At 46.6% G+C, this 64,242-nt stretch overlaps 4 protein-coding genes across 5 annotated transcripts; 3 read left to right on the top strand and 1 right to left on the bottom strand.

Moving 5' to 3' along the window:
- The first annotated feature begins 3,578 nt into the window (after window positions 1-3,578).
- Window positions 3,579-25,635, top strand: LOC129546006 (olfactory receptor 6Z7-like). Of its 2 annotated transcripts, none has more exons than XM_055410671.2 (2): window positions 3,579-3,665; window positions 23,928-25,635. In XM_055410671.2, exon 2 carries the CDS (start codon window positions 23,928-23,930, stop codon window positions 24,864-24,866), a length of 939 nt encoding a protein of 312 aa, XP_055266646.2. In that variant the 5' UTR covers window positions 3,579-3,665; the 3' UTR covers window positions 24,867-25,635. The 2 variants fall into 2 exon arrangements, with proteins under 2 accessions (XP_055266646.2, XP_055266645.2); XM_055410670.2 differs by lacking the exon at window positions 3,579-3,665 and adding an exon at window positions 18,623-18,752.
- A 5,752-nt stretch (window positions 25,636-31,387) lies between these two features.
- LOC129546007 (olfactory receptor 6Z7-like) lies at window positions 31,388-32,326 on the top strand. Its single transcript, XM_055410674.2, has one exon. The coding sequence runs from the start codon at window positions 31,388-31,390 to the stop codon at window positions 32,324-32,326; it is 939 nt and encodes a 312-aa protein (XP_055266649.1).
- An 8,265-nt stretch (window positions 32,327-40,591) lies between these two features.
- Window positions 40,592-41,566, top strand: LOC129546292 (olfactory receptor 6Z7-like). Its single transcript, XM_055411159.2, has one exon. It carries the CDS (start codon window positions 40,592-40,594, stop codon window positions 41,564-41,566), a length of 975 nt encoding a protein of 324 aa, XP_055267134.2.
- A 6,250-nt stretch (window positions 41,567-47,816) lies between these two features.
- On the bottom strand, window positions 47,817-48,755 carry LOC129546008 (olfactory receptor 6Z7-like). The gene has a single exon (XM_055410675.2). It carries the CDS (start codon window positions 48,753-48,755, stop codon window positions 47,817-47,819), a length of 939 nt encoding a protein of 312 aa, XP_055266650.2.
- Between the last annotated feature and the right edge of the window lie 15,487 nt (window positions 48,756-64,242).

Below are 64,242 nucleotides of genomic sequence, written 5' to 3'. Positions count from 1 at the left end.
GTGAAGTCTGCTTATGGCCGTATTCCAGCCTCAACGGTCACTGAGTACAGGCCACGTGAGAGGACGCGAGCTGGTTCTGGAGCAACAGAGCAGAGATAGCGCATCTGCGGTTCCTCTTTTCCTCCCCACACCCAACATCTGTGATTCCTGAATTCACAGTGCTTTAAGGTGTGTTTACGGTGTGTCCATAGGTACACTCTAAAGGAATGTGGTGTTGAAGACTCTTGACTCCTGGACTGCAAGGAGATCAGTCCTGGGTGTTCATTGGAAGGTCTGATGCTAAAACTGAAACTCCAATACTTTGGCCACCTCATGCGACAAGTTGACTCACTGGAAAAGACTCTGATGCTGGGAGGGATTGAGGGCGGGAGGAGACGGGGACGACAGAGAATGAGATGGCTGGATGGCATCACCGACTCGATGGACATGAGTTTGAGTGATCTCCGGGAATTGGTGGTGGACAGGGAGGCCTGGCGTGCTGTGATTCATGGGGTCGCAAAGATTCAGTCATGACTGAGCGACTGAACTGAACTGATAGTTACTACGGTGACTCTGTACAACATTGACATACTTGTCTCCCCAGTTTAGAATAGTTCCTGGATGCAAAACGTGCCTACAAAATTGGCTTTGGCAACCCTGAAGAAAATCATATTTGGAAGGCTGGATAAGAAAAAGGAAGAAAGAGGATGACATGGGAGAAAGAGAGAGAAGACACAGTGGGAGAGAAGGTCACAGAACGGAAGGCCAGCACATCCAGCAGGAAGGAGATTCTAGGAGAGAAAGGGACAGGCACACGGAGGATGCTGGAGAGAGTCAGGGGGCAGAAGACACGCACAGAGATGCAGGTACTGACCGCGGGCATCAGAGAGACGGCGAGAAAGGAAACGGAGCGAAAGACAGAAAGGAAGTGGCCGGGAGACCGGTAGAGACTTTGCAGAGACGGCAAGAGAGAAACATGAGGTGAAAAAGGCAGAGCTACAGACAGGAGGATGAGAAGGAACTGATGGGGCCCAGGGGGACGGAGAAGCGGACGGCCGCAGAGATGGCCTGAGATGTTTAGAGAGCTGAGTGGTGGGGGGATTACAAAAGACAAAGAAAGAAGCACAGCTCCCTTCCAGGGAGGGCAGGCGGGTTCCCCGCAGAGCCCAGGGGAGCTGGTGCTCTTGTGCCGAGGTCTCCCCTGAAGTGTCAGGAGCGATGGCCCAAGACCGAGGGGGTCTATGGGGAAGGGGCGCTGCCCGGAGCCCTGCCCGGCGGCTGGGCGCAGCAAGTCTGTGCTTCCTCCAGTCCTGGGTGACAAGGTTCTCCGAGGAGCCAGTCAGTGGGCTTTAATTCTTCCTGCAAGGAGGCCGGTCTGGACGTCTGGCCACCTTCCTCTGCGTCTGAGCTCGGGCACCAGGAACCCAGACACAGAGGCCATCCTTGGTCCTGGAACCGGAGGCCTGCCCTGCGGTGGGGACTTGGAGCTTCGATGCTGCCTAAGGAGGAAGGAGGTGGGTATGTGGGAGGCTGCGGAATTTGGGGGCACTCACAGGTATGCATGGGGTTTTGTGCTCCAGAGACTCCGATAAACAAAGCTGTGTGAGTGTGTGTGGGAGGGCGGCATTGGCGGGCACAGTGTCCCCTCTTTGAAGACTTTCATGACACTGAAGGCACACACGACAGCAGGCACCTCTCCTGCTAGGACTCACCGCACCCATGGCTTCAGAAGGTCTTCAGATGTGAGGGCGTCTGATCATCTCGAACCTCAGTCTCCACTCATCAACTTTCCCAGCCTCCAGAATCAGGCATACAACTGCCTGTTGGAGACAGTCTTTTTTTTTTTTTGGACTCTCAAACCCCTAAAAACACAATAAGTCCAAAATATCAGTTCCATTCCAAAATCTGGGAGTGTTTGGAGAACAGGGTTTCTTTTTTTGAATTGGAGTATAATGGCTTTGGGCTTCTCTGGTGGCTCAGATGGTAAAGATCCCCTGGGAAAGGAAATGGCAACCCACTCCAGTGTTCTTGCCTGGAGAATCCCATGGACAGAGGAGCCTGGCGGGCTGCAGTCCCTGGGGTCACAAGGAGTCAGACACGACCGAGGACACACACACACAGCGCATATATGTCAGTGCTACTCTTTCAGTTTGTCCCACTCTCTCTTTCCCCCACTGTGTCCAAAAGTCTGGAGAACAAGTATTCTTAATTTCAGGTTCATTTCAGTGGTCCAGCTGTAAGCACAGCTGTGCGCGTAGTGCATGCATAAGACCCATCCTCACTGCAAGACTAGAATCCGCAACTTTTCTCCAGCTGCCTTAGGTTTTACAGATCGATCTCGTGTCCTCTGGGCGCCTTTTCTGTCCAGTCTGCTGGTCCCTACAGGGTCCACCTTCTATCTCGGTTCATGTCGCCCTTCCCTTTACTGACAACGCTCAGTTCAGTTCAGTTCAGTCGCTCAGTCGTCTCTGACTCTTTGCGACCCCATGAACCGCCAGCACGCCAGGCCTCCCTGTCCTTCACCAGCTCCTGAAGTCCACCCAAACCCATGTCCATTGAGTCGGTGATGCCATCCAACCACTTCATCCTCTGTTATCCCCTTCTCCTCCTGACCTCAATCTTTCCCAGCATCAGGGTCTTTTCCAGTGAGTCAGCTCTTTGCATCAGGTGGCCAAAGGACTGAAGTTTCAGGTCCTTCCAATGAACACCCGGGACTGATCTTTAAGATGGACTGGTTGGATCTTGTTGCAGTCCAAGGGACTCTCAGACTCTTCAACACCACAGTTCAAAAGCATCAATTTTTCTGCGCTCAGCTTTCTTTATAGTCCAACTCTCACATTCATACATGACTACTGGAAAACCATAGCCTTGACGAGAAGGATCTTTGTTGACAAAGTGATGTCTCTGCTTTTTAATATGCTGTCTAGGTTAGTCATAACTTTCCTTCCAAGGAGTAAGCGTCTTTTAATTTCATGACAACACTCTGCCACTGGTATTCTGTCTGTTGCGCCAACCAAGCACATTCCTTGGCGCTTTGCATTTGCTTTGCACTTGCTGTGTTCTCTGCCTCGTATGCTCTGTTCCCAGATAGTTACAGCAAGGATTCTCCTCCTCCTCAGGGCGTGAGACTTGCAGAGGTCCTGCCGGGGAGACAGGCCAGGGGTCCCCTCTGCTCACTGTCCACCCTGTGCTCGGCCATTCCCCGCCCTGGTGCTGAGGGAGGAGGAACAGAGTCCCGGGCGGGCTTGGTTGTCCCCACCACGGCTGGACCTCAGCTGCTGGTAGGAGGAGGGCGGCGCCAGAGGAAAAGTCTGGAAGGATGAGGAGAAGAAGATGGAGTGGAAGGAATGACGGGGTGCAGGAAGAGCCCAGGAGATGGAGAAGTCCACAGGGAGAGAAGGAAGTCGACAAGTGTGGCGACTGTGAGTGCGGGAGAGCAAGGGGGGCAAGAGGGGCGACACGTGTGTATCGCCTCCTTAAAAGCGCGGACCAACCCTCATTCTTATCAGGCTTGCGCAGGAGGGAGGCAGAGAGATGAATAAAGCAGGGAACCGGAAGGCAAGGGAGGGCAGAGAAACGGAGAGCAATCAAGGCCGGAGGAAGGGGGGAGACCGAGAGGGGAAACCAGCGACCCGGGAGAGGAGCCCAGGCGGGGATGCGATGGGAGGACAGGGCCAGAAAAGCAGGTGAGCGGACGGGGCGGGAGAGAGCGCGGAGCAAAGAGGCCCAGGGAGAGGCCCGGCGCCCAGCCCCTCAGCCCCTCCGGGGCCACGGGGGAGCCTCAGGGTTCCCGGTCTCCCCCGGGAGGGGCCGGGCCGCCGGGAACCAGGCGGGGACCTCGGACTTCCTGCCGTGGCGCTTGCTGCGGACGGCACTCCCGGCAGCCTGGGCGCTCCTGGCGGCCTACGTGGCCGCGGCGCTGGGCGACGGCGCCCTGCTGGGGCTCATCGCCCCGCAACAGCGGCCGCACCGGCCCGTGTACCGCCCGCCCACCTGGCCACGGCCTGGGTGAGCGCCCCGCTCCCGCGGGCTCCGGCGCACGTGCGGGCCGGCCGGGCCCCCCTGTCTCCGGCGCGCGGCGGGGCGCAGCTCCCCGTGGGCCTCTCCCCGGGCCGCCGCGAGGCCCTCCTCCTGGCCGGGATGGCGCCTCTGCCCCGGGAGGCCCCGGGTGGACCGCTTCTCCTGCGCGCTGCCCGCCGCGCCGAGGACCGCGGGCGCCGACACCGCGGGCCCTTTCGCTTTCGTCCTCGCCTCCTCCGCCTCCATCCCGGCGGCCGTGGGCCGCCTGTCCTCCGCCCAGAGTCGCCTCCAGGCGCTGTCCCCCTGCGGTTCCCACCTGGCCGCGCTGGGGCTCCTCGACGGCACGGGTACCGCCCTGGCCCTGCGCCCCGCCGAGCCCCCCACCGAGTGCCACAAGCGGGTGGTTGTTCTCTGTCTCGTCGTCACGCCCGTCCTGAACCTGCTCATCGACAGCTTTCGGAACCGCGAGGTGCACGCGGCGGCCCGCTCGGCCCTGGCCCGGCCCCGGGGGAGTCACGCGCTGCGCTGGGCCGACCCTGGGGACACGCGGACACTGGGCCGGGAGCCCGCTCCTGGCTCCGACGCGTGGCTCTGTGATCTTGCGCGCCCCACTCTGTCCCTCCCAATCTCTGCGCGTTTTGGTGCGTTCAGCCTCGAGGGACCCGCTGGGCACAGGTCAGGGCCACCGACGTTTCTGTAGAGGGCCAGAGAGCAAACATTTTCAGCCTTGCCAGCTAAATGTTCTCTGTTGCTACTGCTCAGCTCTGCCGTCACAGCCTGGAAGCCACAGACATCCACGGATGAATAGGGCTGCATTCGCCAAAAACTCTCTGCTGCTATTCCATCTCTAGGTCGTGAGGGACTCTTTGCGACCCCATGGACTGCAGCACCAGGCTTCCGTGTCCATCACCATCTCCCAGAGTTTGCTCAAACTCACGTTCATTGAGTGGGTGATGCCATCCAACCATCTCATCTTCTGTTGCCCCCTTAAAAGCTCTTTGAAAGTGAAAGTGAAGTCGCTCAGTCCTGTCTGACTCTTTGCAACCCCATGAACTGTAGCCTACCAGGCTCCTCAGGAATGTTGAAATTTGAATTTTATATAAATGCTCACCATTCCCAAACTATTACTCTTCTTCTAATTTTGTTTCCAATCATTTAATAATGCGAAGATCATTTTATTTTTTTGGCTTAAGGACCGTAGACAATGGGCAAAGGGCCACAGTTTGCTGACCCTTGACATAGGATAAAAGACTGACCCGGGGCGCCCATGGCAGTCCAGTGGTTAGGACGCCCAGCTTCCGCTGCAGGCCACAGGCGATCCCTCGTTGCGGAACTAAGGTCTTACCTGGCTGTGAGCACAAATAAAGTAAAAACAAACAACAACAAAGGGGAGCAGCGCCTCAAGTGGAGGGAAGAGCAAGTGCGAAGGCCCTGAGGTGAGCAGGAAGGGCAAGTTCCTGGTCATGAAGTCTCTGAAGCTGGACTTAGAGAGCAAGACCAGAGGGAGGTGGGGGTCCTGGAGAGGTGGCCATGAACCGGTTCACAAGGGACCCTGTAAAAGGGAGGCAGTGGGGCAAACACCAGGTGGCGCTAGTGGTAAAGAACCCCTCTGCCAATGCAGGAGACTTGAGAGAGGTGGGTTCGCTCCCTGGGTCTGGAAGATCCCCTGGAGGAGGGCATGGCAACCCACTCCAGCATTCTTGCCTGGAGACTCCCATGGACAGAGGAGCCTGTCGGCTACAGTCCGTGGGGTTGCAGAGAGTTGGACAGGACTGAAAGGACTTAGCATGCATGCATGGTGCATGTACCAGGGGAAGCTTATTTCATTGGCAGGACAGCAGTGCAAAGGCCCTGAAGCCCGACCAGGCACTGAGGATGGAGCTCAGGGGTGTAGAGTCCGAGAGGTGTGGACCCAGGCCAGCCAGGGCCACCCGGCCTTGGTAAGGCCCTTGGGTCTCACCCCATGTTCACTGAGTGTGCAAGGCGGGTCCTGCTTGTGGGTGTGCAAGCATCCAATTTAGCAATTTGACCTCTTTGAAGTCACAGAATGCTTTGAAATTCTAACAACACCTGGAATATCAGCTCATAGAGAATAATAAAATTTACTGTCACCTTAAATAAGAAATTTCAATTTGGTTCAAACGTACAATTTAGAAGTTTGATCCATTATATTATCTTTAAAAAAGCTAATATAAAAGAGGTTGTTAAAAGCATTAAATCTCAAAACAACAATAATAACAAAACCAACCCTGTTTTGTCTACCAACCTGTCTAGTTAGATTCTCCCTTTAGTAAGACCCTCTCCCTGGGCTTCCCAGTTGGCACTAGTGGTAAAGAACCCACCTGCCAATGCAGGAGACATAAGAGATACAGGTTCGATCCCTGGGTGGGGAAGATCCCCTGGAGGAGGAAATGGCAACCCACTCCAGTATTCTTGCCTGGAGAATCCCATGGATAGAGGAGCCTGGAGGGCTACAGTCCACTGGGTCGCAGAGAGTCGGACATGACTGAAGGGACTACAGTTTTTCCTTCCCTCTTCCCTCCCCCAGGCCCCTTCATTCCTCTGGGTCTGTGCCGGCGGCCTGCCCCCCCCACCCCCAACCCATGACCACCGAGCCAACCAGGGCCGTGCTGGCGACATCACCCCGCCGGGCTCTGCTCACATGCCCACGCTGGCCCCGCCACTTGCCGCGCCCTCCCCACCTGTGTCCCTGCTCACACTGCTGGGCACCTGTCCTCCCTGCCCTGCGCGCACCCTGGTCCTTCTTGCTATGCCAGCCAGCCCTGCTGGAGACCTGCCTCCACTGCAGGTCACACCCCGGCTGCTGCCAGCCCTGCTGTGGCCTGGGGTGGCGTGTCCCCGTGGGCTGTGCCCTGCAGCTGCTCCGGTGCTGTCCTGTGTCTTGGGTGAGGGGCTCCTGACCTCCGTGGCCTGAGGTGCTGTGTGGCCGTCTGTAGGCACCTGCACTCTGGGGCCATCGCAAGCCCACGGCTCTGCCTGCTGGCTGGCCAGAGTCCCCGCATCACTGGTCCTCACCATCCAGCTGTCAGCTTCCCCTTCAGCAAGCCCCCAGTGCCCAATACTGCTGTGACATTGCCTGTCTACCGAGCCCGGTGTGTGCAGACACCAGAGTCTTCCAGGATGATGCGCTGGTGGCCACAGTGCCAGTCATGGTTCCCCTCTTTCTGATAGACACATCCTACGCCAAGATTCTGGCCACTGTGCTCCGATGCCAGCGGCCCTGTCCACAAGTGCCTCCCATCTTGTTGCAGTAGTTCTATTTTATGGCACAACAGGGGTCATCCACCCACGACCCAGGGCCAGCTACTCCCCTGAGAGCAAGCAAGTGGTGTCCCATTCCTCCACCCTGGTGACCTCATTTCCTCATCTACAGCCTTCGAAACAAGGAGGTGAAGGCTGCCTTGGGGCGAGTGTGCTGTCCTTACCAGGGGCTTGGATTCCAGGAATGAGCTTTTCAGGATCACATTTCAGAGTCAGGAATTGTCAATGTCTGACTTTGCTGACGATCTGTGTACAGATATGTGATGCACTTTTATTTTTCTGGGAAGTGTAACTTTTCCTCAAAGTCATAATGGTGCAGATTTCACCTTTCTGTCCAAGAAAAGGCACATGACCGAGTGCTCACGATATTTGATAGTGGTGGGCAAATGAATCTAATTTGGGTCAATTAGAGTGTATCAGTCAGTGACTGGCACAAAACTGCTGTGTAACAAACCACCCTAAAAATGTAGTGTCTTAAAACAGTCATTTGTCCTCAAGAGTCTTCAGTCAGCTGAGGGGTTAGCTAATGTCTTGTGGGGTCATTTGAATGGTTCTTCTGGTCTTGGTCAGGCTTGCTTGTGCAAATGAATGAGTGCTGACTGACATGGGCCTGGCTTGTTAGAGACACTCTGCTTTACCCTTTCCATCCATATTCTAGGACCAGAGGACTAGCTCACGCGTGAGTTTTCTCATTTCAATAGCTGAGTGAGAAGATCCCAACTGGGGGATGGAATTTCAAAGCTTTGGTAAGGTCACATTGTTGTTCAGTTGCTAAGTTTGTGACCCCATGGACATAGCATGCCAGGCTCCTCTGTCCTCCACTGTCTCCCAGGATTTGCTCAGATTCATGTCCATCGAGTTGGTGATGCCATCCAAGCATCTCGTCCTCCGTCACCCTCTTCTCCCCCTGCCTTCAATCTTTCCCAGCATCAGGGTCTTTTCCAATGAGTAGATTCCTTGCATCAGGTGGCCAAAGTATTGGAACTTCAGCTTCAGCATCACTCCTTCCAATGAACAATCAGGGTTGATTTCCTTTAGGATTGACTGGTTTGATCTCCTTGCAGGTCCCATGGCCAAAGTCAGATTCGTGGGGGAAGGAAGTACGTACTATCTTGGGGAGGAACAGTGAAGTTACTTAACAGATAATCTTGATATAGGGAAGAGTGAGGAACTGGGAGCATTAGAATCTACTTCAGAGAGCCTTATAGTGTAGTCAGTTCAGTCGCTCAGTCGAGTCCGACTCTTTGCAGCCCCATGAACCGCAGCACGCCAGGCCTCCCTGTCCATCAGCAACTCCCAGAGTTCACTCAAACTCAGGCTCGTTGAGTCGGTGATGCCATCTAACCATCTCATCCTCTCTTTTCCCCTTCTCTTCCTGCCTTCAATCTTTCCCAGCATCAGGGTCTTTTCCAATGAGTCAGCTCTTCACATCAGGTAGCCAAAGGATTGGAGTTTCAGCTTCAACATCAGTCCTTCCAATGAACACCCAGGACTGATCTATAGGATGGACTGGTTGGATCTCCATGCAGTCCAAGGGACTCTCAAGAGTCTTCTCCAACACCGTAGTTCAAAAGCATCAATTCTTTGGTGCTCAGCTTTCTTTATAGTCCAACTCTCACATCCATACATGACTACTGGAAAAACCATAGCCTTGACTAGACAGACCTTTGTTGACAAAGTAAAGTCTCTGCTTTTTAATATGCTGTCTAGGTTGGTCATAACTTTCCTCGCAAGGAGTAAGCATCTTTTAATTTCATGGCTGCAGTCACCATCTGCAGTGATTTTGGAGCCCCCCAAATTAAAGTCTGTCATTGTTTCCACTGTTTCCCCATCTGTTTACCATGAAATGATGGGACTGGATGCCATGATCTTAGTGTTTTGAATGTTGAGCTTTAAGCCAACTTTTTCACTCTCTTATTTCACTTTCATCAGGAGGTTTAGTTCTTCTTGGCTTTCTGCCATAAGGGTGGTGTCATCTGCATATCTGAGGTTACTGATATTTCTCCCAGCAATCTTGATTCCAGCTTTTGCTTCATCCAGCCCGGCATTTGCATGATGTACTCTGCATGTAAGTTAAATAAGCAGGGTGATCATATACAGCCTCGACGAACTCCTTTTCCTATTTGGAACCAGTCTGTTGTTCCATGTCCTGTTCTGTTACTTTCTGACCTGCACACAGATTTCTCAAGAGGCAGGTCAGGTGGTCTGGTATTCCCATCTCTTGAAGAATTTTGCACAGTTTATGGTGATCCACACAGTCAAAGTCTTTGGCATAGTCAATAAAGCAGAAATAGATGTTTTTCTGGAACTCTCTTGCTTTTTCGAAGATCCAGTGGATGTTGGCAATTTGATCTCTGGTTCCTCTGCCTTTTCTAAAACCAGCCTGAACATCTGGAATTTCATGGTTCACGTATTGCTGAAGCCTGGCTTGGAGAATTTTGAGCATTACTTTACTAGTGTGTGAGATGAGTGCAATTGTACGGTAGTTTGAGCATTCTTTGGCAATGGCTTTCTTTGGGATTGGGATGAAGACTGACATTTTCCAGTCCTGTGGCCACTGCTGAGTTTTCCAAATTTGCTAACATATTGAGTGCAGCACTTTCATAGCATCGTCTTTTAGGATCTGAAATAGCTCAACTGGACCTCCACTAGCTTTGTTCGTAGTGATGCTTTCTAAGGCCTACTTGACTTCGCATTCCAGGATGTCTGGCTCTAGGTGAGTGATCACACCATCATGATTATCTGGGTCATGAAGATCTTTTTTGTACAGTTCTTCTGTGTATTCTTGCCATATCTTCTGCTTCTGTCAGGTCCATACCATTTCTGTCCTTTATTGAGCCCATCTTTGCATGAAATGTTCCCTTTGGTATCTCTAATTGTCTTGAAGAGATCTGTAGTCTTTCCCATTTTATTGTTTTCTTCTATTTCTTTTCACTGATTACTGAGGAAGGCTTTCTTATCTCTCCTTGCTATTCTTTAGAACTCGGCATTCAAATGGGTATATCTTTCCTTTTCTCCTTTGCTTTTCACTTCACTTCTTATATTCTTTGATTATATTCTTTGCAACCAAAGGAGGAGAAGCTCTATACAGTCAGCAAAAACAAGACCGGGAGCTGACTGTGGCTCAGGTCATGAACTCCTTATTGCCAAATTCAGACTTAAATTGAATAAAGTAGGGAAAACCACTAGACCATTCAGGTATGACTTAAATCCCTTATGATTATACAGTGGAAGTGAGAAATAGATTTAAGGGACTAGATCTGATAGACAGAGTGCCTGATGAACTATGGACGGAGGTTCGTGACATTGTATAGGAGAGCCCGACATGGAGACTTTTATTCAAACTTCTCTACTCAGAGACCTGGAGGGTGAAGATGTAAGTTTGTATAACTAATAAGGGCTAATAATTTCCTTCTCGCTGTAGAGCACAGGGAACTCTACTCAGTACTCTAATGGCCTAGATGGGAAAAGAGTCTATGAGAGAGTAGATATATGTCTATGTATTATTGATTCACTTGGCAGTGCGCCTGAAACTGACACAGAATTACTAACACAGCACATCAGCTCTACTCCAGGAAGGATTCCACTTGCCAGTGCAAGAGATGCAGATTCAATCCCTGGGTCAGGAAGGTCCCTGGAGAAGGAAATGGCAGCCCACCCCCGTATTCTTGCCTGGAGAATCCCATGGATACAGGAGCCTGGAAGGCTACAGTCCACGGGGTCGAGTTATGACGGAGAGTTGGACATGACTGAGCACACACGCATGCATGTATGCTAAGTGACTTTAGTCACGTCCAACTCTTTGCAACCCTATGAACTGTAGCCCGCCAGGTGTCTCTGTCCATTAGATTCTCCAGGCAAGAATACTGGACTGGGTTGCCATGCCCTCCTCCAGGGAATCTTCCTGACCCAGGCATTGAATCTGAGTCTCTGGTGTCTCCTGCATTGGCAGGTGAATTCTGTATCACTAGCACCACGTGGGAAGCCCAAGCGCACACACACACACACACACACACACACACCAATGAATTTTTTTTTTTTTAAAGAATTACCGATGACCCTACCTGCAGAGCAGCAAAGGAGTCACAGACATAAAGATCAGACTTTCGGACAGTGGGAGAAGGAGAGGGTGGGGTGATTTGAGAGAATAGCACTGAAACATATACATAACTATATGTAAGATAGACAGCCAGGGGGAGTTTGATGTCTGACGCAGGGAACCCAAAGCCAGTGCTCTGTGACAGGCTGGAGGGATGGGCAGGGAGGACAGTGGGAGGGGGCTCAGGAGGGAGGGGACACATGTGTGCCCGTGGCTGATCCATGTGGATGTACGGCGAAAACCGTCAGAATATTGCCAAGGAATCATCCTCCAGTTAAAAGAAATTAATTTTTTTACAAGTATTAAATACATCAATAAAACATTTTCAAAAAGATGTAAGCTTGAAGATGTCAGCAACTACCTACTCTTTAGTGGGTGAGTCCCTTCTTGATGATGAACTCAGTGCAAAGAAAGTCAGAATCAATGGCAGGGAGGAGAAAGATGCGGAGCTAATGACTTTGTTGAGTTCCGGGGTCCAGGTATGCCTGGAGGCTGCTCCACCCTTTGGAGTTCCTCTTACATGAACCAACAAATTCCCTTCTCATTGAACCCACTTTGGGTTGACGTTCAGTCTGTTAGTGACCTTATTTACTGACTTCATTTCCAATAACTATCGTGGCATGTAAGTTACTTTATTTCTTCTCTCAAGCTCATTAAGAATTTTATTAAAATATGGGGAACTCGCTGGAGGTCCAGTGGTTAGGACTCCTTGCTCCCACCACCCGGGGCCCGGATTTGATCCCTGGTCTAGGAACTAAGATCCCTCATGCTTCTCAGTGTAGCCGAAATAAATAAATAAAAACTAAAGTATCAGTTAAAAAGGGATTTTAAAAAATATAGACATATCAGAGAAGTTTTCAGGTCATAGACGACCATTGATGGGCTCTAGTTTTATAGAAGGAAGAGTTTCTCACTCATCTCTCTGCTCCAGGATCTAAGCGAAGGGCCTGTGATCTGGGAAGACATCAGTCTGCACCCAACAGCCTGGACTAATGGAGGCTCTGAGGCTGACTCTCCTTTGCTCCTCCTCCCTCCAGGCCTCTCAGAGTGTCTGTAAAAAGCGTTCTCCTCTCTGTGTCTTCTCCGAATCCACAGAGACCGTGGAAGGTCTCTGTGGTCCGGAGCTCCAGGTTAAGCCTGCCTCCCTCTCACCATGCCAGCAGCTCAGAGGATCCAGACCTGCAAAGACAAGCAAGGGTGGAAACAGCGGGCGCCTTGCTCAGGACCAGATCCTCCTGTGATGGACTGAGCGGCACTTCCTCCAGTCCTCGATGTCTCCTCCTCTGGGCAGGAGCCCTGTCCGCCTGGAACCAGATCCTCTTCCAGGTTCAGCATCAGCAAGAAGGAATCTGGACCTCTTTATCCTTTAGCCATTGAATAAAGAGACCCCACGCTATCCTTTGGGGGTGAGGAGAAGAGACCCCAGAAAGAAACTTTCTCTTACAGAACACCCAAGCTGTACCAGGTACTGACTTGAGATACTTTAGATGTGTTAACTGATTTAACCCTCGCTCAGGGGTTACCTCCATATCTCACACTAATTCACAAGGCACAGATGGGTCCGCTGGCTTGTTGAAGATGAGACTGTTAGTACAGAGGATGTCTTGGGTTTCTCTCTCTCTTTTTGGCCATGCTGGGTCTCCACTGCTTTGAGGGCTTTTCCTCTGGCTGTGGCAAACAGGGGCCACCCTCTAGTTACAGTGCCTGGGCTTCTTTCCTTGCGGCTTCTGGGTGCTGAGCACAGGCTCAGTAGCTGTGGCTCATGGGCTTAGCTGCCCCAAGGCACGTGGGAGCCTCCTGGACCGGGGATCGAACCCCTGTCTCCTGCACTGACAGGCGGATTCTTTACCACTGAGCTACCAGGAGAGACCAAGAGATGTCTTGTTACTCGTGTCTGTCTGACTTCAAAGTCCTTGCTCTGGACCACTATGTCCTACCATCCCCCAGAGGTCTTGCATGTAGTGTCTACTAGTATATACAATTTATTAATGATAAGGGAAAGACCATAGCTCCCAAATTACAGAGGTGGTGTTGACGGATAAAGTAACATTTCTAGAGTTACATGATGGAAAATTCTCGAACACTTTGAGGCTAAAACCCAGGTTCATTCATGTCCTTACATCTACCACTTGTGCTGTACTGCTTCTTTGCACAAAGCCCTTACTTAATAAATATGCATGAAGTGAAGTGGAATGAAATACTATCAAGAGGGAAGGGGCTTTGCGGGGGGAGAATGGATACATAAATATGTATGGTTGAGTCTCTTTGCTGTTCACCTGAAACCACAACACTGCTAATCGACTATACCCCAATACAAAGTAAAAAGTAAAAAAATATATACTATCAAAAATTCCTACCAGTCAAGAGCCAATTTTATGTGACGTCCTTGGTGGTCCAGTGGTTAAGACAACACACTTCCACTGCAAGGGGCATGGGTTTGATCCCTGGTTGGAGAACTAAGATGCCACATGCCATGTGGCATGGCTAAAATAGTAGAAAAAGAGCTTTCCAATGAATGAGAGAAAGTCCAAATTTCATTCTGGACAATAGAATTTGAAACCAGTTCTGGGTTTAACCTCTCAGACCAAGCTTAACTGCCACACACTACTGCCCTTTTTTCTACAGCATAGACATTATATTGTTCAAGGGGTCAGCAATTACTTTTAATTTGAATAACATAAGACAGGCTTGAAGAGGTTAAGTAGAATATGCAAGGAGGGAACGGAGGCAGAAAACACTGTGGCCTGAATTCTTCTGAAAGTAAGTTCTTATTCAATATCATGTTTCCTTCAAAACTAGCATAGGTGTTAAAAACAATCCATGAATAAAAATATTTGGGGGGATGGAATAGTCTCTGAATACTCTAGTTCTGGGATTCAGGATACTAACATGAAGCTTTGTTGGGCGTGTTTATAGTTTCTCTGTAAATTATCCGTGGGCATTCTGGCTAACCTGAAGTCCTAAATTAGGGAGGGTGGCTATGACCACCGCTGCATTGTTACTTGGGACAGACAACTGTAAAAGCCTGATTTCCGAAGGGGTTCGTGCTGACCGCTCCTTCCCTACCTCTCCATCCTCATCTTCTGCTTCTCTGTGTTTTGGTCTAAAGTGGATTCGTTTCTTTTGCTAGTAATTGCCACAATTTATAAGTCTGAGTTACCCTGAAGATATGATATTCCTTCAGTAGATACAATTAGCAAATGGAACATTTCTGTTTTCTTCAGAGATAAACAGAAGCCTCAGGAGACAAAGATGAAGCTTCTTACATGGAAGTTCATGCATTCTAAATGTCAGTGTCTTAATACACTCTAAACTTTTCTTAAAGAGAGTTAATGCAAATAGCCTCAACTGTGCTTCCAGTTATATTTCAATGTGTTTTTTCCTAGACAAACAAGTTGCACATTCATGAACAATTTACGAAGCCTAACGGCTCTATGAACAATTATAAGCAGTGTTATTCATTGAGCATGGGCTTCCCAGGGGGCTCAGTGGTATAGAATCTGCCTGTAATGCAGGAGACACAGGTTTGGTCCCTCGGTCGGGAAGATCCCCTGGAGAAAAGAATGGCTACCCACTCCAGTATTCTTGCCTGGAGAATCCTATGGATGGAGGAGCCTGGGGAGCTACAGTCCGTGGGGTCCCAAAACAGTTGCATATGACTGAGCGACTGAACAACATTTGTTGAGCATGAACGTGAGAGCCCTGGGAAGTGTGAATAAATGGGCATGGTACATCTGCAATCGAGAACACCACAGCCCAGCTCACTATAATCTTCATGATGGCTACTGAATCCTTGTCCAGCCTCTAAAATTGCCAGATGTGCCCCGACTGACATAAATAGGTCTACATACGTGTGGAACTTTGAGCTCTGTATCTTACATCCCTGTAGAATATTTGCCCACTGAGCCCAGCTTCAAAGACCTCCTCAGGACCCATGACAACTGACATCTGTCACTCTAGGCTCTTGGCGCTCGCTGTCCTTTCTGCCCGCGGGGCTGCTCCCCTCAGCTCTGTGCACCTACAAACCCTCCCACCCTCTACGTCTCTGTTCAAACAGCGTCTTCTAGGGTCAAGTCCCTCATGGTGAGAACTAACATAGCCAGATTACGTGCCCCCCATCTAATTATCGGAAATTACCTTGGAATTCAGACTTTGTTTAGTAAAGCCTATTTCCACCTATAACTCTGAAGCCCACTGAAATAGACACATTCCCTTCTAGGGCCCGATGCAATCTTTCCCCACCAGGTACTGTTAGAAGTTCTAAACCCTACGGGGTTTTGTGAAGAATACACGAGTTAACACACGGACGTTCCTGCTGCCGGGGCTGCTGTACAGGAAGCACTGAATAAATGTGGGGACGTGTGTTCATCAGCATCGCGTTTCTGAAACAGTTCTTCATTTATATTTAGCTGTGCTGGCTCTTTGGTGCTGTGCTCGGACTTTCTGTAGTTGCGATGAGCAGGGTCTACTCTCTAGGTGCGGTGCACGGCTTCTCACCGTGGGGGCTTCTCCTGTTGCAGAGCATGGGCTTGAGGGTGCTGGGGCTTCAGTAGCTTGCAGTTCCTGGGCTCTAGAGCACAGGTTCCATCACTGGGACATGTGTGCTTAGTTGCTCTGTGGCAGGTGGGATCTTCCCAGAGCAGGGATCGAACCCATGTCTCCTGCATCGGCAGGCAGGTTCTTTACTGCCGTGCCACCAGGGAAACCCCAGTGTATGTTAAATAAATCCAAAACCTCCACCAGAGGTTTCTTCTGCCTGCATGCACGTTACCTAGAGGGTGAAGCCCAAACGCACTGTCATCTTTGCACTCAAGCTACCTGTTAGCGTTCCCTGTTGGTTCACTCATCTTCATCACACCACAGTCGTCACCCCCAGACACTTTGCTGGGATCTGAGGACTGAACAGACAGATCGGACCTGCTCTCATCATGATCTTCACGATGTCTTGGGACACCTTGTGAGATACCTCCTGTGGAACTGGTGGTTACAACGCTGTCACACCGGCAACTATTCTGCAGCTTTTAAAGGGATGAGGTCAGCTCGAGGCTGATACAGAATCAGCTTCAAGACATGTTATTAGTGAACATTCAGGATGCAGAATGTATGTTTAGTATGTTGCTCGTCATGTTTATCGGGGCCATGCACCTACAAATGATGGTGATGACAAGATCTATTTCTTGGGACCTCCCTGGTGGTCCAGTGGTAAAGAACCTGCTTTCCAATTAGGGGACGTGGGTTCGATTCCTGGTCAGGGAACTAAGATCTCACATGACTCGGGGCCAGGAAGCCCAAGCTCCAGAGCAAGAAAAGCCGGCATGCCCCAACAAAGACCCAGCACAGCCAAACAAAACAAAGACAGAACCAAGATCTATTTCTTCAGGATCCCCCAAGAGACTGGTCAGGGGGTTGCCTCAAAAGAAGGTCTAAGGATAAGGTGTCAGAGGTTAGAGTGACACTGACTTGATTTTTTTAAACCTTGAGATGGTGGTAAAATACAATGCCTATTACTAATGAGAATGGAGAGAGACTGCCTCTGATCATAGGTAAGAACATTGAAGTGACGGTTGTCAGATCACAAAAGGCCTTGGGACCAAATATGGCAGCTGCAATTTTGAATATCATCTGGCTGGTGTTGGTTGAAGAGAGAATGGCCAAGTGGCTCCTTGCAAACTGTCTTCTATTGACGGGGTCACTTAGTGTTGTGCAAAACAGTGGTCACTGTGGGGAAGGGCTGGGAAGGCCTGGTCCATGGCAAGTCATTGAAGGACATGAGACACTGCACATTTGCAACTGCGATTCCTTTGCTCAGAATGCTGTGCCCATCTGTTCTGATGTGGGGGCCTCTCAGCTTATACATTACACCGTTGACCATTTTAGCTTTTGTAATCCCCAGTGCCTTATCTCAGGGCCCTTCATACACTTGAGCACAACCTTAATCCCTTCAAAATGGCTTTGCCTTTTATTGGCTTTTTTTCTTCATTATGTTTTTCTCACAAGTCAGCACACTGCAGATACGGACTGTATCTTTCTTCTTCACTCATGTATTCTTGAAAGTGTTAGCTGATCAGTCACGTCTGACTTTTTTGGACCCCCATGGACTGTAGTCTGCCAGGCTTCCCTGTCCATGGAATTCTTCAGGCAAGAATATTGGAGTGGGTTGCCATCCCCTCCTCCCGAAGATCCCGGGGATCTTCCCGACCCAGGATTCTAACCTTTGTCTCCTGCACTGGCAGGCAGACTCTACCAGTGGACCACCAGAGAAGCCCATTACTGAATTAATAATCAACTCAATAAAAGTAGATAGGGCACCCATGGAAGGCGTATGGAAAAGGAATGAAATAATTATTTCTCCTGCCATGAAAATCAGACCTTCAAAGACAGGACCTGAGCCATAATAATTTTTTCTGATTTTCAGCGTAGAAATGAAGGGATAGATTAAACAGGAAAAGGTGATTGACTTGAGACATGTATAGGGGTTGAAATCTATAAGCCTTGGAAAGTAACTGGTTGTGGTTGGCAGTGGGGGCTAAGGTGAGTTTCAGGTAATTTTCACATTAACCTGATAAAAACATTGTTTACCTATTGAGATGAGGATGACAGAAGAATCAAAGCTGATTTGAGTTTAATGCGGAGTGAGTTAGAAAGGCTTGGGGGACTCCTTAATGAAGAAATTCTGAGAGTCTAAGAAAGTGAAAGTGGTCGTTGCTCAGTCATGTCTGACTCTTCGTGACCCCATGGACTGCAGCCCGCCAGGCTCCTCTGTCCATGGTATTCTCCAGGCAAGAATCCTGGAATGGGTTGCCATTTCTTCCTCCAGGGGATCTTCCCAACCCAGGGATCAAACCTGGGTCTCCTGCATTGCAGGCAGATTCTTTACCATCTGAGCCAGCAGGGAGCCTAAGGAACCAGTTAAATTTAGAAGCCAAGCCATGGGGAGTGCTCCGTCTGGAGACAGAGGTTTTGACGCTTCAACTTTTAGGTGTCATTTTCAGCTGAAATAGGTTGATACTCTGGACATTGTCAGTAGTGCTGCCCTGAAAATAGGGGTGCAAGTATCATTTTAAATAATGATTTTCCTGGGATCTAAGGCAAGGAGTAGGCTGGCTGGACAGGTAGTAACTCTGTGTTTAGTGTTTCTGGTCATTGGTCGGTGAGAGGTGATACCTCACTATAATTTTGATTTGCATTTCTCTAAGATTTCAGGAGGTGAAATTTTTCCAATAATTTTTTTTAAGCAGTGTGAGTAAAACTGATCCTCCAGAGTGGCCTCTTACCATCTGCCCTATTTTGAAACTTTCTCCAAGACCTACCCGAGGATCTTTATTGAGGATGAAGATCTCCCTCTGTCCTCCTGGCTGGTGAATATGAAGAGGTCAGTTAAGAGATGTTTTCAGTTCTTGTGCCATGTGTTTTTTTTTTTTTTTTAGTAATTTGGGTTATTTTCCCCCTTTGGAGTATACTTGATTTCTGTTGTTCTGTTTATTTTGGGTTTACAGGAACTTAATCGATTCAGTTCTCACAGATGTGTATCTATTACGTTTTTTTGGTGGGTCTTTTCCCATATAGGTTCTCTCGGTGTGTTCAGTAGAATTTCTTGTGCTCTTCAGTAGGTCCTTTAGGACTATCTTTGATAATAGTTAGTGTATATGTGTTAATCCCAACCTCTTAATGTCTCCCTTCCCCTACCTTTTAATTATCATAAATGCATTTTCTAAGTCCGTATGTAGATGGACCGGTTACTCTTCATTTTTCTATTCATGGACATTTTGGTTGATGCTGTCTATTAAATATTGTCAATAGTGCTGCCTTGAAAATAGAGTTGCAAGTATCATTTTACATATGTTATTTTCTCTGGATCTAAGGCAAGGGGTGGCTTGCCAGATCGTGTGGTGGCTCTACATTTACTGTTTTAAAGAATCTCCATACTGTTTTCCTTCCTGGCTGCACCCACCCATTTCCCTCCCCGCCCACACTGTAGGCAGATTCCCTATTCCCCTCACCCTCGGCAGCACTGAATCTTTGCATATCTTTCAGAGAATGGCCATTCTGAAGAGTGTGAGTTGAAATGTTGCTGCTGTTTTGATTGCCATTTCTCTAACAGTGACACTGAGCATCTTTCATGGGCTTTATGGCCATCTGGATGCTTTTTTAAGACAAAGGTCTATTTAGATCTCTGGCCTATTTTTCTATTGAGTTGATTGTTTTATGATACTGAGCTGAATGAACTATTTGGTTGTTTGGAGATGAATAAATTGTTCTTAAATTTTATCATAACCATTTTCCCCCATTTGAGGGTTGTCTTTTTCTTTCATTTAGAATTTCCCTTGCTGTGCAAAAGCTTTTGAGGTTACTTTTGTTGAGTTTTGTTATTTTTCATTTTTCTAAGAGTGAAACCAAGAGGTTGCTGTGATTGATTTCAACACCTGTTCTGCCCATATTTTCCTCAAGAAGTTTAGAGTATCCACCCCTCCATTTAGCTCTTTAATATATTTGGAGTTTCTTTTCTGTATAAGGTTAGGGAGAGATGTAATTTTATTCACTTTTCCCTTGCTTAAGAAATCTCCACACTGTCCTCTGTTCTGGCTGTTAATTTACATTGCCAGCATCAATATAGGAGAATTCACTTTTCCCCAAAACCTCTCCACCATTTACTGTTGGTAGAGTTTTTTTTTTTTTTTGGTGGAAAGAGTATTTTATTTTTAAAATTTATTTATTTATTTTAATTGGAGGCTAATTATGGATGTGAGAGTTGGACTGTGAAGAAGACTGATCGCCGAAGAATTGATGCTTTTGAACTGTGGTGTTGGAGAAGACTCTTGAGAGTCCCTTGTACCGCAAGGAGATCCAACCAGTCGATTCTAAGGGAGATCGATCCTGGGTGTTCATTGGAGGGACTGATGCTGAAGCTGAAACTGCAATACTTTGGCCACCTCATGTGACGAACTGACTCACTGGAAAAGACTCTGATGCTGGGAAAGGTTGGGGGCGGGAGAAGAAGGGACGACCGAGAATGAGATGGCTGGATGGCATCACCGACTCTGTGGACATGAGTTTGAGTGAGCTCCGGGAGTTGGTGATGGACAGGGAGGCCTGGCGTGCTGTGATTCATGGGGTCGCAAAGAGTCGGACACGACTGAGCGACTGAACTGAACTGAACTGAACTGAATTACAACATTGTAGTGGTTTTTGCCATCTGTTGACATGAATCAGCCACACGGTGTACATGTGTCCCCATCCTGAACCCCCCTCCCACCTCCCTTCCCATCCCATCCCTCAGGGTCATCCCAGTGCACCAACCCTGAGCGCCCTGTCTCATGCATCGAACGTGGACTGGTGATCTGTTTCACATATGATAATATACATGTTTCAATGCTATTCTCTCATCACCCAACCCTCGCCTTCTCCCACAGAATCCAAAAGTCTGTTCTATACATCTGTGTCTCTTGCTGTCTCACATATAGGGTCATCATTACCATCTTTCTAAATTCCATATATATGCGTTAATATACTGTATTGGTGTTTTTCTTTCTGACTTACTTCACTCTGTATAATAGTCTCCAGTTTCATCCACCTCATTAGAACTGATTCAAATGCCTTCTTTTTAATAGCTGAGTAATATTCCACTGTGTATATGTACCACAGCTTTCTTATCCATTTGTCTGCATATGGACATCTAGGTTGCTTCCATGTCCTGGCTATTATAAACAGTGCTGTGATGAACATTGGGGTACACGTGTCTCTTTCAATTCTGGTTTCCTCAGTGTGTATGCCCAAAAGTGGGATCGCTGGGTCATATGGCAGTTCTGTTTCCAGTTTTTAAAGGAATCTCCACACTGTTCTCCATAGTGACTGTACTCGTTTGCATTCCCACCAACAGTGTAAGAGGGTTCCCTTTTCTCCACACCCTCTCCAGCATTTATTGTTTGTAGACTTTTTGATAGCAGCCATTCTGACCAGTGTGAGATGGTACCTCATTGTGGTTTTGATTTGCATTCTCTGATTATGAGTGATGTTGAACATCTTTTCATGTTTTGTTAGCAATCTGTATGTCTTCTTTGGAGAAATGTCTGTTTAGTTCTTTGGCCCATTTTTTGATTGGGTCATTTATTTTTCTGGTATTGAACTGTGAGCTGCTTGTATATTTTTGAGATTAATTCTTTGTCAGTTGCTTCATTTGCTATTATTTTCTCCCATTCTGAAGGCTGTCTTTTCTCCTTGCTTATAGTTTCCTTTGTTGTGCAAAAGCTTTTAAGTTTAATTAGGTCCCATTTGTTTATTTTTGCTTTTATTTCCATTACTCTGGGAGGTGGTGTGATTTCTGTCAGAAAATGTTTTGCCTGTTTTCCTCTAGGAATTTTACAGTTTCTGGTCTTACATTTAGATCTTTAATCCATTTTGAGTTTATTTTTGTGTATGTTCTTAGAAAGTGTTCTAGTTTCATTCTTTCACAAGTGGTTGAACAGTTTTCTCAGCACCACTTGTTAAAGAGATTATCTTTTCTCCATTGTATATTCTCGCCTCCTTTGTCAAAGATAAGGTGTCTATAGGTGTGTGGATTTATCTCTGGGCCTTCTCTTTTGTTCCATTGATCTATATTTCTGTCTTTGTGCCAGTACCATACTGTCTTGAAGACTGTAGCTTTGTAGTAGAGCCTGAAGTCAGGCAGGTTGATTCCTCCAGTTCCATTCTTCTTTCTCAAGATTGCTTTGGCTATTTGAGGTTTTTTTGTATTTCCACACAAATTGTGACATTATTTGTTATAGTCCTGTGAAAAATACCGTTGGTAGCTTGATAGGGATTGCATTGAATCTATAGATTGCTTTGAGTAGTATACTCATTTTCACTATATTGATTCTTCCGATCCAAGAACATGGTATATTTCTCCATCTATTTGTGTCCTCTTTGATTTCTTTCATCAGTGTTTTATAGTTTTCTATATGTAGGTGTTTCATTTCTTTAGGTAGATTTATTCCTAAGTATTTTATTCTTTTTGTTACAATGGTGAATGGAATTGTTTCCTTAATTTCTCTTTCTGTTTTCTCATTGTTCAATTCAGTTCAGTTCAGTCACTCAGTCGTGTCCGACTCTTTGCGACCCCATGAATCACAGCACACCAGGCCTCCCTGTCCATCACCAACTCCCGGAGTTCACTCAAACTCATCTCCATCGAGTCGGTGATGCCATCCAGCCATCTCATTCTCTGTCGTCCCCGTCTCCTCCCGCCCCAAATCCTTCCCAGCATCAGAGTCTTTTCCAATGAGTCAACTCGTCACATGAGGTGGCCAAAGTACTGGAGTTTCAGCTTTAGCGTCAGTCCTTCCAATGAACACCCAGGACTGATCTCCTTTAGAATGGACTGGTTGGATCTCCTTGCAGTCCAAGGGACTCTCAAGACTCTTCTCTAGCACCACAGTTAAAAAGCATCAATTCTTCGGCGATCAGCTTTCTTCACGGTCCAACTCTCACATCCATAATGACCACGGGAAAAACTATAGCCTTGACTAAACGGACCTTTGTTGGCAAAGTAATATCTCTGCTTTTTAATATACTATCTAGGTTACTAGGTCATAACTTTCCTTCCAAGGAGTAAGCGTCTTTTAATTTCATAGCGGCAATCAGCATCCTCAGTGATTTTGGAGCCCAAAAAATAAAGTCTGACACTGTTTCCACTGTTTTCCCATCTATTTCCCATGAAGTGATGGGACCAGATGCCACGATCTTTGTTTTCTGAATGTTGAGCTTCAAGCCAACCTTTTCACTCTCCTCTTTCACTTTCCTCAAGAGGCTTTTGAGTTCCTCTTCACTTTCTGCCATAAGGGTGGTGTCATCTGCATATCTGAGGTTATTGATATTTCTCCCAGCAATCTTGATTCCAGCTTGTGCTTCTTCCAGCCCAGCATTTCTCTTGATGTACTCTGGATATAAGTTAAATAAGCAGGGTAACAATATACAACCTTGACGAACTCCTTTTCCTATTTGGAACCAGTCTGTTGTTCCATGTACAGTTTAGTGTATGGGAATGCAAGGGATTTCTGTGTATTAATTTTATATCCTGCAAGTTTACTATATTCGTTGATTAGCTCCAGTAATTTTCTGGTAGAGTCTTTAGGGTTTTCTATGCAGAGGATCATGTCATCTGCAAACAGTGAGAGTTTTACTTCTTTTCCAATCTGGATTGCTTTTATTTCTTTTACTTTTCTGATGGCAGTGGCTAAAACTTCCAAAACTATGTTGAATAGTAGTGGTGAGAGTGGGCACTCTTGTGTTGTTCTTGACTTTAGGGGAAATGCTTTCAGTTTTTCACCATTGAGGTTAATGTTTGCTGTGGGTTTATCATATATGGCTTTTATTATGTTGAGGTATATTCCTTCTATGCCTGATTTCTGGCTCACAAATCTACAGCATCTCTCTTCATAACAGCCCATTTCCAAGAGAATTTGGTTTTGCCAGTGTCTCAGTTCCCAATACACTGTGAACATATTCCCAATATTGTATACTATGTGTCTTTGCAGGAATCAGGATGTAGATACGTTTTGTCTCTCTGCAGATGGAGAGGTCCCTGGATTTGGGCAACATGACAAGGGTCCAGGAATTCATCCTGCTGGGCTTGTCCACGAGCCCAGAAACAAGGGAAGTCCTGTTTGTCATCTTCCTGATCCTCTACCTGCTGACCCTCCTGGAGAACTCCCTCATTGTCTTCCTCGTCTGCAGCCACACTGAGCTCCACAAGCCCATGTACTTCTTCCTGGGCAACCTGAGCTGCCTGGAGATGTGCTATGTGTCCGTGACCATGCCCAGCCTGCTCGTGGGGCTGCGGACGGGACCCTACCACGTGTCCTTCACAGCCTGCATGACCCAACTCTTCTTCTTCATCGTCCTCATCTGCACAGAGTGCACCCTCCTGGCCTCCATGGCTTATGACCGTTATGTGGCCATCTGCCGCCCACTGCATTACCTGCTGCTCATGCGGCCCCAGGTCTGCCTGGGCTTGGCCGGCACCTCGTGGCTTGGTGGGCTGCTGGTCTCGGTGGCCAAGACAACATGCATCGCCAACCTGTCCTACTGCGGCCCCAACACCCTCAACCAATTCTTCTGTGACGTCTCCCCACTGCTCAACCTGTCCTGCACCCACGTGGCCCTGACCGAGCTGGTGGACTTCCTCTCTGCCATCGTCATCTTCTGTGGGACGCTGCTGGTCGCCCTGGCCTCCTACTCGGCCATCGGGGCGACGGTGCTCCGCATGCCTTCGGCCGCCGCCCGGCGCAAGGCCTTCTCCACCTGCGCCTCCCACCTGGTGGTGGTGGGCATCTTCTACTCGGCAGCCCTCTTCATCTACTGCCGCCCCAGCCGCATCAGATCCATGGACCTCAACAAGGTGCTGTCGGTCATCTACACGGTGGCCACACCCATGTGCAATCCGGTCATCTACTGCCTGCGGAACAGGGAGGTTCACGCAGCCCTGTTCAGAACTCTCCGCTGGACTTGATCCTGGTCTTGGGATATTAACACCATATCTACTAATTTACATTTTCTCATGGCTTGAAACACCTTAAGGGATATTGAAACAGCAAGGTACATACTGAAGGAATAAATTTCTCACTTCTCATTATTTCTCACAAAGAAAGTGAAAGTGTTAACTGCTCAGTCATGTCTGACTCTTTGCGACCCCACGGACTGTAGCCCCTCAGGCTCCTCTGTCCATGGAATTGTCCAGGCAAGAATACTGGAGTGGGTTGCCATTTCTTTCTTCAGGGGATCTTCCTGACCCAGGGATCGAATCCAGGTCTCCTGTATTACAGGAAGATTCTATACTGTTAATATATATTAAGTCTATCCAGGAAGCCTTTATATATATATATATATATATATATATGAGTTTGAAGCAATCCGTGACAAAATTGTAGCTACCCAAGAGAAACGTGAACATTGTCTATGAGAAAGTAGATCATCAAAGATGACTGATAAGGGCTGGTGACCCTCATGACAAGATGCTTCACTTTATGAGTAAACCAGGAAAGTAAATCTAACCATCTCATCAGTTTTATTAAGGGAATATTGACGAATATTTATTTCCTAAATGTGTCTATATGTCCCCACAAGTAGAAATAGATAAGTACAAGGACATTCATTGGATCTTTGCTTGTAAAGAAAAATAATAGGAAACAGCCTACATGTCCATCCAGTGCATAGATTAAAAATAGCACATTCATTCTAAGATAAGCATTAGGCTATTAAAAAGAAATCAATTTGTATGTTTTGACATGGATATTTGGTTCATATATATATGTTAAGTTAAAAATAAAACAAATATAGTATGAAATACTTTTGTATTTTTTTAAATTAACTTTTAAGTTTACAGGTGTATAATGAAGCGGAAGACCATTTTCTCTGCTCTTCAGATACCTTGGTGCTTCTCAGAGCAAGTTGTGAACATGTGTTTCCATGCTAACATGCACCCTAGGATTGATTCACTGAAGGCAGGAGCAGTTTCTCATTCATCTTTGTTTTTTAAAAATTTTTGGCTGCACCCCATGGCATGAGGGAACTTAGTTTCCAGATGAGGGATGGAAGCCGTGCTCCCTGCATTGGATGGCGGAGTCTTAACCACTGGACCACCAGGGAAGCCCCTCTTACCCATCTTTATACTCCAGGCTCCAGGCGCAGGGCTAGGCATTTGGGAAGGCAGCTGTGAATGTGCGATGGCCTCAACTAAGGGTGGGTCTGAGGCTGACTCTCCTCGTGTGTGTGTGCGCTGTCGCTTCAGTCATGTCTACCCCTGCAACCCCATGGACTGTAGCCCCCCATGTTCCTCTGTCCATGGGATTCACCAGGCAAGAATACTGGAGGGGGTTGCCATGCCCTCCTTTAGGGGATCTTCCCGACCCAGGGATCTAACCTGAGTCTCTTACATCTCTTGCACTGGCAGGTGGCTTCTTTATCACCAGCACCACCTGGTAAGTCCTCTCCTCCCCTTAAGCCTCTGCAAAGCTATCAAAAAAAAAAAAAAAAGATTCCTCTTCTCCAAATCCACAGAGATCGGGGAAGTCTCTGAGGTCAAGAGCGCCAGCTTACGCCCGCCTCCTTCTCACTGTGAGGGCAGTCACCTTAGCAAGTCAGAGCAACCAGAACAACGGAGAGAAACAAGGGTGGGATGGTTGTTGGGGTGGGTGCCTCGCTCAAGACCAGGAGCAAATCCTTCCAAGCTGGACTGAAAGGTCATTCCTCTGTTCGTTGGCATCTCTCCCTCTGGGCAGGAGCCCAACCTGCCTGAACACCAGAGCCTTCTTTGGGTACAGTGTCAGCAAGAAGGGATCTGTACCTGCTGTCTTTCAGCCATCAGGTGAGGGAACAAACTCCTTATTGGTGTGGACAAGGAACCATGGAAAGACATGTTCCTTTATAGAACACCCAAGGCATACCTTGTACCAACTCTAAAACTTTATACCTGTCTCTACAGTGTGCATGGACATGTTCTACCAGACATGGGTTATCTGGGCAAGTAGGTCAAGTGGCTTCTTGAAGAAAATCCAGCTAGTAAGGAAGAGATATCCTCAAAGTCACGTCTGTCTGGCTCTGAAGTGGTTTTCAACCACCATGTTTTACCATCCTGAGAGATTAGGTATACAGTAGCTACTATTATATGGAATTGATTAATTCTAAGGACTGCAAGGAGATCCAACCAGTCTATTCAAAAGGAGATCAATCCTGGGTGTTCACTGGAAGGACGGATGCTAAAGCTGAAACTCTAATACTTTGGCCACTTCATGCGAAGAGTTGACTCACTGGAAAAGACTCTGATGTTGGGAGGGACTGGGGGCAGGAGGAGAAGGGGACGACAGAGAATGAGATGGCTGGATGGCATCACCGACTCGATGGACATGAGTCTGAGTGAACTCCGGGAGTTGGTGATGGACAGGGAGGCCTGGTGTGCTGTGGTTCATGGGGTCACAAAGAGTTGGACATGACTGAGCGACTGAACTGAACTGAAGGGAAGGAAAGAAAAATTACCTCTATGCTACAGATACGGGAAAGGAAGCTGATGGATTAAGTAACTTTCAGTCACTGAAAAGTTCTCATTGTTGTCAGTGTTGTTCAGTCGCTAAGTCGTGTCCAACTCTTTGTGACCCCATGGACTGCTCCCTGTCCTTCATTATCTCCTGGAGTTTGCTCAAACTCATGTCCATTGAGTCGGTGATGCTATTTCAGTCTTAGGTTGTTAGAGCAAATTAAGTGAAGCCATTGATGGCAAATTGCAGTACCAAATAAATTAAGATTTTTGTCACTTCGGCTAGAGAAGCACTGAGCCCACTGCCTGGCACATAGAAGGAGCTTAGTGAAAGTGAAAGTGAAGTCATTCAGTTGTGTCCGACTCTTTGCAACCCCATAGACTGTAGCCTACCAGACTCCTCTGTCCATGGGAGTGGATTGACATTTCCTTCTCCAGGAGATCTTCCCAACCCAGGGCTCGAACCCGGGTCTCCCGCATTGTAGACAGATGCTTTACCGTCTGAGCCACCAGTGAAGTCCCAGTAATCATGTTGGCTACTACATCTACCGTTACAACCTGTGTGCCAACTGGAATATGAGCATTAAATGTTTACAATAACCAGGATGCATGGATAGAATGCGTGGATTACAAATACTATAGTTTTTTCCTTTTCCCTTCTTGGTCATATGACTTTAGGCAAGTCACTTTTACTTCCTGAAGTTCAGTGATCCCCCTTGAAAAATAAGATAATGAGAGCAGTTCTTAGAGGTTCTTTCAGGCAAATTAATAAAATAACATGAAAAATTCCTAGCACAGTGCCTGGAATGCTACGTTAAAGAAGAGACTTCAGAAACACTCCGATCTTTGCTGCATTGTGGCAAATGACTGCAAAACTCTTACACTGCCAACGTTTCATGTAGATCAGTCCTTGGCCAACTATCCAGCCTCATCTCTTTCTGTTCTTTGTGTTCTCCAAGCCTGGTTTAAAGTGTGTCCAGTAATTTTCCTGAAGCGTCTTGGCTGTGGACATCTTTGCCCCCCAAGCATTTTTGCCGCAATGATTTTCACTGCATAACTGATTGTCCATTTTGCCAGGTGTGTGTATTTAGTCACCCTGTGGCATCTGACTCTTTGCAGCCCTTTGGGCTGTAGCCTGCCAGGCTTCTCTGTCTTGTCCATGGGATTCTCAAGGGTTGCCATTTCCTTCTCCAGGGGATTTTCCTGATCCAGTGATAGAACCAGCATCTCCTGAGTCTTCCACATTGGCAGGTGGATTCCTTACACATGAGCCATTGGGGAATAAAAGATTAAATGACTGGCTGACAGTTTGACATAAAGTAATTCAGCATCAAACTCTGTCTCAGCTGTGACTGACCCTGGTGCTGTCACTTCCCGGCTGTGTGGTCCTGGGGCAACTCATTGACCTGTCTGGGTCCCACACGAGCATTTTGGCATATAACTTAGAGGGTAACAGGTAGGAAGACCAGAGGTCCCCAAGCAGCAGGAGGAAATAAACTGCAAGTGGCAGACTTTTCCCCTTTTCTGCTGATGAAACTGGTTCTGTCTAATACTACCATTTTTTTCTTTTCTCAAACCTTGGGCTGATAATGGCTCAACAAACCAGTACTCATGTCAATTGTTTTATGGCCAGAATTGACACACCTTGTGCCATTCCATCTCAAAAATGCATATTGTGGGAGGGGGGCCTGGTGAGATGCCCTCAGCCTTGCGGTATTTCTTTTACCTGATTAGAAGCTTGCTAACAGACATACCCTAACCCTTATGGCAGAAAATGAAGAAGAACTAAAAAGCCTCTTGATGAAAGTGAAAGAGGAGAGTGAAAAAGTTGGCTTCAAGCTCAACATTCAGAAAACTAAGATCATGGCATCTGGTCCCATCATTTTATGGGAAATAGATGGGGAAACAGTGTCAGACTTTATTTTTTTGGGCTCCAAAATCACTGCAGATAGTGATTGCAGCCATGAAATTAAAAGATGCTTACTCCTTGGGAGGAAAGTTATGACCAACCCTAGATAGCATGTTAAAAAGCAGAGACATTACTTTGCCTACAAAGGTCCATCTAGTCAAGGCTATGGTTTTTCCAGTGGTCATGTATGGATGTGAGAGCTGGACTGTGAAGAAAGCTGATCGCCGAAGAATTGATGCTTTTGAACTGTGGTGCTGGAGAAGACTCTTGAGAGTCCCTTGGACTGCAAGGAGATCCAACCAGTCCATTCTAAAGGAGATCAGTCCTGGGTGTTCATTGGAAGGACTGACGCTAAAGCTGAAACTCCAATACTTTGGCCACCTTATGCGAAGAGTTGACTCATTGGAAAAGACCCTGATGCTGGGAGGGATTGGGGGCAGGAGGAGAAGGGGACGACAGAGAACGAGATGGTTGGATGGCATCACCGACTCGATGGATATGAGTTTGGGTGGACTCTGAGAGTTGGTGATGGACAGGGAGGCCTGGCGTGCTGTGATTCATGGGGTCGCAAAGAGTCGGACACGACTGAGCAACTGAACTGAATTGACTGAACAGACATAAAATGCCTTGTTAAAAATGAGCAAGCGGGCACTTTTTCTGTCCCCTTCTGATGTCTATTTCAGAAGCTTTCCCTAAGTCTGTTATACTTCAATAAAACTTTGCCACACAAAAATCTGCAAGTAATCAAGCCTCGTCTCTGACTGCAGATTGCAATCCTTTCCTCTGGAAGTCACGAATTCTGGCGTAACACACAGCTCTTAGCGGCAACCTTTCAGAACCAAGAGTACAACTATGGTTTCTGGCAGTTTACTGGCCTGTAGTAAGGGCTCAATGGAATTATAGATGTTTCCATGATTAGATTGTGTGCCCCAGTTTATATCAATAGTTTGCTCTGTGAGCCTCAAGTGCCTTGAGTATAACGGTGGGAAAATGATGTGCATGTCTGTGTATGATCACACTGATTGAATACAGAACTTACATTTTAAACCTTCTGCTAAAAAGCCAGTTCATTTTTGTGGGAATCCCTCTGTGATTCAGAGAGGAAGTTGCCCCTGTAATTAAGAGTCATGTAATCTAGAAAATAAAATCACATTAAAGGTAGAGGAATATTTTTACAGAAAGAGGGAACTGTCTTGGATTTTTATTTAGAATACTCCTAAATTCCTGTGTGGGCTTCCCTGGTGGCTCAGTGGTAAAGAATCTGCCTGCCAATGCAGGAGATATGAGTTTAATCCCTGGGTTGGGAAGATCCCCTGGAGAAGGAAATGGCAACCCACTCCAGTATTCTTGCCTGGAGAATTCCATGGACAGAGGAGCCTGGCGGGCTGCAGTCTATGGGGTCCCAGAAGAGTTGGACATGACTTAGTGACTAAACAACAACAACAAATTCCTGTTCAGTGTGTAAAGAGAATGGAAAAATTAATTTGGAGAGAATTTTTTTTCAGGACAGAAATGACAAAAAAATCTAATTTGTTTGATACAGCAATTTGCTCTCAATTGCTTCACTTAATTTATTATAACAACCTAAGTGGCTTCCCTGGTGGCTCAGTGGTAAAGAATCTGCCTGCAATGCAGGATCTGCAGGAGGTTCAGGTTCGATCCCTGGGTTGGGAAGATCCCCCAGAGGAGGAAATGGCAACCCACTCCAGTATTTATTCTTGCCTGGAGAATCCCATGGACAGAGGAGCCTGGCGAGCTACAGCCCATAGGGTAGCAAAGAATCAGTCAGGACTGAAGTGACTTAGCATGCAAACAACTGGAGGCAAGTGTTATTTTTCCAATTTTCAGTTGGCACAGTTTATGTTAGGACCTAGAGTCACTACAAAGAACAAGCAGAGTACCCAAGATGTCTGCTTTCATGGATCTAAAGTGTCTTTCCTGTAACAGTCAATTTCCAAGAGAAGTTGGGCGGCCAGTTCACTAGGGCACGCACACATTGTGAACGTCTTCCTAATATGTGTATCTATTTTTTTTTTTTAACTTCTGTGCCTCTGCAGAAAACAGAATGTCCACAAACTTTGTCTCTCTGAAGATGGAGAGGTCCCTAGAGTTGGGCAACATGACGAGGGTCCAGGAATTCGTCTTGCTGGGCTTGTCCACGAGCCCAGAAACAAGGGAAGTGCTGTTTGCCGTCTTCCTGACCCTCTACCTGCTGACCCTCCTGGAGAACTCCCTCATCGTCTTCCTCGTCTGCAGCCACTCTGAGCTCCACAAGCCCATGTACTTCTTCCTGGGCAACCTGAGCTGCCTGGAGATGTGCTATGTGTCCGTGACCATGCCCAGCCTGCTCGTGGGGCTGCGGACGGGACCCTACCACGTGTCCTTCACAGCCTGCATGACCCAACTCTTCTTCTTCATCTCCCTCATCTGCACAGAGTGCACCCTCCTGGCCTCCATGGCCTGTGACCGCTACGTGGCCATCTGCCGCCCACTGCACTACCCGCTGCTCATGCGGCCCCAGGTCTGCCTGGGCTTGGCTGGGACTTCGTGGCTTGGTGGGCTGCTGGTCTCAGTGGTCAAGACAGCGTGCATCGCCAGCCTGTCCTACTGCGGCCCCAACACCCTCAACCAATTCTTCTGTGACGTCTCCCCGCTGCTCAACCTGTCCTGCACCCACGTGGCCCTGACCGAGCTGGTGGACTTCCTCTCCGCCATCGTCATCTTCTGTGGGACGCTGCTGGTCGCCCTGGCCTCCTACTCGGCCATCGGGGCGACGGTGCTCCGCATGCCTTCGGCCGCCGCCCGGCGCAAGGCCTTCTCCACCTGCGCCTCCCACCTGGTGGTGGTGGGCATCTTCTACTCGGCAGCCCTCTTCATCTACTGCCGCCCCAGCCGCATCAGATCCATGGACCTCAACAAGGTGCTGTCGGTCATCTACACGGTGGCCACGCCCATGTGCAATCCGGTCATCTACTGCCTGCGGAACAGGGAGGTCCACGCAGCCCTGTTCAGAACTCTCCGCTGGACTTGATCCTGGTCTTGGGAAGTTAGACCCCTCCTCACGTCCTGAATGAAGGCAGCTTTTTTCACTGTCCTCTATCACCCTCATCAAGAGGCTCTTTAGTTCCTCCTCACTTTCTGCCCTTAGAGTGGTATCATCTGAGAGTCTCTTGGACTGCAAGGAGATCAAACCAGTCACTCCTAAAGGAAATCAACCCTGAATATTTATTGGAAGGACTGATGCTGAAGCTCCAATACTTTGGCCACCTGATTTGAAGAGCTGACTCATTGGAAAAGACCCTGATGCTGGGAAAGATTGCAGGCAAAAGGAGAAGGGGGCTCCAGAGGATGAGATGGTTAGCTAGCATCACCCACTCAATGGATGTGAATTTGAGCAAGCTCTGGAAGATAGTGGAGGATAGAGGAACCTGGGGGCTATAGTCCATGGGGTCTCAAAGAGTCCAACGAATTTAGGGACTGAACAACAACATGTTTTAATTTAAATGTTTCATGATTCCAAATGTCATAATATCAAAGGCAAGTTAAATGCTGGAGAAATATATTTCCCACCTAGTAGACATGAGCAATCAATATATACTGTTTAATATATACTGATTGCTATTGATTGATTATTCTAGCAATCAATAGCAAACTCTGAATTCCCCTTGTGAAAAGTGAGCAATGTCCACAAGAAAGCAGGTCATCAAAGATGAGCTGTAATTGACTGGCAACTCACATGACTAGATGCTCAAATTTACTAATAAAGGGAGAAAGGCAGGTTTAACAACCCCATCAGTTTATTCCTAGAAAACTGACAGATATTTCCCCAATCTTTCTGTATGTTCTGACATGTAGAAATAGATAATACATACAATGATATTATTTGCATCTTTGTAATAAAAAAACAGAAACAACCTACTCCTACTGCTACTGCTAAGTCACTTCAGTTGTGTCCGACTCTGTGTGACCCCATAGATGGAAGCCCACCAAGCTCCCCTGTCCCTGGGATTCTCCAGGCAAGAACACTGGAGTGGGTTGCCATTGCCTTCTCCAGAAACAACCTAAGTGTCCATCAAAAGTGAATGGATAAAATACATTATACTACATTCATCTGAAGTGAACACTAGGCTATAAAATGAATATAAACAGATTTTTAATATTCTCTCAAAAAATTTTTTGACCACACTCTGTAGTAGGTGGGACCTTAGTCCCCTCACCAGGGATCCAACCTGTGGCCACTGCATTGGAAGACAGAGTCTTAACCTCTGGACTACCAGGGAGTCCCAAGAGATAGATTTTTATGTTTGATGTGCAAATATGGTTGAGATATATGTGCTAAATAGAAATCATGACAAACAACTATGGGTTTTGTTAGTTTCATTTTTTGTTTGTTGACCATTGTTTTGATATAATTTCAGACTTACAGAAAAGTTGCAAGGGTGCTTCAGTTCAGTTCAGTTCAGTTCAGTCGCTCAGTCGTGTCCGACTCTCCGCGACACTCTAATAAATTTGATGCGGTACTGTCACAAATTGTATATTCCTCCATTTGCTTACCACCTTTTCCTCCCTATCACCTCCACTTATTTCTCTCAAAATGATTTGAACGTGATTTAGAGACATTGTGCCCTTTTACTCATATACGCTTTAGTGTTTATTTCCTAAGAACAAGGATATTATTTTGCAGTTTGGAGCAGAGGAATCAACTGACTTCTAACCCGTACCTCTTTGAAAAGAACTATATTAACTAGTGCTTAATATTTGTTTTCAGCTGTCTGTATATAAAATTTATGTACAGTGATATGCACAAATATTAAATGTTCAAGTCAATATTTTTTTTGACAAATGTGTATATCACTACCTTCATCAATATAAGGGCATTTTTCGCCCCCAAAGTTCCCTTGTGCCCCTTTTCTGTTAGTTCTGCCAGAGGTAATCACTTTGGCTTTTTTAAAAATCATCTATTAGTTCTTACCTGTGCTAGAATTTCATATAAATGGAGTCCAGACATGGAAGCAACCTAGATGTCCATTGGCAGATGAATGGATAAGAAAGCCGTGGTATGTATACACAATGGAATATTACTCAGCTATTAAAAAAGAGTGCATTTGAATCAGTTCTAATGAGGTGGATGAAACTGGGCCTAATACACAGAATGAAGTAAGTCAGAAAGAAAAACACCAATACAGTATATTAACGCATATATATGGAATTTAGAAAGATGGTAATGATGACCCTATATGCGAGAAAGCAAAAGAGACACATATGTAAAGAACAGACTTTTGGACTCTGTGGGAGAAGGTGAGGGTGGGATGATTTGAGAGAATAGCATTGAAACATGTATATCATCATATGTGAAACAGATCGCCAGTCCACGTTCGATGCATGAGACAGGGTGCTCCGAGCTGGTGCACTGGGATAACCCTGAGGAATGGGATGGGGAGGGAGGAGGCAGGGGGGTTCAGGATGGGGAACACATGTCCACCCGTGGCAGATTCATGTCAATGTGTGGCAAAACCACTACAATATTGTAAAGTAATTAGCCTCCAATTAAAATAAAGAAATAAATTTTTTTAAGTTAAAAATAAAATCGAGGCCCGAGTATACACTTGTTTGTGTATGACTTCTTCAGACCACAGTGTTTGTACCAGCAGCAACTGGAAACTATACAAATATTTATCTATTTTAAAGATTTTTTTAATGTGGACCATTTTAAAGTGTTTATTGAATCTGATGTAATATCTCTTTTGTTTTACGTTTTGGGTTTTCTTGGCTGCAATGCATGTTAGTTCCCCAACCGGGGAACAAACTCCTGCCCCCTTTGTTGGAAGCTTGGAGTCTTAGTCACTGGACCAGGGAAGTCCTGTCAAAAATATTTCTTGGGCAGTAGAGAGGATTCAGAGGGAGAAGACATATATATATATACAAAACTATGACTGATTCTAGGTGATGTACTGCAGAGACCACCGAAACAATGTAATGGACTGATGGTCTTACTACTCATGAAGAAATGCTCTGTTAGAATTATGACACACTGCTTCTAAGTCTATTTTATTTGATTGCACAAAAGGGGAAAATAAAAGTAATAAAAAACAATAAGTTGACAGTACTTCCTCCAAATATGCATCCTTCATTCCAGGAATGGATAGTAGACCTACTTGGTGGGGAGTCAAAGGCATAGAGGCGTCCCAGGTGGCTCAGAGGTAAAGAATCTGCCTGCCAGTGCAGGAGATGGGGCTTGGATCCTGGGGTTGGGAAGATCCCCTGGAGAAGGAAATGGCAACCCACTCCAGCATTCTTGCCTAGGAAGTCCCATGGACCAAGGAGCCTGAGGGGCTACAGTCCAGGGGGTCACAAAGAGTAGGACACGACCTAGTGACTGAAGAACAATTACAACAGCAACAACAGTGGCCAAGTCATGTCCACTCTTTGAGATCCCATGGACGGTAGCCTGCTACCAGAAGAAAAGAGCCTTTCCTCTTAATAAGATTCCTTTGGGGTGCAAGACACTGGCTGGGTGCCTCAGAGACTATTTTGGACTTAATCCTCATGGCAGCCTGAAGGAGTCAGGGTTATTATCCCCCTACTGTAGATAAAGACGTGAGGCTCAGACCATCAGAGCTTCTGTCAGAGAGAGCTTAAGTCAGAGAGAGCCCGGGCTATGCCCAGATTCTAATTCCAAAGCCCTCTGTTAACCTGAACAACAGTATATTTACTGAGGCTCATAAAATAAGTGTATTAGGCTGATACTAGCAATAAAAATCACATGGCACAGAACACAAGAGAAAATCTTTAGAGGACTCAAAGTCAGGGTAAGTGTTTTTTGTTAAATTTCTCTCCCTTTCTGTCTGTGTTTGTGATTTTGACTTGAGTTGCACAATGTGAAATGTGTTTCTTATTGTGGGCCATGGTGAAAAGACTAGATTATGCTGCACCTAAATTCCTTCATACAGAGATAGGTAATAAATGAAAGCTATCATCATACAGTATCTTTTTTATTCCTGATGCAAGTATTATTATCTTAAGTAATAGGTAAGTTAGGGGCTTCCTAGGTGGCTCAGTGGTAAAGAATCCACCTGCAATGCAGGAGACTCTGGGTTCAGTCCCTGGGTCAGGAAGATCCCCTGGAGAAGAGAACGGCAACCCACTCCAGTGTTCTTATTTGAGAAATCCATGGACAGGGGAGCCTGGCGGGCTCGAAAGAGTCGAACACGACTGAGCAACTGAACAGCAGTAGCAATAGGTAAATCAGGCTTGGAGAGATTGAGAACCTTACAGTTAGTCAAAATTAGAAAAACAAATACCGTATATTAAGGCATATATATGGAATCTAGAAAGATGGCTGATGAGCCTGTTTGCAGGCAGCAGTGGAGGCGCAGACATAGAGAATAGACTTGTGGACACAGCAGGGCAAGGAGAGGGTGGGATGAATTGAGAGAGTAGCCAGGGCAAGGAGAGGGTGGGATGAATTGAGAGAGTAGCCTTGAAGCATACACACTACCATGTGTAAAATAGGTAGCTGGTGGGAAGTCGCTGTATAACAGGGAGCTGGGTGAGGGGGTGGGGTGGAGGGAGGCTCGGGAGGGAGGGGATATGTGTACACTTACAATGATTCACACTGTTGTACAGCAGAAACTAACACAACGTTGTAAAGCAATTATGCGCCAATAAAAAATTAACATATATAAAACTGTTTGGTGTATAGTTACATGAATTTTAACACATGTGAAAGGTCTGTTTTGTGCATGACTTTCATATAAATAGTGAGTAGAAAATATGCAACCCAGGAGTACAGTATAAAAATAACAAAACAGTGAATCAGAACCACATCTAACATCATGCTCCTTTATAGGGGCTTCCCAGGTGAGGCTAGTGGTAAAGAACCTGCCTGCCAATGCAAGAGACATAAAGAGATATGGGTTCGGGAAGATCCCCTGGAAGAGGGCATGGCAACCCACTCCAGTGTCCTTGCCTGGAAAATCCCATGGACAGAGGAGCCTGGCAGGATACAGTCCATGGGATCGCAAAGAGTCAGACATGACTGAAGTGACTCTGCATGCATATACTCCTTTATAGAAAAAGATCACAATTCACTTTTCAATTCTATTATTGGATACTTGGAATGTTTACATTCTCTTATCTGCTAGTAAAATTGTGCTGCTATGAACATTACTCTGGAAATATATATATGCTTGGAAACAGAATTTCTGGGGCATAGTCATGTCTTAACATTTACTTGATAATGACAAATTGTTTTCTGAAGTTATCAAACCAATTCAGACTCCCAGAGGCAGTGTATGAAAGTTTTCGTTGTTAATCTTCACATTTTCAGAAGTTTAGAGTTTTCCCAATTCCACAGGTATGAAGTGGTTCCTAATTTTGGTTTTAATTTCTGTTTCTTTGGTTCCTAAACAGGTGAGCATATTTTTATGTTTTGAGTGACTAATATTTTTTGGTGAGGTATACAATCAGAACTGTTGCCCAATTTTCTGCTAAAAAACTTTTTTGGATATTAACTGACCAATTTCTCTGTATATCCTACATAAGGATCCCTCCTCATTTATACGAGAAGGTGAAGGTATCAGTCACTCAGTCGCGTCCAACTCTTTGAGACCCATGGACTGTAGCCCACCAGGCTCCTCTGTCCATGGAATTCTCCAGGCGAGAACACTGGAGTGAGCTGGCATTTCCTTATCACTTAAGTATACTGCAAGTATATTTTTTCCAGCTTGTGAATTTTCCTCTAATCATCTGTGGTGTTCAGAATTTTCCAATGCTGCTAATTTAAAAAAAATTTTAAAGTGTAAGGTTTTTTAAAAAAATAATAATAAAGTGTAAGGTTTTTTCCTATCTTCTTATTGTAGTCTAAATCCCCAGTGTCATAAAAGAGATCTCCCTGTAGCTCAAACAGTAAAGACTCTACCTATGATGCAGGAGACCAGGTTTCGATCCCTGGGTAGGGAAGATCCGCTGGAGAAGGGCATGGCAACCCACAGTATTCTTGCCTAGAGGATCCCAGGGACAGAGGAGCCTGGTGGGTTACAGTCCATGGGGTCACAAAGAGTCGGACATGACTGAGTGACTAACATACAATGTCATAAAGGCATGCTTCTGCACTGTTTTCTAAAATCTCAGAGGCTTGCACTTCACATGTGTGTTTTTTAGCTCACCTGAAAGTGATTTTTTACGTGTGTTGTGTGCTGCAGGGTTTCAATCTCTTTTTATTTTTCTTTTTTTTAAAAACATGTATTTATTTTAATTGAAGGTGAATTGCTTTACAGTGTTCTGTTGGTTTATGCTGCACACCAGCATCAATCAGCCATGAGCCCCTTCCTCCTGAATCTCTCTCCCAGCCCATCCCACCCCTCTAGGTTGTCACACAGCACCAGTTGAGTCTCCATGGGTACACTAATTATTTGAGAACCATTTCTTGCCAAATACATCCTTTTCCTCACTTATCTTCAATAAAGTTATGTCATCAATCAAGTTTGTATGCATGCTTGGTGTGTTTCTGGGTTTTATTCCATTCTAGTATTCTGATTACCTCTGAAACTATTTTCACTGGAAATTTTTTAAAGATTTTTTTTTGATGGGGACCATTTTAAAGTCTTTATGGAATGTGTCACAGTACTGTTTCTGTTTCAGGTTTTGGTTTTTTTGGCTGTGAGGCATGTGGGATCTTATCTCCCCGGCCAGTGATCGAACCCACACGCCCTGCCTTGGAAGGAGGCTCCTTAACCACTGAACTACCAGGGGAGTTCCTCACTGGGAGCGTTTAACACAGAGATGGGCACCCTACGAGTCGCTTAGAAAGTGTTGGGGAGGAGATGAAGCTACAGAGAAGCAGGTTTTGCTCATATAGATGGAAGAAATCTGATTTCTTCCCCTTCCTCTTACTTCTCTATCTTTCAGCTACACTGGCTTTTCTTTTTTTCCTTGAAGACACTAAACTCCTTCCTGACTTAAGTTTTTTGCAATTGCTTTTTCTCATTTCACTTAGAATGCTCTTCTGCTAGCTCAGTGCTCACTCATCTTCTCCCATTAGTTAAAAATAAGCTCAAACGTCTCTACCTGCCTCAAAGAAGTTTTCTCCAACTGCCCATCCTAAAATAACCTCCTTCAGACCTTGCGGACCATCCTGCTTTGCTTTCTTCTCAAAAAATGACCTGCTGAAATTCTGTATTTGTTTCCTGTCGGCCTCCTCTACTCCTCACTACCTAGAATAAGAATTTGAACACACTCACTGGTTGATTTCATGCACCTCATGGATAGTATGCACTCAATAAATATTTGCTCGTGAATACATAGAATAGGGCTTCCCTGGTGGCTCAGATGGTAAAGAATCCTCCTACAATGCAGGAGACCTGGGTTCGATTCCTAGGTCAGGAAAATCCCCTGGCAGAGGGAATGGCACCCACTCCAGTATTCCTGCCTGGAGAATCCCATGGACAGAGGAGCATGGCGGGTTGCAGTCCATGGAGTTGAAAAGAGTTGGGCACGACTGAGTGACTTCACGTTCATGCTCTAGTTTCAGGGCACAGGCTTCTCATTGCGGTGGCTTCTCATGTTGCAGAGCACACACTCTAGGGCATGCAGGCTTCAGCCATTGCAGCCCGTGGGCTTAGTTGCCTGGGGGCATGTGGAATCTTCCCAGACCAGGGATCAAACCCGCCTGCATTGATAGGCAGATTGTTAACCACTCGCCCACCAGGGAAGTCCATCTCATAGGTCCTTTTTTAAAAAAGAAACCATTACTGCTGGACCTTCTCTCTTTTCTCTAGAAATCCAACCCAGTTTAGAGAAGGAAGTGTCTCACATTAAGGAATTGAGAGTCTTCCTTTACTGAAAACAGTGCAGACAACTTTTGGGGTCCCAGGACATTTTTCAAAACAAAAAGAAATCCAATCCGGAAAACACCACCTAAGGTCATCAGATGTAAAAGAATAACTGTGCCTTGCTTTAAAAAGCACTTTCTCATCTGTTGCCGTGTTTAATAGCCATAAGGACCAAAGATTCTGTGGGGTCCCATACCTTTGACCTCCATTTTACAAATGACATAATAGAGGCTCACTCAGGATGAGTGTCTTGTTTATGATTACAGATGTAACAAGTGCAGTGTTAAGCTTCCTGCTTCCAGTTTTGCAATTTCACAATTGCTCCTTGCTGTGCTCCTGACAACGGTCAGGCTACAGCAAAGTAGCTTTGTCTCAACAGCCCCTAACTGCATGTGCTCTTCCTTGTTGGCCAATTTATTTCTGATGGATCATGGCCTCTAAGAGCCTGTTTCTTCCTTACTTAGATGGAGAGGGCTCTGTACTTGGGCAATGTGTCCAGAGTGCAAGAGTTTATCCTGCTGGGTCTGTCTGCCAGGCAAGGCACGAGAGTCGTGGTGTTTGCCGTCTTTCTGACCCTCTACCTGCTGACCCTCCTGGAGAACTCCCTCATCGTCTTTCTCGTCTGCAGCCACTCTGATCTCCACAAGCCCATGTACTTCTTCCTGGGCAACCTGAGCTGCCTGGAGATGTGCTACGTGTCCGTGACCATGCCCAGCCTGCTCGCGGGGCTGCGGACAGGACCCTGCCATGTGCCCTTCCCAGCCTGCCTGATTCAGCTTTTTTTATTCATCTCCCTCATTAGCACCAAGTGCACCCTCCTGGCCTCCATGGCCTGTGACCGCTACGTGGCCATCTGCCGCCCACTGCACTACCCGCTGCTCATGCAGCCCCAGGTCTGCCTGGGCTTGGCCGGCACCTCGTGGCTTGGTGGGCTGCTGGTCTCGGTGGTCAAGACAGCGTGCATCGCCAGCCTGTCCTACTGCGGCCCCAACACCCTCAACCAATTCTTCTGTGACGTCTCCCCACTGCTCAACCTGTCCTGCACCCACGTGGCCCTGACCGAGCTGGTGGACTTCCTCTCTGCCATCGTCATCTTCTGCGGGACGCTGCTGGTCGCCCTGGCCTCCTACTCGGCCATCGGGGCGACGGTGCTCCGCATGCCTTCAGCCGCCGCCCGGCGCAAGGCCTTCTCCACCTGCGCCTCCCACCTGGTGGTGGTGGGCATCTTCTACTCGGCGGCCCTCTTCATGAATTCCTGCCCCAGCCGCGTCGAGTCCACTGACCTCCACAAGCTGCTGTCGGTCATCTACACGGTGGTCACGCCTGCCTGCAGCCCGGTAGTCTACTGCCTGCGAAACAGGGCTGTCCACGTGGCCCTGTGGAGAACCCTCCACCCCCGCAAGGTCTCCTCAGCGAGAACTGATATTCCCCTCTCCTGATTTTAAAACTTTCACAGCCAAAACACACACACACACACACATGCAACTTCCAAAGCCAAATAGAAACCCAGAGGGAAGTATTTGCAATGTAGCATACAAAAGATTCTTTAAATAAAGGAGAAATATATGACAGCGCAAGAGAAAAACAAAATGAAAATTGTCATGAACAAGCAGATTCTTGAAGGAAATATTTAGGTGGCTGATAACCTACCCTCCAAATGTGCATCCTCTCCAGTAATCCAAGAAATGGAAATTTACTCCTTGCCCACTGAAAAAAGATTATGTAATATTTAAACTTAAGTACAAGTTTTTATTGTTACGTTGTGAAATTTGGAATAAACATTATTTTATTGAAAATGTTTGCAAATAATGCAAATGCCCACCAACATGAAATTATTTAAATGTTACGTTATATACTATGCTGTGCTGAGTCGCTCAGTTGTGTCCGACTCTTTGCGACCCCTGGACTGCAGCCTGCAAGGCTCCTCTGTCCATGGGGATTCTTCAGACAGTAATACTGGAGCGGGTTGCCATGCCTCCAGGGGATCTTCCCAATCTAGGGATCGAACCCAGGTTTCCCACATTGCAGGTGGATTGTTTACCGTTTATGCCCCCAGGAAAGCCCATGAATACTGGAGTGGGTAGCCTATCCCTTCTCCAGGGGATCTTCCTGACCCAGGAATTGAACCGGGGTCTTTTGCATTGAAGGCAGATTCTTTACCAGCTAAGCTACCAGGGAAACCCACTATGTTACTATAGCCTATAACACTCCTCTGTACGTGGGATTTTCCAGGCAAGAGTACTGGAGTGGGTTGCCATTTCCTTCTCCAGAGGATCTTCCCCACCCAGGGGTCAAACCTGGGTCTCCCACATTGTAGGCAGATGCTTTACCATCTGAGCCACCAGAGAAGTCTTATGTTATATATACAGTGTGAAATCACATGCATTCATTAAAGAGATTAAACCAGATACTGTCATGGGGAGATGGTATGATGTTGAGTTAAACATGAAACAAGCAGTATAAAAGTATGTCAGAGGTTTGCAAAACAATAATAATAAATAGACTAATTGTAGTAGTTATTTAAGTTAATATTTGCCTAGAAAGTTGGACCATAAAGAAGGCTGAGTGCCAAAGAATTGATGTTTTTGAACTGTGGTGTTGGAGAAGACTCTTGAGAATCCCTTGGACTGCAAGGAGATCCAACCAGTCCATCCTAAAGGAAATCAACCCTGAATATTCACTGGAAGGACCGATGCTGAAGCTGAAGCTCCAATACTTTGGCCACCTGATGGGAAGTGTGGACTCACTAGAAAAGACCCTGATGTGGGGAAAGATTGAAGGCAGGAGGAGAAGGGGGTGGCAGAGGGTGAGATGGCCGAAAGGCATCACTGACTCAGTGGACATGAGTTTGAGCAGACTCTGGGACACGGTGAAGGACAGGGAGGCCTGGGGTGCTGCAGTTCCTGGGGTCACAAAAAGCCAGATACAACTTAGCAACTGAATGAAACAATAATGCCTAGGGCCAGGTGCCTCCGCGGTGAAGAACCTGCCCTGCAGGAGGCACAGGGGGCGGACGATCCCCGCAGAAGGGACCGGAAACCCACTGCCTACCGACGCAGGAGGCACCGGGGGCGCGGACGATCCCCGCAGGAGGGACCGGAAACCCACTGCCTACCGACGCAGGAGGCACCGGGGGCGCGGACGATCCCCGCAGAAGGGACCGGAAACCCACTGCCTACCGACGCAGGAGGCACAGGGGGGCGGACGATCCCCGCAGAAGGGACCGGAAACCCACTGCCTACCGACGCAGGAGGCACAGGGGGCGCGGACGATCCCCGCAGAAGGGACCGGAAACCCACTCGTTTTCTTGCCTGGGAAATCCCATGGACAGGGGAGCCTGGCGGGCTACAGTCCCGGGGTCGCAGAAGAGTCAGACACAACTGAACGCACAGGCAGGGGCTTAGAGGATATCTAGAAAGGGGTCTGAAAAGGCGTCTATCAGTTATTAGCTGTGTTTTTACGCTAGAGGCCTCACGGGACTTGTATTTTCTATTTTATACATTTGAATATTTTGCAATTTTCTAGGATTACCTTTATAATAAAAAAATAAGAATATTATAAGAGAAAACAGAAATTCCAAGAATGAACTTCTGTAGAATGACCTACTCATCATACTAGCATATTTTTATTTTTATTTTAAGTAATAAAAATTCATTCTGACAGCGCCTCAAGAGAACTGACCATGTTCTTGTGCGGTGTGTGAGAGTTAATGTCAGGAAGTTTTAGAAGGGCAGTTTACTAATAAATAACAAAAAGTCTTGAGAGTCTGAATGGCTTTGCATTCATGAATTATACTTTGGGGATTTATCCTGGAGAAGAAAGGGAAAGATATGGGTGAAATGGACCTATTACAGGGCCTTCTCTGGTGGTCCGGGGGATAAGACTCAGTGCTCCCAATGTAGGGGGCATGGGTTCAAACCCTGGTCAGGGAACTAGATCCCACATGCTGCAACCAAGACCTGGTGCAGCCATTACAGAAACAATTCTTGAAAAGTTGACCTACAGTGTCACCCATTCTAAACTATTTGTGCACAAATAACCCAATGCTGCTGCTGCTAAGTTGCGTCAGTAATGCCCAACCCTGTGTGACCCCGTAGACAGCAGCCCACCAGCCTTCACTGTCCCTAAGACTCTCCAGGCAAGAACACTGGAGCAGGTTGGCCATTTCCTTCTCTAGTGTAGGAAAGTGAAAAGTGAAAGTGAAGTCGCTCAGTCGTGTCCGACTCTTTGCAACCCCATGGACTGCAGCCTACCACCCAATAGCTCATCCCTCAAAAGGCAACAGAAATGGCCAATAAACTATGGGAATAATGTTCCACCTCCACCTCTACTAAAGAAATGAAACCCAAAGTAGTGGAATGAAAGCTAGCAGTGGAACATCTTTTAATATGCTCACAGCACGTTAAAAGGAAATCCTCTGAGAAAACGCAGTGTTGGCTGGATGCGGGGGCGAGTTACCCTCCCAGATAGCTGTGGACATATAGATTGAGGCCGTGTTTCTGGAAAGCAATTTGCTAATATTTATCACATTTTGAGTTCACGTTCACTCTGACACTCTGTTCCCATTTTCGTCTTCATGCTCTAGATCTCAAATAGCCTTGGATTCTGTTTGCCCAAGTTTCCAGCCCCCTGTTCTCCAGGCTCTTTCTGCCTGGGTGGGATGATGTGATTGGCCAGTCCTTGACCAAATCACATAATTCCTGGCACTTTAATCTGGAACGCTACTGGAATCATTCTCCTACATGTATTTTCATAGGCCAGTGCTTTAATCTTCCTGTGAGAAATCTGTAGAAGTGGAGATTCTGTGCCAAAATGTAGCCAAAATTCAAGTACCAGTTTGTTCTCCAAGAGGGTTTCAGCAATTTATGCCTCCACCAGCAGTCTATGAGAGGGAATTACCACGTTTCAAAGCCACCTCAGCTGTTAGTTGCTCAGTCGTGTCTGACTCTGCAATCCCCCCATGAATCCCAGGCTCCTCTGGAATCCCATGGAATTCTCCAAGTAAGAATACTGGATTGGGTTGCCATTCCCTTCTCCAGGGGATTTTTCTAACCCAGAGATTGAACCAAGGTCTCTTGCACTGTAGGCAGATCATTTACCGTCTGAGCCACCAGGGACACCCCAACCTCAGCTCAGCTTTAGGTGTTAACAGTCTCTTGAATCTTTCCTGATCTGATACAGTGATGGTAAACATCATAACTAGCATGTTTGCTGAGTATTAAGGAGATTTATTAGGTTCATTGGTCATTTGCATGGTCTCATCTATAAATTGCCATTTATAATTGCCCTGCTTACCCTGACATACATATATTTTGAAAGTAGAATACTGGTCACTATGAAAGAGCTTGACAGTTCTTTAAAAAGTTAAATATAGAGTTAGCATGTGTGCTGCCTGCTAAGTTGTTTCGTTTGTGTCCAAATCTTTGTGACCCCACAGACTGTAGCCCACCAGGGTCCTCTGTCCATGGGATTTCCCTGGCAAGAATGTTGGAGTGGGCTGCCATTTCCCCCTCCAGGGGATCTTCCTGAGCCAGGGATTGAACCCATGTCTTTTATGTTTCCTGCATTGGCAAGCAGGTTCTTTACCACTAGCACCACCTGGGAAGCCCCTAGCATTAGTGTATAACCCAGTAATTCCACTCCTAGGCATAAACCCAAGAGAAAAGAAAATGTGTTTCCACAGAAAGGGTGGTATAAAAATGTTTACAGCAGCACTATTCCAGCTAAAAAGTGAAAACAACTCAAGTGTCTTTCAACTGGGGAATGGGCAAACTAAATATAATGGAATATTAGTTAGTTAGTTAGTTCAGTCACTCAGTCGTGTCCGACTCTTTGAGACCCCATGAATCACAGCACGCCGGGCCTCCCTGTCCATCACCAACTCCCGGAGTTCACTCAAACTCATGTCCATCGAGTCAGTGATGCCATCCAGCCATCTCATTCTCTGTCGTCCCCATCTCCTCCCACTCCCAATCCCTCCTAGCATCAGAGTCTTTTCCAGTGAGTCAACTCTTCGCATAAGGTGGCCAAAGTATTGGGGTTTCAGCTTTAGCATTAGTCCTTCCAATGAACACCCAGGATTGACCTCCTCCAGAATGGACTGGTTGGATCTCCTTGCAGTCCAAGGGACTCTCAAGAGTCTTCTTCAGCACCACAGTTCAAAATCATCAATTCTTTGGCGATCAGCTTTCTTCACAGTCCAACTCTCACATCCATACATGACCACAACCATAAAAAGGAATAAAGTACTGAAGCATGCTGCAATATGCACAAACCTGAAAATACTATGCTAAATGAAAGAAGCTGCATTTAAAAGTCCACATATTATCTGATTTCAATTATGTAAAATGTCTAATCAGGCAAATCCATACAGAGAGAAAGATGAATGGTTTCTTAGGGCTGGGGGGTAGAATAGGGGATTGGGAGTGACTTCTGGTGTGTATAGAATTCTTGTTTAAAAAATTGGGATATAATCGCTTTACAATGCTGTGTTAGTTTCTGCTGTTCAGCAGTGTGAATCAGCCATATGAAATTAAAAGACGCTTACTCCTTGGAAGGAAAGTTATGACCAACCTAGACAGCATATTAAAAAGCAGAGACATCACTTTGCCAACCAAGGTCCGTCTAGTCAAGGCTATGGTTTTTCCATTGGTTGTGTATGGATGTGAGAGTTGGACTGTGAAGAAAGCTGATCACTGAAGAATTGATGCTTTTGAACTGTGGTGCTGGAGAAGACTCTTGAGAGTCCCTTGGACTGCAAGGAGATCCAACCAGTCCATTCTAAAGGAGATCAGTCCTGGGTGTTCATTGGAAGGACTGATGCTAAAGCTGAAACTCCAATACTTTGGCCACCTCATGCAAAGAGTTTATTCACTGGAAAAGACTCTGACGCTGGGAGGGATTGGGGGCAGAAGGACAAGGGGACGACAGAGAATGAGATGGCTGGATGGCATCACTGACTCAATGGACACGAGTTTGGGTAAACTCCAGGAGTTGGTGATGGACAGGGAGACCTGGCGTGCTGTGATTCATGGGGTCACAAAGAGTCGGACACAACTGAGCGACTGAGCTGAACTGAACTGAAACATCTATCCCTTCCCTCCTGCACTTCTCACCCTGCATCCCACTCCACCAGGTCATCACAGAGCACTGAGCTGAGCTCCCTGTGCCACAAAGCACATGCCCACCAGCCATCTATTTTACTCAGGATAGTGTACATAGGTCAATGCCACTCTCTCCATTCATCCCACCCTCCCCTTTGCTCCTCTGTGTCCACAAGTTCATTCTCTACATCGGTATCTCTATTCCTCCTCTGGAAATAGGTTCAAATCTGTACCATTTTTCTAGATTCCATATGTGTGCATTAATGTACAACATTTGTCTTTCTTTTTCTGATTTACTTCACTCTGTATTATAGGCTCTCTGTTCATCCAGATCAGGACAAATTACCTGATTTTGTTCCTTTTCATGGCTGAGTAATATTCCATTGTACATCTGTACCACATCTTTATCCATTCATCTTGGTGGTGATGAAAATGTCCTGGAATCAGATAACGGTATTGGTTGCACAACGTTGTGAATGTGCTAAATAGCCACTGAATCATATATCTTGAAAGGATGAAGTGCATGCTGTGTGAATGTCAAGTACTGATAACTTGAGTTCTCCACCAAGCCCTCAGCTGGTCAGCCTCAGGACCCATGTAGAGTTTGACGGAAAGCTGCCTGGACCTCCCTGTTCCGCAGGCAGTAGATGACCGGATTGCACGTGGGTGTGACCACCGTGTAGATGACCGACAGCACCTTGTTGAGGTCCATGGCTTCTATGCGGCTGGGCCGGGCGTAGATGAAGAGACTGGCCGAGTAGAAGATGCCCACTACCACCAGGTGGGAGGCGCAGGTGGACAAGGCCTTGCGCCGGGCAGCTGCTGATGGCATGTGGAGCACAGCCCTGGCAATGGCCACATAGGAGGCAATGGCCACCAGGAGGGAGCCCCAGAGGATGACGATGGCGGAGAGGAAGTCCACCAGCTCGGTCAGGGCCACGTGGGTGCAGGACAGGTTGAGCAGCGGGGAGACGTCACAAAAGAAGTGGTTGAGGACATTGGGGCCGCAGTAGGACAGGCTGGCGATGCACGCTGTCTTGACCACCGAGACCAGCAGCCCACCAAGCCACGAAGTCCCGGCCAAGCCCAGGCAGACCTGGGGCCGCATGAGCAGCGGGTAGTGCAGTGGGCGGCAGATGGCCACGTAGCGGTCACAGGCCATGGAGGCCAGGAGGGTGCACTCTGTGCAGATGAGGGAGATGAAGAAGAAGAGTTGGGTCATGCAGGCTGTGAAGGGCACGTGGTAGGGTCCCGTCCGCAGCCCCACGAGCAGGCTGGGCATGGTCACGGACACATAGCACATCTCCAGGCAGCTCAGGTTGCCCAGGAAGAAGTACATGGGCTTGTGGAGCTCGGTGTGGCTACAGACGAGGAAGACGATGAGGGAGTTCTCCAGGAGGGTCAGCAGGTAGAGGGTCAGGAAGACGGCAAACAGGACTTCCCTTGTTTCTGGGCTCGTGGACAAGCCCAGCAAGACGAATTCCTGGACCCTCGTCACGTTGCCCAACTCCAGGGACCTCTCCATCTAAGCACAAAACACACTGCAAAGTAGTTCACAAATCTGTCTCTGTACACCTTGCCTTAACCCAGATCCAAGCCATCACGCCGCTTGAGTAAATGAGGCACCCTCTTCTCTGGCCTCCCTGATCATTCTTGCTGCTACAATCCTCCACGAACTAGCTAATGGAGCCTTTGAAACACACAGTCCTCTAGGGTTACTCTTCTGCTTAAAACTTTTAATCTCTCCCCCATTATTCTTAGAATAAATCTCATGTTCCTCATCAAACTTTGCCAGTTGCTTCAGGTTTTATTTGGTGGGTGTGTGTGTGTGTGGAGAGGGCTTTTTCTTTTTTTTTTTAGAGGGGGCTTTTTCAAAATTAATTTTTTATTGGAGTAGACTCGCCTTACAATGCTGTGTTAGTTTCTACTGTACAACAAAATGAATGGGCCATGCGTGCACAGACACTCCCTCCCGTTTGGACTTCCTTCCCGGTCAGGTCGGCACAGGTCACTGAGTGGGACTCCCTGCGCTATACAGTTGGTTCTCATTACTTGTCTGTTTTACACCCAGTATCAGTGGTGGGTGAGTGTCAACCCCCGTCTCCCAGTTCCTCCTACCCCACCACTCCACATGCCCCTTGGGTACCCACACATTTATCCTCTGTCTCCATCTCTGCTTTGCAAATAAGGTCGTCTGTGCCATTCCCCTATATTCCACGTGCATGTGTTAACATACGATATCTGCTGTTCTCTTTCTGGCTTACTTCACTCTGCGTAACAGTCTCGAGCTTCAGCCACGTCTCTATAAATGACCCTATTTCATTCCTTTTCATGACCGAGCACTATTCCATTTGTATGTATGTGCCACATCTTCCTTATCCATCCCTCAGTCGATGGACACTTGTGTTGCTTCCATGTAGCACCTGTTGCTACAATGAACATTGCGGGGTGCACGAATATTTTGAATTATTTTTTTCTCGGGGTATATGCCCAGGAGTGGGATTGCTGGGTTATACGGTAGAGGAACCGCCATACTGCTTTCCCAGTGGCTGTATCAGTTTTAACTCACGTCGTGGTTCCTCTTTTTCCATCTATCAAAGCCCTCCAGGGACGCTTCCATTTCCTCAAATGTTGCAAGGTCCCGCCAGCCTAAAGAATTCCCACATGTCCCTTTTGTCTAGAACACTTTCTCGTGCTTCTTGCTTTTCCCATTTCTGGGAATCCTAGACATCTTTGGCATAATTTTTCAATGTCTTGTCTTCAGATAAGCCTTCCTTAAAAAATTCTCTATCAAGCCGTGTGTCTTTATTTTCTGTTGGCATATTACAAGCCAGCTGTTATCATTTTACATCACTTGTGAGCTTGTTCAGTTATTCAAAGTCTCTCTGACTGGGTTGTAAGCCTGGGGGAAGGAGCTAGGTCTGTCTCACTCAGAACCCTACCCTGAAGACCTAGCAGAAGAGCACACTGCCCGCTGCATTATAGGAACTCAATACATGTTTATTTAGTGTGTGACAGATCAAGGGTGGCCTGAAGGGCGTCACATCTTCTAGGAGGTGCAGAAGCCCAGGGTGGGGGTGTTGGCTGAGAGCACCTGGTCTCGGCCTTGGTGACCGTGTCTTCAGTTTCTGGTGGCTGCTGATTTGGAAGGGAGTTGACACAGTGTGGGCGGAAGAATACACATCTTGAGTCAGGACTCCTGCCTTGTCTGCTCATGTCACCCCATAAACATTTCAGGAGCATTGACATGTGTTCTGCCCAGTACAGAGTGGGTGTGAAGACAAACAGACGTGGCCTGTCTAGAAGGAGTTCTCTCTCTTCGTATGAGTGTGTGAGTGTGTTAGTGACTCAGTAGTGTCCAACTCTTTGTGATCCCATGGACTATACCCGCCAGGCTCCTCTGTCCATGGGATTTCCCAGAATACTGGAGCGGATTGCCCTTTCCTTCTGCAGGGGATCTTCCCGATCCAGGGTTCCAACCCAGGTCTCCTGCACTGCAGGCAGATTCTTTCCCACTGAGCCACCAGGGAAGCCCAGCTTCCTATCTAAGTATCCCTTATTGGCTAAACTTGGGCAAGTTACCTAACCTGTCTTACCCTTAATAGACTTTCAATGGAAAAAAAGAAGATACATGTCATTAGTTTCATCTCAGATGATCTAATATCTGCATCATTAAATAAAAGTCAGATAGACCTGTATCTGAACATTCAATCTTCCACCAAATAGCTGTGTCCATGTGGTCGTAAAGAGTTGGACACGACTTAGCGACTGAACCTCAATGACTGAATAGCCGTGAGATTTAGACAAGCTACAGGTTCTTGTAAAACCTCATATGCAAGTTGGGGATAATTTCAGTACTTGTAGAGTACTCATAGGGTTGCCATGTATCGAGTTTCTGACACAGGGTATACAACCAATGTTGTCTGTTAATATTAAATAGTATGCCAGGGGCTTTTTTGGTGGTCCAGTGGTTAGGGCTCCATGCATGCTTCCACTGCAAGGGGGTGTGGCTTTGACCCCTGTTCAGGGAACTAAAATCCCGCATACAGTGTAGCCAAAAAAAAAATTAAAACTAAACAAATAGTAGGCCATCCAAATATAGGTATCATCTCTCATTAGTTATTACTAATGAATAATAATTGAATGAGTAAATTAACTGAAATAATAACTAATGTATAATAATTATAACTATTATTTAACAATTTCAATAGATATACATTATTTCACCAACACAGGTTGTGACCATTCTGTGAGTGAAGTGTTATGCGCTATGATTTGCAGATAAGAAACTAAAGCTTGGAGAGGTGAAGAGACTTGCTCAGGGTCACACCTGGGTCTCTCTAGTCCTGAAGCCAGAGATCATTCCTCTAGACTCTGCCGCTTCTCCGCGTGAAATGACTCTCATGTGCTTGAACCTGTACCATGAAGTTGTCCTTTGCTCTGACCTCCAAACTGGATTTCAGTCCTGGCTTATTCATACAACCCATTCTCACAGAGGAAGCACTCATGCACACAGCAAGAGAGGGCAGAAATTTGATGAAGGGGTATCTATTTGCACAAGGAAGGGCTGGGGGAAACCTCTGACATTTTAACTGAGCCTTCAAGGGTTCTGAGAGTTAGAATTCTGAAAGTTAGAAAACAGACACAGTGATGGGCAACCCAGGGAGAAGGAACAGCTCCAGTGGAGACGTAAAGCTGTGACCAGACGTGGACCCAGGTTGTGGGAACTTCAGCCCTGATTCTCGGCTCCTAGCCCAGCTGTTCCTTTTCCAGCATGCCTGAGCAACATCTTGGTACAACAGAAAGAATTAAGGCTTCAGAATCACGTGGACCTGAGGTCCAACTCCAAATTCTCTATGCTTATTGGGATTACATCAAGCATTTTTACTTACTCTTACTTTACTTCAGTTTCTCCATTCATAAAACAGGAACCATATTTATTATGTTTGTTGTTGTTCAGTTGCTAAGTTATGTCTGCCTCTTTGCAACCTCATGGACTGCAGCTCTCCAGGCTTCCCTGTCCTTCACTATCTCCCAGAGCTTGCTCAAACTCATGTCCATTGAGTTGGTGATGTCATCCAACCATCTCATCCTCTGTCACCCACCTTCTCCTCTTGCCTTCAATCTTTCCCAGCATCAGGGTCTTTTTAAATGAGCTGGCTCTTCACATCAGGTGGCCAAAGTACTGGAGATTCAGCTTCAGCATCAGTCCTCCCAATGAATATTCAGGACTGATCTCCTTTAGGATGGACTGGTTGGATCTCCTTGCAGTCCAAGGGACTCTCAAGAGTCTTCTCCAGCACCACAGTTCAAAAGCATCAATTTTTCGGCACTCAGTGGCTCATATGATAAAGCTCTGCCTGCAATGCAGGAAACCCAGTTTCAATCCGTGGGTCAGGAAGATTCCTCTGGAGGAGGAAAGGGAAATCCACTCTAGCATTCTTGCCTGGAAAATCCCATGGACAGGGGAGCCAGGTGGGCTACAGCCCATTGGGTCACAACGAGTTGGACATGACTGAATGACTAACACACACAGCCTTCTTTATGGTCCAACTCTCACATCCATACATGACTACTGGAAAAACCCTAGCTTTGACTAGACAGACCTTTGTTGGCAAAGTAATGTCTCTGCTTTTTAATATGCTGTCTAGGTTGGTCATAGCTTTCCTTCAAAGGAGCAAGCATCATTTAATTTCATGGCTGCAGTCACCATCTGCAGTGATTTTGGAGCCCAAGAAAATAGTCTGTCACCATTTCCACTTTCCCCCCATATCCTTGCAATGAAGTGATGGGACCAGATGCCATGATCTTAGTTTTTTGAATGTTGAGTTCTAAGCCAGCCTTTTCACTCTCCTCTTTCACCCTCATCAAGAACCTCTTTATTCTTCTTTATAAGTATATCATAGGATTATTTAGAGAATTTATGGAGATAATACAGGGGAACCACTCAGCAAAGCACCTGACACAGAGTAGTTGTCTGTATGTACCATTTCCTGTCTTACTATCTTTACATTTCCTTCCCTTTGTCCCCCAGCAAATGAAACACCAAGTATCCTTACCTGAAAATCTTGAGTAAGATGAGTCTATCAGAATGGATACAGTTAAGTCTCCTTCCTTCCTTGACATCTTGGTCAGTGACGAGATGGCCAGAGCATCCACTTGGGGACAGAATTTTCAGGAAGGGGCCAGAGGGTTCAGCAATCAGAAGACAAGGGCATCTCCTTGAATTCATGCCAACGTGTGGGGAGCTGACCTTGGTCCTGAGCGGGAGTTCCCTGCAGACCCACCGCACACCGTAACCCACTGCATCCTCCAAACTGCGTGTGTCTGGACACTGCCAGGGTGCCTTTGTCCTCCCTGCCGACCAGCAGGGAAAACATCTTAAACCAAAGCTGAGGCTCTCTGACACCTCCCTTCCCTGATCTCTGTGGAATTACAGAGCCGATGGGAAAGGTTTTTTTTCTAAATTTCAATTGGACTTGAGATAAGTAGGCAAAAGCACCCCTAATTTGCAATCCGCCTTTAGGCCATATCAGTAAGCATTCATTGATAGCCTACTGTGTGCTAGAACGTGATCTGTATGCTGGGAACACAAAAACCAACAGATTTCACTTCTGTTGAAGATCTGTAGTAGAGATGGACATGGATCTAGATGAGGACCAGAAATCAGCAAAGTGGACAGGAAGGAGATTCAGCTAGTTATGGGGACTTACAGAAGAATTCTGGCTTCCTTGGTGGCTCAGAAGGTAAAGAATCTGCCTGCCAATGCAGGAGAACCAGGTTCGATCCCCGGGTCGGGAGGATCCGCTGGAGAAGGAAATGGCAACCCACTCCTGTATTTTTGTCTGGAGAATTCCATGGACAGATGAGCCTGGTGGGCTACAGTCTTTGGCGTCACAAAGAGTCAGACATGACTGAGAGACTAACACTTAAAAAAACACTATAGCAGATTTTTTAAAAATGTAGTAACCAAATTAAAGGTTGAGAAAGACTTCTAAGATTGCCTTCACTCAGCACAAGTCAAGAGACACTTTGTATGTAAGGCAGGCACACAGTAGATCACATGTAAGATTCTTTTAAGCACTCTCCTCTTTGTCTTCTGTATGAACTTAGAATTTCTCAGCATGATATTTTAGCTTACACTATATGTACCCAAGCTATGACCCTGCATAAGTCCCCACACCTAGAAAAGTCTCTTTCCATAGTCCTGGACACCTCCTCAGGCTTGGAACACCTAGTTTCCTTTCATAATTGTTATCTTGGTTTATTCTGATCCATTTACTTGGAATACTCTCCCCTGTTTCCTTTCCTCCTGCAGAAATATGAGTCTTCTCTTTTTGGTTTGTTCATCTTGCTTTGATCTGGCCACGCTATGCGGCATACAGGAGCTTAGCTTCCCAACTAGGGGTTGAACCTGCACCCTCTGCAATGAAAGTGTGGGTTCTCAACCACTGGAGCACCAGGGATGTCCTCTGAGTCACCTTTTGAGGCTGAATTACTTGGGAAAGCTACCACTAGCCTCCTTTATCACTGACCCCAATCATCCCTTTTCTTTTCTTAATGGAATTTCAATTGGCAAAATATGCCTAAGAAAATTTACCATTTTAGCCAGGTTATAAACATACAGTTCAGTAACATTGGTGGTGGTAGTGGTTTAGTTGCTAAGTCATGTCCAGCTCTCATGTCTGATTCTTACGACTCCATGGATGGTAGCCCACTAGGCTCCTCAGTCCATGGGATTCTCCAGGCAAGAATACTGGAGTGGGTTTCCCTCCTTTAGGGGATCTTCCCGACCCAGTGATCAAACCCGTGTCTCTTACATCTGCTGCATTGGCAGGTGGGTTCTTTACCACTAGCATCACCTGGGAAGACCTAGGTGATAACCTTGCACTTTAATAGTTGAGGGCTTGGGATGAATTTTCTACCAATATAAAAAACTTGAAGAAGTATCAAAAATACTTTAAGCTTTTAATTCTTCCAATTATGAAGCAAATTTTTTTGGCAGGGGGGAGGGCTGTGCCCACAGCTTACAAAATCTTAGCTCCCTGACCAGGGATTGAACCCAGGCCCAAGGCAATGAGAGTGCTTAGTCCTAACCACTGGACTGCCAGGGAGTTTACAATATTTTCTTTTTGTAAGAAGTTTGAATCTTATGAAACCATATGGCAGAAAGTGAAGAAGAACTAAATAGCCTCTTGATGAAAGTGAAAGAGGAGAGTGAAAGAGTTGGCTTCAAGCTCAACATTCAGAAAACTAAGATCATGGCATCCGGTCCTATCACTTCATGGCAAATAGATGGGGAAACAGTGTCAGACTTAATTTTTTCTGGCTCCAAAATCACTGCGAAATTAAAAGACGCTTAATCCTTGGAAGGAAAGTTATGACTAATCTAGACAGCATATTAAAAAGCAGAGACATTACTTTGCCTACAAAGGTCTGTCTAGTCAAGGCTATGGTTTTTCCATTAGTCATGTATGGATGTGAGAGTTGGACTATGAAGAAAACTGAGCACTGAAGAATTGATGCTTTTGAACTATGGTGTTGGAGAAGACTCTTGAGAGTCCCTTGGACTGCAAGGAAATCCAACCAGTCCATCCTAAAGGAGATTAGCCCTGAATATTCACTGGAAGGACTGATGTTGAAGCTGAAACTCCAATACTTTGGCCACTTGATGCGAAGAGCTAACTCATTTGAAAAGACCCTGATGCTGGGAAAGATTGAGGGCAGGAGGAGAAGGGGACGACAGCGGATGAGATGGTTGGATGGCATCATCGACTCAATGGACATGAGTTTGGGTGAACTCCGGGAGTTGGTGATGGACAGGGAGGCCTGGCATGCTGCAGTCCATGGGGTTGCAAAGAGTCGGACACGACTGAGCAACTGAACTGAACTGAAAAAATAAAAACTTTACCTTCCCTGACAGTGAAGTGAAAGTGTTAGTCCCTCAGTCGTGTCCGACTCTCTGTGACACCATGGACTGTAGCCTGCCAGGCTCTTCTGTCCATGGGATTCTCCAGGCAAGAAGACTGGAGTGGGTTGCCATGCCCTCCTCCAGGGGATCTTCCCAACCCAGGGATGGAACCCGAGTCTCCTGCATTGCAGGCAGATCCTTTACCACTGCACCACCTGGGATGCCAGTTGGTGTCCTGTAAATTGCAGGGGACTGCTTACTGTCTAGCTGCCCCTACAGGCTGGGAGTTTTCTGGGAACTAGTCTGTGTCTAATTTAGCTGTGTGTTCTCAGTGTCTAGCAGAACCTGGCACAGCATAGGGGTGTATGTGTGTGTCTGTGAGTTAGAAGTCTTCGGTTGTACGCAACAGAAATCAACTCTATCAGGAGCAAAGGAAGCCAGGGCCTCCACATTTCACTCGGCAGAAGTCTGGAGGGGCCCCTGAAATCTACATACGCCTTCCAAGTCCTCCCCCTTTTCTTCTCACCCAACACTCTCAACCTTACCATAGCTTTCTGTGTGGAAACTGTCAGGACACAGCTCCTTGGGTCCTTTGCCACTCAGCATATAAAGTCAGGGCCCCTGGGTCATCCTGCATTCTTTGGACTCTAAGCCCTTCACCAGCCTGTGGTTCGTGTTATTGCTGTTCAGTCACTCATTCATGACTGACTCTTTGCGACTCCATGGACAGCAGCACGTCAGGCTCCCCTCCTTCACTATTTCCTGGAGTTTGCTCAACCTCATGTCCATTGAGTCAGTGATGCTATCTGACCATCTCATCCTCTGCTGCCCCTTCTCCTCCTGCCCTCAATCTTTCCCAGCATCAGGGTCTTTTCCAATGACTTGGCTCTTCACATCAGGTGGCCAAAATATTGGAGCTTCAGCTTCAGCATCAGTCCTTCCAATGAATATTCAGGACTGATCTCCTTTAGGATGGACTGGTTGGATCTCCTCGCAGTCCAAGGGATTCTGAAGAGTCTTTTCCAACACCACAGTTCAAAAGCATCAATTCATCAGTGCTCAGCCCTCTTTATGGTCTAGTTCTTACATCTGTATATGACTACAGGAAAAACCATTACTTGACTATCAGACCTTTGTTGGCAAAGTGGTATCTTTGCTTTTGAATACACTGTCTAGGCTTGTCATAGCTTTTCTTCCAAGGAGCAAGCATCTTTTAATTTCATGACTGACAGACAGGCAAAACACCCAGGCATTCCCTATTCCCTTGCCAGGTTTTAGAGTCTAGTATTGTTGCACCTGCTGGATTCAGCTATGCCTGAAGCCAACCACATCCTCCATTTCACTGAACACCATTGAACATGTCATGTACTTCATATAACTTGCTTATTGTCTGACTTTTCCACCTGAGTGTAATAAGGTCCATGAGGACAGGGCTTTGGTTTATGTCGTTCACTACTGTATCCCCGATGCTTAGAATGGTGCCTAGCACATAGTAGGCACCAGAAAAAGAGTTGTTGATGGAATTAGTAAATTGCTTAATCTAACTTCAGCAAAAGTATTGAATCCACCGGAAGTCTATGAGGTGCCTGGTAGAATCTGTGGAAAAGCCAAATCATTATATCTCAGAAAACAGAGAATGGAGGCAACTCCAAGGACCCCAAGACTGAATGACCCTCTTCAGGAGCGTTTTCAATGACTTGGGTTCAAACATTTTGCATCCTTGAGGCAGAAGAAGGAATAAGGAATTGGCCGCCCCTTGGCCAAAGGAGGACAGGGCACCACGGTTGGGTATCTTGCCATAGAGCACTTCCTTGTCTCTGTAAGAAGGCATTCAGCTACAAGACGTCAGGTGTCTTTTAAAAGCAGTATAAGTTGGGGACTTCCCTGGTTGTCCACTGGCTGTGACTACTCACTCGCAGCGCAGGGGGCCCGGGTTTGATTCCTGGTCACAGAACTAAGATCTTGAATGCTGAAACTAAGACTTGTCACAGCCAAATAAATAATTTTTTTAAAGTGGCCTGAGTCATAGAATAAGAAAAGTCACAGACTGAAAGGGAATACCTCAAAAGACACCACTGATACAGGACTGCTATCCAGAATACACAAAGAACGCTTCACACTCAGCCATAAGGAAAGCAATCACCCAACTTTAAAACTAGGCAAAAGAACTTAATAGACATCTCACCAAAGACATACAGATGCCAAATTAGCATATGAAAATATCCTCCACATCATATGTCTTAGGGAAATACATATTAAAACAAGACACACATCTGTGAGAATGACAAAAATTCAGAACAGCAGCAACATAGGTGAATGGATAAACTATGAGAGTCAGAACTTAAATGGTTTGTATGTGGGCACACTTTACAGGCCATGCCTGCATCCCTGCCATGTCATTTCAGTCGTGTCCAACTCCTATGGACCATAGCCCACCAGGCTCCCCTGTCCGTGGGATTCTCCAGGCAGGAGTACTGGAGTGGGGGACTTCCTTGGGGGTCCAGTGGTTGGGAGTCTGCCTTGCACTGCAGGGGACGCTGGCTCTATCCCTGGTCCAGGAGGGTCCCACGTGCTGTGGAGCGGCTGTGCCCGTGTGCCATAGCCACAGAGCCTTCCCTCTGGGGCCCTTGAGCCACACCTGCTGAACCCATGTGCCTGGACTCTGTGCCCCACAGCTGGGGAGGACGCCACAGCGAGGGGCCTGTACACCACAGCTGGAGAGAATTCCCCACACAGCAGCAAAGACTCAAAATAGCCAGAAAAGATGTATATCTTCTCAGTTAAAAAAAAAAAAATACTGGAGTGGGTTGCCATGCCCTCCTGCAGGGGATCTTCCTGACCCAGGGATCAAACCCACGTCTCTTATGTCTCCTGCATTGACAGGCGGGTTCTTTGCTGCTAGTGCCACCTGGGAAGCCCTTTACATGCCCTAAGTATGCCAATATACTTCTTATAATGACCACCTGTGAAAGCCAGAAAATGTAGGGTCACTGGTTTTGTTCCCCAAGCCTGAGACCTAAAAGACAACAGACAACTATCAACCCTTGGGGAAGGTGAAACAGTTGGTAGAAATTCAGTTCCATGTGGGCAGGCAAACTGAGGACCCCAGGTTTTTTTTTGCCAGAACTTTGTGTTGCTGTTGTTATGCAGTCGCTAAGTTGTGTCTGACTCTGCGACCCCATGGGTTGCAGCACACCAGGCTTCCCTGTCCCTCACCGTCTCAGAGTTCACTCAAACTCATATGCAGAGTCAATGATGTCATCCAACCACCTCATCCTCTGTCGCCCCCTTCAGAACAGAGTCGTGAACAGCAGAAGAGAAATCTTTGTATGCGGAGCTCCCCAGGAGGGGAAGACGTGCCATCTATTGTATAACCTGAATCAAACGGAACAGGGAGGGGTGGAGTGGGGGCCTCGAGAAGGTTTCATTAGTGATTCATCTTGGGAAACTTGCGTATTGTTCTCCAGAGGATATCCCAGTTGGATTGGGTTTTAAATGACAATTTGCCAGAGAGGAGCAGAACAGTTTCAGGAAGGAAGATAGGGCTGAAGTGGGTGATAAATAGGACCCAGCAATGAGGGCCTGGAAGGTCTGACTCCAAGTTTAAACGTCATCCCTAAGGCAGAGGAGAGCAGAAGTGTGTCACGATCAAATAGGAGTGTTGCAGTAAAAATTTGTCTCAGGATGGTAACCAATATCAGGGACTGACCCGCAGTCAAACCTTCTCTTAACCAATGCTTCAGCTGTTTAAAAATTTTGAACTTGCAAAAGCATCGCAAGAATTGTTCAACAAACACCTGTCCACCTCTCACGGGTTTGCCAGTTCTTAACACTTTTCTCCGTTTTCTTTATCTTCTTTCATAGCTCTGGTCTTCAGCTGGGTGGCATCCTGATTCTGATTGGCTGAGACTGAGTTCACACGCTCCACCCTGAAGCAGTGTCTCTGAAATTGACTGGATGAGGCTTGGTTCACACACTCCTGCCGGTCCCCTCCACCCTGTAGGAGGGCATTTGACAACTTTAAGAAACAGCTTTTATCTTTACAAGTAGGGGAGTGTGTGACCTGCATCTAGTGGGTGGAGGCCAGGGATACATCTGGATATCCTACGATGCACAGACTGTCCCTGCGACAAGAATCGTCCCGGCCCAAACGTCAAAAGTGCCATGATTAAGAAACTCCACTTTCGTGTACAACCCCCTTTTGATAAACCAACTGAAAATGTGTGGCAGGTATTGTGACTCTTCACCCTTACATACTTCAGCGGGCATCTCCCAAGAACCAGGGCATTCTCTTTCATAACCACACTCATCTTTCTTAACATTTACACAGTTCAACCATCTAATGCGGCATTATTTTAATACTGTATTAAAATGTCTTTGGTTGTTCCCATGTTTTTGTACCTATTTTTTAAAATGAAATACCCAGAATAGGATCAAGGATCCACATCGCATTCAACTGTCATGTTAATTTGGTTTCTTTTAATCTAGGATGGCTTTTGTTTTGTAATTTTTTTTTAAGTTACAAGATAGTTTTATAGATTGTTGGTTGAATGAATACAGAAATAATGTTTTTTAAATATATATATATTTTTTTCAAACTTTAAACTTTTTATTTTGTATTGGGGTATAGGTGATTAACAATGTTGTGATAGTTTAGGGAGAACAGCGAAGGGACTCAGCCATACGTATACATGTACCCATTCTCCCCCAAACCCCCTCCCCATCCAGGCTGGCACATAACATTAAAATTTATTTTTAAGTGAAGGGTAATTGCTTTATAATGTTGTGTTGGTTTCTGCTGTACAACAACGTGATTGCAATATTTAGTTTTTAAAGAATTTAGTCTAGTTTTTGAAGAATTTCATCAATTTTGCTAGATTCGGGTTATATATTTTTGGCAATAATACTGCATATTTGGTACATTATGCCTGGAGACACAGGATATGGTGCATTTTTATCTCCAGTTCCACTTCTCTGAAAGGAGATATGCCACTTGTTACAAATAAAGAGCTCGTGTGTGGTGGGTGGGGGTCAGGTCTTTCCTGCTAGAAAGAGGACTTCTTAGGGACAGAGGCCATGGCGAGCTCATCAGAGATGCCCAGTGCATTGCCAGGGCCTGCTTTGAGTAAATGCTCAGTGAATGTTTGAAAGGCGGAGAAGCAAGGGTGAAACCATGAAGCAGGTGGGTAGAGGCTATTATCACTGATTCCATTCAGTACACGTTACTGGCTCATCTGCTATCTCAGACGAGGTTCTACTTGCTGGAGATGCATCAGTGAACAAGTCTGCCAAAAATCCTGGACCTTACTCTCTGCTGGACGGAGGTGAATGCAGACAAGTGGACAAGAGTTTCTCAGCTTCAGCACTACTGAAATTCTCAGGGGGGCCATTGTCTGTTGTGGGGGGGCTGTCCTGTGCATTGTGGGATGCTGAGCTGCCACCCTGGTCGCTGTGCATTAGATGTCAGGAGCGACCCCTCTTTCCAGCTGTGGCAACAAAGAACATCTCTAGACATTGCCAAGTTCTCTGGGGAGCAGAGGCACCCCTCACGGAGAACTGCTGCGGCAAAGGGACAAGTAAGACCATTCCAGAAACTCAATTACAAAACAGAAGCAGACTAAGAGACTTAGAGGACAGACTGACAGTTCCCAGGGGAGAAGGATGGGGGAACGAGAGAGTTAGAGAGCTGGGGTGGACATGTACACACTGCTGTATTCAAAATGCTAACTAACAAGGCTCTACTGTGAGCACAGGGAACTCTGCTCAGTGTTATGTAGGAGCCTGAATGGGAGGGGAGTTTGGGGGAGAATGGATACGTGCATATGTTCAGCTGAGTCCCTTTGCGGTTCACCTGAAGCTGTCACAACACTGTTAATCAGCTGTACTCCAATATAAAATAAAAAGTTAAAAAAATTATACATAAAGGTTCTATATCAAACCAATACATATAGATAATTGTAATAATGTCATTTGTCATGAAATACTGAAAACTATATCTATGCAGATATTACAAAATATTTCTAGGCTATTATAGAAATAAATGAGTTTGTGCCATAAAAAACAGTTAAAAGAAATAAGTTCTTCATTTCAGGCACTGTCATTCAACAAGTTTTCATTGGGTGTGAGGGGAAAGATGCAAACAGGGAACCAGACAGTCAAGGCTCCATCTTCACCTGTGGGTCCATTTTACAAAGGAAATTACTTCTTGTAAAGACTAAATATCTCTGATTAAAAAGCCGCTGCACTGGGCCATGTAGGGGGAAATCTCTTCCTGTCTATGAACTCTGAGATGTGTTTTCTCACACAAAGACAGCCGCTGCCCCCGGGGAAGAAGTGCCTGCCAAGTCCTCAGGTTCTCTGCTAACGAGCTCAACAAATCAAAAAGTTTCTTCACAACTCCCAGGCCCTTCTCTGCTCCCCTGTTCCTAACGATCTCAGAGGCCCTGGTCCTCAGCGGCCATCAGAGGTGAAACGGAGGCCAATTACATCAGTCCCATCTGGCTCTTCCTGCTGTAGACACAGCCCTGCATGGCTGGATGGAGGGATCTCTCCGAGGGCTGGGCTTTGTGAGCAGAGTTCTCATCCTTGGGGACCCACCAGTTTCAACTATGTGAGGCTTTTCTTAGCATTAAAATAATAGGTGGTTATGATGAGCTAAACTGACTTGGGGTAGATGGAATTTACAACTCGTGTTAGCAAGCGAGTGCAGTCTCACTGGACACCAGGATTTGCAGAGGGAGGTTGGTTGAAGTCCGTTGGAATCAGCCTCTGCTGTGTGTTCTTAACCAAGTGACATCACCTCTCTGTAGACACTGAACTTAATATTCAGCTCAAAGAGCAATGCTGAAGGTGTGTACTCTTTAATAGAAATGAATTCCTGGGTGAAAACACCCAGACCCGTGGCTTTAATTGACATTCAGATGTTGACAGCTCCCCAAAATGTATACCTCAAGCCAGGGCCTCCCCCCTAACTCCCAGGGCCACGCAGCCCTCTCTGACTCAGGTTTTCCACTTTCATGTCTAACAGATGTCACAAGGTCACCTCTATCTGATTCAATACTTTTAACATTTTTCCTTGGAGGATAACTGCTTTACCGTGTTGTGTTGGTTTCTGCCATATATCACCATGAATCAGATATATGTACACACACACAGAGACACACACACACACCCTCCCCTTGAACCTCCCTTCACGTCCCACCACATCCTACCCCTCTAGGTCATCACGGAGCACGGTGCTGAGCTCCCTGCTTCACACAGCTAATTCTTGCTGGCTACCTATTTTACTTATGATAGTTGGGGGCGGGAGGAGAAGGGGACAACAGAGAATGAGATGGCTGGATGGCATCACCGACTTGATGGACATGAGTTTGAGTGAACTCCGGGAGTTGGTGATGGACAGGGAGGCTGTGATTCATGGGGTCACAAAGAGTCGGACACGACTGAGCAACTGAACTGACTGACTGTGCAAGCTTCAGTGCTACTCTCTCAAATCGTCCCGCCCGCTCCTTTCCCCACTGTGTCCTCAAGTCTCTTCACTATGTTTGTGGCTCCTTTGTTGCCCTGCAAATAGGTTCATCAGTGCCATCTTTCTAGACTCCATATGTATATATATATATGTATGTATATATATATATATATATGTGTGTGTGTGTGTGTAAATAAGACCAAACATGCCCCTGCCTCAGAAGGTGAGCCAGCGTTAGTTGCTCTGTCGTGTCTGACTCTTTGTGATCCCATGGACTGTAGTCCGCCAGGTTCCTCCATCCATGGGGTTTTCCAGGCAAGAATATTGGAGTGGGTTGCCATTCTCTTTCTCCAGGGGATCTTCCCCACCCAGGGTTTGAACCCAGGTCTCCTGTATTACTGGCAGACTCTTTACCGCCTGAACCAGGTAAGCCTGACACACACACACACACACACACACACACACACACACACACACACACACATATATACATATATGCGTTAATATACAATATTTGTTTTTCTCTTTCTGACTTACTTCACTCTGTATAATAGCCTCTAGGTTTATCCACCTCATTATAACTGATTCAAATGTGTTCCTTCTTATAGCTGAGTGATTTAATACATTGATAGG

The sequence above is a fragment of the Moschus berezovskii genome, chromosome 22 (assembly GCF_049115385.1).
Source record: "Moschus berezovskii isolate FMDL1 chromosome 22, NW_MosBer_1.0, whole genome shotgun sequence".
In the NCBI taxonomy this organism is placed as follows: domain Eukaryota; kingdom Metazoa; phylum Chordata; class Mammalia; order Artiodactyla; family Moschidae; genus Moschus; species Moschus berezovskii.
The sequence above is the reverse complement of the archived record's forward strand: the minus strand, read 5'-3'. Positions and strand labels throughout refer to the sequence as shown.

Excerpts from the sequence above, each read along its gene's own strand:
- LOC129546008 (XM_055410675.2), bottom strand. The coding sequence starts at position 48,755 with ATGGAGAGGTCCCTGGAGTTGGGCAACGTGACGAGGGTCCAGGAATTC.
- LOC129546007 (XM_055410674.2), top strand. The coding sequence starts at position 31,388 with ATGGAGAGGTCCCTAGAGTTGGGCAACATGACGAGGGTCCAGGAATTC.
- LOC129546292 (XM_055411159.2), top strand. The coding sequence starts at position 40,592 with ATGGAGAGGGCTCTGTACTTGGGCAATGTGTCCAGAGTGCAAGAGTTT.
- LOC129546006 (XM_055410671.2), top strand. The coding sequence starts at position 23,928 with ATGGAGAGGTCCCTGGATTTGGGCAACATGACAAGGGTCCAGGAATTC.